Source organism: Diadema antillarum, unplaced genomic scaffold (genome assembly GCF_040938485.1).
Source record: "Diadema antillarum isolate AM-2024a unplaced genomic scaffold, OU_Dant_1.0 seq00000316_RagTag, whole genome shotgun sequence".
Taxonomy (NCBI): domain Eukaryota; kingdom Metazoa; phylum Echinodermata; class Echinoidea; order Diadematoida; family Diadematidae; genus Diadema; species Diadema antillarum.
The window spans coordinates 393,432-454,379 of record NW_027271336.1 but is presented as its reverse complement, the minus strand read 5'-3'; the positions used below and the strand labels follow the sequence as shown (position 1 = coordinate 454,379).

Below are 60,948 nucleotides of genomic sequence, written 5' to 3'. Positions count from 1 at the left end.
ATGCCAGAGACCGTACTTCAAAATCTTCAAAAATGGACTTAACGGTTTTTGCGAACAAACTCTCAATTCCACAAAAAAAAAATGATGAAATAAAAATAAAAATTACCCTACTTTACATGCGTTTACACTAATCTAACATATCAGTGAATAAAGAACTACACTTGAAGATTATAAAAACCGTATCAGTTTCGTTTGTCGGAAGTGATCGGAAAGATGATAAAATCGACTTTCCAGTAAGGGTGCAGTTCAAATATTTTCACAGCGAACAGCTTAGATTTACACTTTTTGACATAATCCTGGACAGAAGTTACTTTCTTTTTCATAATAGAATCATTATTATGCCTTAGTAATATCATTAGCTGAAATTTAATTTCCTTTAATACAAGAACAAACAAAATATATAGCCTACATTATGTTAGCTTTCCAAATGAATCATCTCTCTGCCCGGAAAGACGGCGGCATCCGTTATCCCAATCGTCAAATCGTCAAACGTCAAAAGAAAACTGACAGCTGTTTGAATGTTTACAGCCAGTTGGAACTCCATTTGAAGAGTTTGTTCGCAAAAACCGATGTCCACATTTGCCAAATGGAGATATTTGCGATTAAAGGTCAAGAAAAATAATGAGAATAATAAGAAAAACTTTGCTTCTTTTGACCATAACTTAAGAAATGTACCTTTATATGTAGTGACCAATATATAATTCAAAAGGTATTATTTTGTACGTTATCGTGATGACAGAGACCGTTCTTCAAAATCTTCAAAAATGGACTCATCGGTTTTTGCGAACAAACTCTTCATTTCTCCTTGGTGGAACCTAACGCGACTGACGCGCTACGAATCCAATAAAAAGTAATGTGCGCCATCTACGTTCACATGCGCAGCAGGTGATAAAAATAAACATCTTCAGTGGTCGATTCTACGACCTCCTTAGCCTTTTGTCAAGGCCCTCTCGCTGTATGGTGAAGAGAGCCCAGCTGAGTGGGGTTGCGCGAGGGCCTTTTGAGATCTGCTTCGCATCCTTTTGTTAGCCCTTTGAATTACCGAGTTTTGCTCCCCGATTTCGGGAGCAAAAGTCGGACCAATCAGCATGTCTGTCTGCTCGAACCCGATTTGAATGGAGCGAATGCACGCCGCAGACCACACAGAACTCTACACACACAGAGTGTGTAGAGTTCTGTGGCAGACCTCTGCGGGTGGTCAGTGATGCATGCGAACAGACATGACAACACGTTCAAGACTGAGGATTCGGGGAGCGCGCCATTCCATTGGTTGACCGGAACCCGATAAAATGAGTATTCAGAAGGGTTCACGTGTCATGAATAATAATGTGTGAAGCAGATCTCAAAAGGCCCTCGCGCTGGCGCGCTCGGCTGGTCTCGCTTCGCTCGCCCATTACAGCGAGAGGGCCTTGACAAAAGGCTACGACCTCCTTGGTGCAGCCAGCTGCAGCATTAGCAGTGCTGCGCGCGCTGCATGCACACTGGATCTACCGTACCTAACTAAGGCAAGGTATCTGCACGTGCCGTGTCACGTAAAGTTGTCCGGCGAATGGGTTTCATTTGAAGCTGTGCCTAGGGCACCCTGGATCGACTTCCTACAAAACTGGGGAAGAATTGACTGGACATGATATCAGGAAAGTCATCAGTTATAATTCGACGCATATCGGTCGCAATTCGCCATTGTCGAGGAAATCTACAGTCAGCTACTTGTGCCGGTGTAGTGCGTGCATTCAGCGAAATGTCAGTCAACGATCGAGGGAAACCGTCGGCGGGGATTATCGGTGAGTATGGCCTATTATGGCAGCTATGGATGGGTCCGGGGTGGTCGAACTCGTGTTGTTCACACCAAACGAGAAGGGGTGACCTAATACTAAATAGGCCTACGGAACACTGCAATGTACGAGTTTTGCAACATTTTTGGCAAAGCCTCTGAGATAAAGTTGTGGATTTCTTATGTAAGTTATTACACAGCACACATGCATCTGAGCTACACCGCGTACATGCAGCGGCTATCCTGACCAGACCGCTTCCCGACAGCGGCTGCGTGTATGTAGCAGCTATATAAAGTTGATCAGCATGAATGATGAATGAATTGAAGACCCACATTTATGAGTATCTCTGTGAATACCAATGGTATGCAAATTCTTTAGCAGAAAAAGATACATGTGCTCTTGTTGGGATACTGTGTTGTAAATCTAGACATATGTAGTCAGGTATCCTATTACCGAATGGTATGTACCGAACGCGTACTTTGTCAATGGAGCGCGTACAACAACTCGAATACGCATTCATTGCACTACGCGCTGTTATCTCACAGGGGAAGCCAGTGCCGAAAATTGCTAAACTGCAGCAAAAAGCAAAACAAAACGTAATTTACCTCAAATTTACGTAATAATTGCTAAAATTTCGATGTTCGTTGTCCTGCGTTAATAAACATTGACCGAAAATGCAATGTACAATTTTCCCCATACAGAGGGCGCACGTTCGGTAATAGTAATACAATACGATTTGCGTCGGTAAAAAGAGACAATTTTTGTGGAAGGGTTATTTGAAATACGGATTTTTTCTGGAAGTTGGCTTATTTTTCAAGTATTTTCGTTACAGCTAAAGTCATCAGCATTTCAATTATCTATAAGGATATTTTTGGCTGAATTATTGCATAATGTTGCCCGTTTGGAGCAATAAAACAAAAATCGTTCGGTAATAGGATACACCTCCATGATGTGGAAGTAGTGATTGCAGAAAGTTGGTTTGAGTGTAGTGTTGGGTGAGTACAGCATGTAAACTTACTCATTTTTTATTCGATTCCAAAGAATCAATGACAATACCTGTGTGATCCATATGATGTGTGATGATAACTCTTGTGACGAGAGCTAGAATTTCATGCCTATCCCCCCGAAAAACAAACAAAACAAAACATGCACACATGTACAAACCAATCCATAACTATTGTACCGGGGTACTTACAAACCAAAATATTTCTTATAAACTATGTTATGTACGGGGCGGTAGAAGGTCTGTAGAATTAATTGCCGAAAACAGAACCTGAGATTTGCAAGGGATTTGGTGACAGAAGATAATTACCTAAACTAGGCCATTTAACTAGTCTTAATGAAAGTACATTGGTGATTGCTGTGCTGTGATTGATATTATATTGAATTTTATGAATTCGAGTTCGACGTTTTTCCTGAAAATAAAACTCTAATGTCAAAATCACAGATTTTTATGTTTTTTGGCACACAACTTATGGTTTCTTGTCTCTATCTATATCATCAAATTATCATATATTCGATTGTGATTTTTTCCTAAAAATAGAATTGTAATGTTGTCAAAATCACTACGTCATTTTGGCACACAACTTAACGGTTTCTTGTCTCTTTGTCCAACTCCAGAGGAAGAATTCACAATGTTTGTCATATGATACTAGCTGTTGATTTGTAGTTGACCTGTATTGTAGATCTATACATTACGTCCATTTTCAGATTTTTGAGGAGAGGCGTTGTTCTTTAAAGTTGCAAACTTGTGTATTGCAGTATGTATACTGGTTACGCCTACAGCCATTACATGTAAGCTCTGATATTTACATTTATTTCTCCTGGCTGGAGGTGTATGATGTAGCCTTAATATTGACTTTCTTTTAACTGTATAGTGGTTTTACATCTATGTTTTCATGTGAAATGTTTTGTTTCCTTTTTCTTTACCCCCTTCTGTTTTCTTTCCTCTTTAGTTATTGGGGATGAAATCCTCAAAGGTCAGACACTTGACACCAACTCAAACTTCATTTGCTCTCAGCTGTACAAACTTGGGGTCAAAGTTGAGAGGGTGAGTTTTTAGTTTGTGGAGTACGCCATTCATTTGCATTTTTAAAGGAAACTTTCAAAAATAAATAAGTTGTGATAAGAAAATAGTATACATTCCAAGACTGAAATTCATGAATAAAATATTTTTTAAGGCAGAACATGAAAAAGTGCCAATATCACGTGTATGCTCAAATTTTTTAAAGCTTGAATGTCAATGCCAATGACTTATCAAAATATATGTCAAATTATTGTGACAGGAAAACATGGTGAGTGTCCATCTAATAAGAAAGCACAGTATGATATTATTTCATACAGATTGTGCCAACCGAGATTCAGAGACCAGTGCGATTGAACAGAACTCCTCCATGGGAGGTATATTTACCCAAAACAGGCAGCACTGGGGAAAATATTGCCTCGAGGAGAAAATATAACTCCCAAGGGACAGTGAAGTGAAATGAAGGACAAGGCAATATTTGCTACTGTATGAATATGTGATCTACATTATACATATTTCATTCTGGCTCTGCCCGCAGCCTGTCAAATTATATTACCTCATATGATTTCACAGCTTGCAATGTAACAGTTTTGAACTTTGCTGCATTAGTCATGTGAGTGCATTGTGACCAATCACAGTATTAATGTAGACCAGTCTATAATTATGGTCCAATATTGCAGATATCTGTCATAGGAGATGACCTGTCCACTATTGCCGATGAAGTCTCGATTTTCTCCAAGCGCTACACACACGTCATCACATCTGGAGGCATTGGTCCAACGCATGATGATGTCACATTTGAAGGTAATCAAAAAGGTTATTGGTAATTGAAATGGTAAATGAATGAATTTAGAAACAAAGGAACTGTATTTGTTCGTGACATGGAAACTTAGTGACTACTTTCCAATGTATCCATATTTTACCATAGATCTGCATAATATCTTACAGGTCAGTGGTGGATTCAGTAGGGGACGCATGGAGACCCCCTTTATTGTTGGTAAAATAAAAGAAATGGAAAGAAAAATAAATGAAAGTGGGCACATGCACACTTTTTTTTTCATTTTGTGCCCCCTCCTTTCCGGAATTTCTAATTTTGCAAACTGACTGATATTTTCGACATTAGCAACTCCTGAATATATGTGACCCGCCATTATAAAATGATCCAAGAGAAAGCCAAGAAAGCTAAGTTTGAAGTCAGATCATCAAAATTGGTCACAACCATCAAATTTCTGTTTTTGGAATTAATGTACGTAAGGTAGTCTGTAGTTTCGTCTGTCATCTGCTGAAATTTCGAAGGTAAATGATCAAAGTAAAGGCAAGAAATTAGCGTGTTTCTGGGCCATCATTTTCCTACTTTCAATGAAACATGTCAGAAAATTTGGATTTAGTGCCGCAGATAGACTCTGCCCCTAGCAACGAGGGAGAGGTCTTATTGGTCAATGCTTGGCATCCTGTTTACTGATTGGTCGTGCATATTACTGCGGGCGCTAAGGTTGAATGAACATCATGAAAGTTGCCATGAGCGGACATTTTATTGTCAAGAGGTGAAAACTGTCTTACTTCCTCTTGATCATGATTGCGTCGGAAAAAGCAGTTTTCTCGTAATTCATGCTGATTTCCTACGCCACTTGACATGGTCTCATGAAATCATCAGTTTCTCCGCAACCAAGTTCTTTTATGAGTCATGTTATGAAATTAAAGCAGAAGAATAAGGGAATAATGTCATGTCATTTTTAGAAAATCGACCTCCCTCGACTTAGAATCCTTTTGTTGTAGCGGGTCACATACAGCTTTATTGCCTTCCAGAACACAAAATTAGTTGTATATCATCTCCAAGTTGGGAAATCAATGATTTTTTTCCTGAAACAGGATAGTTCTAATTTATTATTTCAGCACTGTGGTTTTTGATGGCAGTTTTAACCTCTTGTGAAAGCCCAAATGTGCAAAATAGTTTACCCACAAAATACTCTATGCTAGGGCCTATATGAAGGATACTTTGGCTGTCAGCATGCCTTAGTTTTTACACTGTATATTTCCACTGTGCATTTCTGTAATGCAGGTGTGGCAAAGGCCTTTGGGCAGAAGATCATTCCCCACCCGGAACTGGTCAAGATCTGTCGGGACTACTTTGGAGCCGACAGTGCTCTTGACTCTCCACAAATGAAAATGGCTCTGGTAAGTTTGTCAAATTCATAGCTGCTGTGCTGCTGTAGGGTGTCTTTGCAGAGCTCTGTAATGCCCTCATAGTATTTGGAGGTGCTGCAAAGTTTCTGGAGTGGCTACCTGAACTATCTCAACTTTCCTCCGAAATACATGTATAGCTACCTCTGCCAAGGGAGGAGGAGTAATATGTTTTTGTCAGCATTTGTTTGTTTGTTTGTCTGTTTGTTTGTCTGTTTGTTTGTGTGCAAAGTAACTCAAAAAGTTGTGAACGGATTCGTGAATGGATTCAAATGAAACTTACAGGAAAGGTTGAAAATGACACAAGGAACAGATGATTCAATTTTGGTAGTGATATGGGAATTTGTATGGACTTTATGATGGATTTTGGATATTTTAGCAGGTAGGGTCAATGAACTTGGGAGTTCAGACTGTGCATTTTTTTAGGTTTGCATATATACGTGCACTGAAGTCCATGCTCTAGTGTCTGCTAGGGGGACATCAGGCATGTCACGCAGCTAGAAGTTGATGACATAACAAAAGGCTTCATACTGGGAAATCGGGCGATTGTGTGCTTGGTGGAGGTCTGCGCTCTCAGAGTGCTTCACAGTCTCTAGTTTACACAGTGTTGAGGCAGACAAACTTGCCTTTCTACACAGTGTACAAGCAAATCCAGTGATCACTACACATGAGTCGGGGGGGGGGGGGAATATTGTAGAATAATTCTTATGTTCAGTGATGTAGGCAGCATGCTAGACATCAGACATCACATGGCGCTGCATGGTTTCCACTTATATAGACAGTCTTGTTGCAAAACTGATAATATCGTACTAATGTAACTTGTTCACAAAATGTGGAAAGTGGAAGAATCCCTGTGCCTGGATTTTAGACAAATACTGAGATACAGAACAGTGTGAACCCATGTCCAGTCTCAAAATCCTGTTGGGACTGTTTCTGACAGTGCATTGCCAGCACAATAGTAAAATCGTCTCCTGTCTCAGTCATGTGTGCATGTGTGTGTGTGTGTGTGTGTGTGTGTTCCAATCGTTGAATGCATATGGTGGTGCCCTGTGGTCCAATGTTAATCTTTTAGAAGGTACTGGACCATGGCTCTTGCAAGATAAGACTATGTTTGCATATTGCTTTGATCTTTAGTTGAAGAGATTAGAATAAAAGAAAAGAGATAATTATCTGGTGTACAGTCATTTTCTATGCCATCTTGTCGTATCATTTTGAAGACTACAGGTAGTTGATAGGTTTGCAGGTAGAAATGAAGTGAACTTAATTTCTACACCATGCAGTTGTCTTCTGGGGTTGTGTCTCCTCAAAGCCATGTTCATTGTTAGACGTTTTCCAAAGAACAGGCTGTAAAATTATCCCTTATTTTATGGACTGACTTTGTAAAAGATGTATTTTTCAATAAGGTTTTATTGTGTGTTTAAAATGCAAAAAAAAAAAAGGATAGAAAAGTATACTGATTCAGCATTAAATGATTTTAGGATTGAGAGCATTTAATATGAGGAACAGTGTACAACATTGACAATTTACTTGATGTCATTACTTTTTTAAAGTAATCTTGTTAATGCATATTTTTTATTCATCTTTTACCAGTTAAGCACAAGTAACTCAAATCATCACAAATTTCTTTAAGTGCCTGATTCTCAACTGGATACTGTACTTGCTGTTAACATTTTACATTCCCATGCCCTTTGCAGAAAGTAGTCATCACTACTGATGGCGCCCTAGCAGATGCAAGAATCAGAAAAGAAAGTACAGCAGTGGATGTGCCACATGTAGTTAGCAAGCAGACCAAATTAAGATAAAAAATGATGGAAAATCAACCGTAGGCACACATTTCATAATATTCAAAATATGCATATATGTTCTCTCAACTCTTTTGGTATTGAAGGTAGACTTGAGTTAAACTTAAATTGATTGACTTTCATGTGTAAATGTCACTCAGGTCCCAGAGCACTGCAATTTGATGTATGGCAAGAATCTCAAGACGGGACAGCCACACCTCTACCCACTCATCTCAGTGGAGAACGTCTACATCTTCCCTGGCATCCCCAAGCTCTTAGAAGCCGCCTTTGTGTCGTTACAGGTGCTTGTTTTCTCAGTTGCAACTCATTTTGTCCAGTAGATTTCCCCATTTAATGATTATCTTTATTGATAGCTCTGTTATAAGCAGTATCCATCTCATTATTTATGGAGAAAGTGAAGAGATTAATTGACGCATTGCAAACTTTCTTAATGTGGTGTTTTGAAAAGAGGATGCATTTCTGATGGAATTTTTTAATAAGCAGACATATTTTCAGCCAATTAAAATGGATTTCTCAATCTACAATCCTTTGCAAGTTGGTTTGTTAGTATCAGGGACTTTCTACCCCAGAAAATGTGACTCCTGATGGCAGACCGAGAAATCATATTTGTAATAAAGTAGAAGTACAATTGTATAACTTTTGGATATATTGTGCATGATAAAAGTTCATATCACTGCTTATGTAGTGAAACAAATATGTCCTGTGACAAAAAAACAACGAACACATACATGAAACAAAAGCAACAACAACAACAATCCCCTATTAAAAACAAAAAGTAAAAACAAACAAACAAACAAACGATACATCTTCTAGTGTGATTAGTGAATTCTCTTAAATAATCTTCATCCGGAATACCAGTAATTGTGGAAGTGCTGCAACTTCATTACTTAGATTGCTGCCAACTACGAGCTCGACTGTCACGCAGCTTTCAGAATTTGTTATACTAGTTACGGTAGCTCCGACTGAGGTACTAGTGCATTACGGTATGCACTGTATAGCTGTATGCATTGTGTCAGATCTATTGCTTACTTCAAGGCCCTAATGCCAAGAAGTTCAGGCTATATGTATCGCAGGGACATTATATCAACTCTATCGATCCTCATCTAGGAGGGGTCATGTCATGGTCAGATTTTCCAAGTCCTATCACTATCAATCAGTACTACCTATGCTGGAATTTTTAGCCATGACATAAAATGATGAATTAATTTCACTTTCAGCTGTATGGCCTTGATTGCTGAGAGTCACCAAATTTCCCAGATTGTGATATTTTATGGGTTGAAGATTTCATTCTCGTCCTTTCCAGGAGAAGCTCTTCCAGGGGTCACAGGTCAAATTCTACGTCCGAAAGATCTTCATCAGCACCCACGAAATCGCGGTGGCGCCCTACCTCAATCAATTCAACACCAAGTACAAGGACATCGTACGCCTGGGATCATACCCAAAGCTTAGCCATAGGTGAGAATCACAAGTATAATGGTGCATTGACTCTTTTTTCTTTATTTTTTGAATCTGGATAGTTTATTTCCAGGTACACACAGAACACTGGGACTGCTTTGAGTAGTAGAAATCACTAGTATACAAATATCGACTGCTTCAGAGAGGGATGGTAAAACTATCTCCACCGAGGTGATTTCCCAACATTGCTATGCCCCGAGACGAAGTCGAGGGGCATGACACTATTGAGAAATCATCGAGGGCAAATAGTTTTACCATGACCCGAAAGAAAGCAGTCGATATTTGTTTTATATCCCTCTCGAGCGTTTTATGAGAGTGATGATAAGGTTCCCTTTTGGAAATGTGGAGGCTAAACGTTAAATCTAGGCCGTGGCAGTGCAGCAGCTTAGTGCATGCAGCGCATAGTGAATGACATCGCTGTGTAATGTAAGAGGCCGCCGTGTATTCACCATATTGATCCGAGCTACAGCGTAGAACTGCAAGAGAAGGAGGTCAAGGACTGACATTAGAAGTAGGCCTAGAGCGGCTTCGTTATCCAGATCATCTTCAAAATCGGGTTTAGTTTCCTAAAATAATTCCTAATCCGTACCTGATATGTTGTACTTTTGCTGCAATTTACGAAATTGCTCTGTTACTTGAAGCAGTCAATTTTTCAATTGAGCTGAATTGCATTGATCACATACACACGCCATCACACCACAGATTTCTGTCATGATGGCACCACCGTATGTACCACGCTAGCTAGCAAGCTAATATCGCTACTATGCCCACTGCTTACATTCTAATGTGAGAAATTTAGATATTGATCACAGAATCATGATTTCGTGCAGATCGTGGATTGAAGGGGATGGCTAGTAACCGATCAGTAGGAATCAGTGGGAATGCTGAGGGATGATTGTTCCAATTCTTGTGGGATTCATTTAAGAGTACATTATATATCTACTGTTGTGTGAAAATTATTTGCTTCAGAACGGTCTCATATTCAAGTAATGTGCAGATAAATGCCCCGTCACTGACCAGGCACGCTAAACTGGAAACATTAAACTGCACATTACTTGAATATGAGACCATTCTGAAGCAAGTTATTTTCACACAACAATAGATATATAATGTACTCTTAAATGAATCCCACAAGGATGGGAACAATCACCCTCCAGCATTCCCACTGATTCCCACTGATCAGTTACTAGCCATCTCTTTTAAGTGTGATTTCCCAAATGTACTATATCACGCTAGATAATGTAAGCCTTTGCACTGCATTCAGCTGCTCGTAGATTTCTAGTAAAACTACCCCCTTTTCATGCTCTGTACAATCATATTGCAAGAAGCTTTACATGAGAGATATAATAATTACTAGTAAATTGGTCAATTCAATTCAATTCAAACTTTATTTTCACTTTTTCTTTCCAACAGAATGTACAAGAAACAATATTATGAGATTGACATAGGAGTAACAGAATATACATAACCAGACAGGATTAACAACATGTTCATGTCTACATGATCAGTACAAAAAAGATACATACATTCTATATACACTCTGCGAAAAAAAAAAAGTGGAGGTACCCTCTCAAAAGACTAGGCTTGTATCATGTGGGCACCTCTTAGGGAAAGAGGGAAATAAGGGGGTGAAAAGCTTACAACTACAAAGAGTGCAGGAAACTGGGGTCTAACAGGGGGAAACTGGGGTCTAATTCACCTCTAGAGGTGATACCATAATTTTTATGTAACTGAAAGGAGAATTACAGCAGGTATTTCTGTAGGAGTTTGATGAAATTGTCTTCAAGTCTCTCCCTTTTTTTTGTTGTTGTTTGAAAATGGTAATGGTTCTCTTGGCATATCTATGCTGTTGGAGCTGCTAAGCATAATCTTCAGTTTATCACATGGTTAACCATGCACGTTTTCAGATCCTGAATATGTTGACTTACCACCAAAAAAAAATTGAGTTCCCGTTTATGCTTTTCCAATTAAGAGGAATAAAAAGGAAACATCCACTCAAATCATATTTCATTTTTTCAGCATAATATTGACACTGCCCTCTTCTCATTTCCAATTTTATTTGACATAAGCGAGGGTCTTTCTTTTTAGCTGTACACAAGGAACCACTCAAATCTGGGTTGGAATTTCATTTATGGACCCTGTCAAGTTGATCATCTGATTTCCATTGCAGCTGCTACCCACACAAGCAGTAGAGGCAGATCAACTTCCACAAAATTCAGATCCTTAGGCTAAAGTTTAATTGTATACTTTTCATGGTCCCAAATTGTTGTTGGTTTAAGCACATTGTGAGTTAAACATGTTGATCAATTGATTCACATCTTAGTTAGGAATGAATTACCTTATTAATACCGTAGTTAGGAATGAATTATCCTGGAATGAGTTACCTTATTAATCTGTTTATTTGTCTGATTTTCCATGGCAGCTACTACTCAGTAAAGTTGATCTTGGAGAGCGAGGACGAGACGATCCTGGACCAAGCTCATAGTGAACTCCTTGCCATGCTTCCACAGGGTAGGTCAAAGGTCGCATGCACAATAGCCACTGACAGTAAATGCACAGGTCATTGGCTATGTGGGTAAAAGGTCAAGAGATCACAGATATCACAGAAGTGAGTTCTAGAACTACTTCACAGAAGGAGACAAATTAGGATGCACTTTTGAAAATAACAGAAAATTTGCACCTTATTTTTAATACTTAGATATTTAGAACAGGTTAAGGGTCAAAGGGCAGGGTTCTATACTGGAAGTATTTCTCAAGCGTGGCTAGTAATTGACCAGATATCACACTGCCCAATAGTTCATAATGTTTTAAATGTGATGTAGAATGATGAGGCACTTCTTCATGGATATTGAAAGGTGAAATCAGATTTCTTTCATCAAATAGACAAGATTAGAAATAACATCTTCTCGTGGGACCTGTGGGGATGCTTAATTTTACACCTTTAATCTTTGACTTTTTATCACCCTTTTCAGGAAACATAGACAAATTAAAATCAGCCGAGCTGACCAAAATACCATCTTCAGGCCTAAAGACATTCTCCTACAAACATCAACATGTAAAAATAGAAATGACATTAGGAGACTAAGCATTTGCTTTGCAGCTCCCAAACTGTGGTATAACTTACCATTAGAAATCAGGAAATCCCCTACAGTAAAATCCAGACTCAAAACGCATTTTTCCATTTTGATTTAAAAAACTACTTATTATTGTTGAGTATATCAGGAGCTCTTGGAGTGCAGGAGAATAATCATTACTACTGGAAAATCAGTGAGGTGACTTTTTGTGGGTTGTGTGATGCAGAGTCACATGCATGATTGTATTAGGGAGTATTGCTCAATACCTTCAAACTATACTTATGCATTCCTCCATCAGAACACGTGGTGAAGTTCGATGACGATCCGGTCGGCAGAGCGCCGGAGGCCGTGTACAATCTTGTGTCGTCCCTGTGCCCCGCCCGAGTGATGCCGCGGAGGACACCGACGTACCGTCCACAAGTCTTGCCAGCGAAGGCAGCGATCCGAGGCCGCTCTCCGAGAAGGTGCACGAAGCTGTACGAGGTGAGATTTGAATTGATGGAAGACAGATTTATGAGATATTGGTATACATTATTTAGAATGGGTAGCGAGAATCCTGCGATCTCATTTGTCGAGAACTGTGTGTGGATTTTCTACTGGCCACACGCTGCCTCACAGTGGTAAACGTGATATCATGCACTTGTAGCAAGAGTACATGCACCTGTAACAAAGGTACGCATACTCAGGCTGAGTATGAGATGCCTATTGGCTGAAAAATCATGCATCCAGTTCTTTTGCCATGCACCCAATGATTATTATAGAATGGGTAGCGAGAATCCTGCGATCTGATTGGTCGAGAGCTATGTGTTCATTTTTACTGGCCGCACGCTGAGTCACAGTGGTAAACATGTTATCACGCACTTAGCAAGAGTACGCGTACTTGTAACAAAGGTTCGCGCACTAAAGCAAGCGTTCGCGCACTCAGCTTGGCCATGCATCCAGTAAAAACTGATGCATGGCTGGCCATGCATCCAGTAAAAACGGTAAGAACGGGTATGCATGCCCTTTACGGCAAGCCAAAAGGAAATGCATCCAGTAATTTTGTCATCGGGTAACACGATAGAAAACTGGGTTTTTGACAAGAAAATTACCCATTCTATAAATCAGATGACGCACATGTCTTTTCGTGCGTCAGTCGGAATATAGTGTGCATGCGGTAACTATGGAATTTAGCCTAAACCCACTCGGCTTCGCCTCGTGGGTGAAGCTTTCCATAGTTACCTTATGCACACAATTCCGACTGACGCGCTCAGACCTGTGCGTCATTTGTATACTGATGCATGGTTTTGAAGTACTGGATGCATAGTTTTGAAGTACTGGATGCATGATTTTTGGGCTTTCGTCTATGGCAAGCTAAAAGGAAATGCATTCAATAAATTTGCCATCAGGTAACAATGATTGAAAACTAGATTTTTGGCAAGAAAATTGTCCCCGCTCTATAACACAGATGACGCACATGTCTTTTTTTGCATCAGTCAAAGTAGTGTGTGTTCGGTAACTATGAAATTTAGCCTAAACCCACTTGGCTTCGCCTCGTGTGCAGGGATGCCAAGTTCAAAAAAAATTTATGAGTGAGATTTTCATGACTCGGCATCTCGGCATGCGAATGTGCATGCGAGCGAGGGTGTGGGAGGGTTTTTTTTTTCCCTGTGGCCTCCCACGGTAGGGAGCTTACAGGTGCATACTTAAGTGACTATTTTTTACTTATTTTGAAAGACAATAAGGGAAATATACCTTCATTTGCAACTATCACTTTTATCTTTTGAGCTAGGCTCATTATTATAGGCCCAAGTTGCAGACTTGGCCCGATGCGTGAGAAGAATGGGTGCCATGCGTGAGATCGTGAGATGGCCCCAGAATGCGTGAGACTTGGTAGCTCTGCGTGTGTTAAGCATTCCCTAGTAACCTTATGCACACAATTCCAATTGATGCACTAGACCTGTGCATCATCTGTATTAAAGGACAAGTTCACCTTCATAGACATGTGAGTTGAGTGAATGCAGCAATATTAGTAGAACACATCATTGAGGGTTTGAGGGAAATCGGACAATCCGTTCAAAAGTTATGAATTTTTTAAGTTTCTGCTCACTCATGGCTGGATAAGAAGACTACTGTAGATTGTGATGTCACATGAGTACAACGATATAAAGAAAGAATAAAGAAAATTCAACATATTTTCACTTTTCTCGCATAACAAAAGAACACTTGACTTCTCTCTTTCAGAAGGCAGGGGGAATAATATTACCCTTAACATATGTCAGTAACAAGTCGAAGAAATGTGCACTTTCTTCAAAAATTAAAGTTTTGTGAAATTCTCTTGTTATTTTCTTTATATGGTTGTACGCATATGACGTCATACACTGTAGTAGTCTTTTCATCCAGCCGTGACTGAGCAGAAACTTCAAAAATTCATAACTTTTGAACGGATTGTCCGATTTTCCCCAAACTTTCACTGATGTGTTCTACTAATATTGCTGCATTCACTCAGTCCACATGTTTATGAAGGTGGACTTGTCCTTTAAATACATTGTACTTCACTTTCTTGTGACAGCCTCTGATTCAGTGACTGCTGAGACACTGTTGGGATAGGACAAGCCATACCCACTCCAAAACCCATTATTATACCATATGTAATTATTATAGTTTTTATCATTTATTAGGCATTTAGACATGTGTACATGGGTAAACAGAAAACACATTTGAATCAGTATAACAAAGATAAGCTAAATTATAACACCGAGACAAAGCACAAATGAAAAAAAAAACAAACAGACAAGCTGGCTGTCACATACAAAATGGGACTGCCATTTGTCACTGAAATGTCTGAAACCGACCTTCTGTTGTTTTTTTTAAAAGTAGTTTTGTGCTGCACCATTTTTGGTTTTGCTTTCATATAGAATATATGGTGATATAATTGAAAAAGGTCAAAGGTCAACCAATGTATATCAGAATGAATTCTGTGACATACCATTCTCTGTGTAAAGTCTTAGGCTTTCAAATAAACAGAAGTTATGATAGACAAAGTTAAACATGCAGTGAGCTTTTTTGTGTGATTTTGCAAATTGTCGAAATGAGAGCAATATTGCGGTGACTTCCAGTGAACATTACGTACAGAATCTTCAGTGGCTAAAGGGTAAATGTTGTAAAGCCTGTTTGGAGAGGTCAAAGGAAAATATGGCAGTTTTGTCTATTTGTTGTATTTTAGCCCCAGTGTGGCTTTATACATCGCAAGCTTGCCCCACATGCGAATAATCAATTTATGTGTGAGCCTGTGTGCTAAAAGTGGAGATCTGTGTAATGATTTCATTATAAATCGTATGATGTTGTATGATATGAATGTATATACTGTAAAACCAATATTGACTACTTTGTCAAGACATGGTGCAAATCTTTGACGTGCAGTGATTCTGACCAGCTTATATTACAGCTTATAAACAGGCATGTGGTTGTAAAGTGTATTTGCTTTATATGCATACATGTGTGCTTGTACACATACTACACCCATACATACACATATTATGAATATATTGTAATCTGGCTGCATGTCCTCTTGTGTTGCATCTTCCAGTTCTAGAAGAAGCCTTGGAGAAATATGAACTTGAGGAGATCTGTGCAGGATTTAACGGTGGGAAAGACTGTACTGCCCTCGTGCATTTATTCCATGCTGTTGTAAGAAGGTAAGGGGGAAAAAAAGAAGAAGAAAAGAAGTCATTTCCATACCTGCTGTTTGTGCTGAGTCAGATATCCCGGCTTGTTCTAGAACAATGGACAATTATCACAGATTGTTTTGTAGTGTCACCAAACTGTTGAATTCATCATTCTAACTTAATATTAATTTCCAGGACATGCTGAAATACCAGTAAAGAGGCAAGTTATGTAGGTTTATTACTTTTTGGAGAAGACATTCTGGCATGACATACTGTATACGCCAATATTTTCGAGTACAGATATTTTCGCGAATCACAGTATCAGTGGCATTTTCGTGTGTTGTCAAATTCGCGTAGTAGTAGTAGGGTCTACTGCCAAGCACGAGAAACACGTTCAAACACTTGCCAACGTACTCGTAACGCTTTTCCATTTGCATCGTGACTTCCCAAACATGACAATAGAAAAGACACAGTAGAAGATTTATAAAATGAAACAATTACGGGAACTTGCAGTGAGACACTCACACACGGCATTTACAAGTACCTACCAAATGTTGCAACAAATAGATGTAGACGACAACGTTTCAGAGCTGCTGCGCTAGCGCTAGCGAAAGTTTTACATACATCCCTTGGCCTCACCACCGTTGCTCGGAGCCAGTGTTCGTTTGCGTACAAGTAGGGTAACGTAGCACGTAACTGCAACCAACAGCTCCATACGCATAGCGTATAATGGGGCTGCGGACTGTAGCATTCAGGATCATGACAGGGTAGGATCGCGGACAAATATCAACTTGAAATCGAAAAATTTCTTCAATTTCAAGACTTACCAGTAAAGGTGAAGTATTGACAACAGGGTTTATGCAACGTTTGGTTCTGCCAATAGTCCCTTTCTGTTCGAATTGATGACTTAATGTGACTCGGTCAAGAGGAACCTGGGAGAGCTACACTGAATTGACGGCCAGCGCATGCTCACACAGACATCTTATCCGGTCAATGGATTTGAAATTTGTGCGCATGTGATGTGTGCACATGCGCTGGCCGTCAATTCAGTGTGGCTCTCAAGCTCTCCCAGGTTCCTCTCGACTGAGTCACATTAAGTCATCAATTCAAACAGAAAGGGACTATATGCAGAACCAAACGTTGCACGAACCCTGTTGTCAATACTTCAACTTCCCTGGTAAGTCTTCAAATTGAAGAAATTTTTCGACTTTAAGTTGATATTTATCCGCGATACTACCCTGTCATGATCCTAAATGCTACAGTCCGCAGCCCCATTACACTATGCGCATGGGGCTGCTGCGCTGGTCGCAGTTTCGTAGCACTGAGATTGCACATACAAGGTTAGCATCGTACTGCACTTCCACAATCGGTCGCACCGTAGCGTACGTACTAGTAGGATAGTATGTGTATGTACTGGCCGGTGTAACAGCCGTGTTGGTCCATCCAGCGTTGGATGCATTTTGTCATCAATTTGTACATAAGGTATGACGGGGTAATATTTTCGCGTGTTTTTAATTTGGCGTTCAGCCCGAAACTAGTGAAATTCATGAAAATTAAACCCTCGCGAAAACAGTATTCAAAGATGCAGTTTTAGCTCTGTAACACATTTTCATTTTTATTTTTTCACACTTACACTTTTTCCTTCAGTTTCCAGAAGCGTCTACATTTCTTAACTTTTTTTCCTGTTCTTGCACATATTTTTTTTTAATACTTTTGATGAGATTTTGTATTTCTTTGTATTCATTTAGCATTATTCCCTCTAAATTTGATGAATAATTTGTGTGATTATTCCTTTGTTTATGTACATTTATTTGTTTATCCGCCTGAAATTATGAATGTATTCATGTATTCCTATATTCATATATATTCTCCCATTTTATCTCCAGGAAATATCCAGATTACAAGGGTCAGCTTCAGGTCCTGTATATTCAGCATCCCAGAGGTACATTCCCAGAAGTCGATGAGTTTGTGAAGGAATCAATACTAAGGTATAGTGGACTTAATAATATATTCACTATCTTCATTTTCCTTGTCTTATCAAGACCTTACTCTGAGTAGTATTGCACACAAGCATTGTTCAGCCATAGCATGGAAAAAGGTGTATGTAATGTATATGATGGAAAAGGCAAAGCTGTGAAAAGGGAAGATATATGTTTGAAATGAAGTCAGAAATTAAAAATATATCTCAAGATATAATAATTCTGTACTGAAGAGAATTTTTTAGCTCCCTCTCTGCCATATCTTTACTTCCTATGGGTTTCTTCTTTTAACACCCAGCTCCCCCCCCCCCCCCCCATGCCTGTCACCTCAGCCATAGCATTTATACGACCTTTTTCCCTTTGTAGCAAGATTTCTGCTTCCACGGAATGTTTCATGCTTAACTTCTAAAGGGCTCAAATACCCGTACGTCATTTCATTTGTTGATAAAGGTCATTGTAGACCTTCACTTGAAACTTACGTGTATTACTGAGAATGAATATCGATAAGACATTGGATATGAATATTGATCAGACGTTGGATATGAATAGAGCGTGCACGGAGCCCTCAAATTAATTAGTAATGCACTATAAAGGAACAAGAATGGGGTCAGCAAAAGTCAAAATCTAGTGAGCTCAGCCCGGATTGCTACATAGGTCTTCACATAGTTTTGCAGCAAAGTAAACACACACCTACATGTAGTTGTAAAAGGTAAACTATCCTAAATTTCAAGCAATTAAAAATGAAAATATATATATATGTATGTATATATAAATAAATAAATATATATATATATATGTATGTATGTATATATATATATATATATATATATATATATATATGTATATAGCAGAAACTTTCGAGTAAAGTAATTTATCTACTCAGTTTGATACAAATAAACATGAATTTAGGTTTCAAATGCAGACACTCTTTTCTACATTTCGGGAACCTGGTGTACCAGGTTCCCGTATGTAAGTTGATGCTACAAAAAACCTGGTACACCAGGATCCTGGAAAGAATGGCTTAACAAAAGCCTTTCATGCTACACTTACATTTAGATAGCTACTTTCTGCTTGGCTATTTTCAATTGATCCACTAATTGAGAGATCAATCCATGATTTAAAATATGTGTTGTTCAGAGGATTTTGCAGACCATTGGTAACTGTGAACTGACTTAACCAAACACCATAATCATATTCATGCCTTGATCATCCCTTGATGCCTACACAGGTACAATCTGAAGACGATTCTTATACAAGGGCCCATCAAGGGCGCCCTGTCGAAGATGAAGGAGTCCCACCCCAAGATAAAAGCGGTTTTGATGGGCACGAGGAACACGGATCCATATTCAGGTATACACATGTACTAAATTGAGTGTGCCTTTACATGTGTGTGTACTTGTGTGCATACTTTATAAGCTGTTATTTTGGCATACATATATTTTCGCGAATGAGAAGTTCGCAAGCACTTTAGAGAAATATTGTTTTCATGATTTTGACTCCGATGCTATGCATAAGTGCACCAATGCCTGTCACTTCGAGATATTTTCACGTGTTGTTAAATTCATGGTCCAACAGTGATTTGCAAAATTCTTGAAAATAACAGCTTGTACTGTATATGTGTGTGTGTGTGTGTGTGTGTGTGTGTGTGTGTGTGTGTGTGTGTGTGTGTGTGTGTGTTCTCTGTGTGATATAATCTACTGCATAGTCCTTTACAGGGCTTTACCTGGGTAATAGGACATTTGCCTTCATCTGACAGCTTAATAATGGGAATTATAGTTCGATAAAATGTTTATGTATTTAACAATGATATACTCATTCACATTTTCATAAAAAATTTGTAGATTGAACAGATGACTGCTTCGTGGTTACCATCAATTTGCAAAAAAAAAACAACCCAACAACAAACAAAAACAAACACACAAAAAATGACACAAAGAAATTCACAAGATTGAAAGCTGCTGTTTTCAGAAATGATATTTCCTATTACATGATATTTTTAATGTTTTGCCTGTTTGCTGATTTTAATGGCAAAATCCTATGCTCACTTGATTACAAAAAAATTGGCCAAATTTTCCTTTCAAATAAAAGGGAAATCAAGCTTTTATTCTGTCCTGTCATTGATTCAGATTTCAGATTCAGATTTATTCAACACTTTCAATAAAAACAAGAGAAAAAATACAGAAAATTGACAACACCATACTATAACAAGAAAAGAATGATCACAATAAGCATCAGTATAACATCACGAATACACAATACCTTTGAAAGTGTTCGGAGACAGACAGAAAGGCTTGCCTTATATAAAAGTCCTGTCCCCATACTATTCCATTTATAAGATACCAAAATATTGATCAAATACATTTCCTTATGAAATAATACACACACACATACGCATACACACACACACTGACATGTTATATAAGAGAAAAGTTTATCACACCATTTCGGCATACTGATTTAAAACATGCAATCTTAATTTTCTTTTAAACACATTCAGCGATGAACTTTGTCTTATTTCGACCGGAATAGCATTCCAGATTTTGGGTCCATTAAAAAATATAGAATTATATGATGGCATCTTTAGAGATCTTTAGAGTGAGACAAATTTGTACAATATGTGTGTACATTATTGGAAATCATAGAGGCTGGAGAAAGAAAGAAATACAAAGAGATTGAAAGTACTGTTCATTGACCTTTTGCAGTGACTGGTCCTGAATTGCTTAATCAGTTTCTCTACTCTGTGACTGTGTGCTACAGCAAGTCTAGGCTTCTTTGCGCCGACGGACGAAGGATGGCCGGACTACATGCGGGTCAATCCAATTCTCTTCTGGAGCTACCACGACGTTTGGCAATTCATACGAGAGCTCTTCGTGCCCTACTGTAGGCTGTATGACAAAGGGTAAGATATGTTTTCGCTAACAGGAATTGTAAAGAGTTTAAGAAACTTGTAACCCTCGAGAAATTTTATGAACTCCAAGATGTCTTATATTAGACATTCCAGTGCCCCTGTTTTCACACTTTGGAAGTCATGATGGAGTGATAAATGATAGCAGAGATTGCAAAATGCACTTTGGTGCAACAAGTAATCAAATCATGTGTCGCAGCCATTAGATTGATTGCTAAACAGGCAAACACTATCACAAGATTTCTTGTGAATGGTGCAGTTTTCACCATTTACTCTAAGGGTGGACAACTTCAAGGTTTTATTTTTGATTGATTTCGATTTTTGATTGTGGAACCTTGTAATTTATGTGATTGCTTATTCCTAGAAATCAAATTATATGAGAAATGGTAAATCAAGAGCAACAGCAAAATGAAAGAAGGAAAAAGAAAACAAACAGGAAATCCTAAACTATCAAGAAAGCTTGGCAAATCATGCTTCTTGGAAATGTGGAAATGTTTTCAAGAATGAACTGAAGAGCATGCTGCAAGCTACATCCACACAAATGTTCAAAAATCCCAAGTGGAATGTACAAGAGAATGTGTTGGTCACTTGTGTGGTCAAGCATTTCCAAACTGAACCCAAAGCCTGAATGCTTTGACTGCCAGCTTCTCTGGAAGGGATTAATTAAAATCCCCTTTCCTTGTATCGGTTGATATTTTCCCGTTTATTTTCTCTTCTCTTTTTTTTTTCCAAACTTTTTTGTAGTTAGATATTGAGAGTTTTTGACTTATAGACTTGCCAACATAGAGGAGAACCTTGTTATAATGCTTACCTAGAAACACCATGACAATTACCTTTGTCAATAAAAAGGGTTCTCACTGTATTAGGGTAAAAAAAAACACAAAACGAAATGTTTAGAGTTGGGACGTGTAAACTTGCCTTGTTATTTGAGGGTCTCTTTATAATGTGGTTCTACTGCATTGATACAAAATAAGAATTTCATCACAAAATGAGCTAAGTGCCACTTTTGAACATTTCAGAGTATTTAAAGGACAAGTTCACCTTCATAAACATAAGGATTGAGAGAATGTAGCAATATTAGTAGAACACATTATTGAAAGTTTGAGGAAAATCAGACAATCCGTTCAAAAGTTATGAATTTTTGAAGTTTTTGTGCAGTACCCGCTGGATGAGAAGACTACTGCAGTGTAGGAATAACTTAGATGTCACATGCGTACAACAATATAAGGAAAATATAAAGAGAATTTCACAAAATTCCATCTTTTGAAAAAAGTACACATTCCCCTGACTCGTTACCGACAAATGTTATGGGTAATATTATTCCCCCTGCCTTTAGAAAGAGGCAAGTCAAGTGCTCTTTTATTATGCGAAAAAAGTGAAAATATGTTGAATTTTCTTTTACATTTTCTTTATACTGTTGTACGCATATGACTCACAAGCTGTAGTAGTCTCCTCATCCAGCGGTTCCAACACAAAAATTTAAAAAATTCATAACTTTTGCATCGATTGTCCAATTTTCCTCAAACTTTCACTGATGTGTTCTACTAATATTGTTCCATTTTCTCAATCCTTATGTTTATGAAGGTGAACTTGTCCTTTAAGCCCATCATCAAAGAAAGCAAAGTAAAACTGTGCGGGCGATCCTTCACTTGTAACAACAAAGAAATACTTCTATACACCTGTAGTTAAGAATGAAAAAAATTCCTGTATGTTCTTATCATTTCCTTTACTTTTTGTGGCTTTTTATTGCATTTATCTCAGCAAGAATGGACTATGCTTGCTTTACAATAAAATTCCTCATACATTCTTTTCTTCTCTCTCATACTGCATAGATACACATCACTGGGCAGTATCTCTACCACCTCGCCCAACCCCACCCTCATGTACACCACCAACCGGGGTGAGATCAAGTACCATCCTGCCTTCAAACTGGAGGAGGGGGACAAGGAGAGATCGGGGAGGATTCCCTTCTCCCCCAAGTGATGGGGGGTGGGGTTCGACCACTCCCAACACGTGTCGCACTTCTCGAGAGAAGTTCCTCGTCCGACCCCCTCACTCATCTCTTCTTCAGCTTGCCAGCTGTGTTGATTTCCATTCTGTGACTACCTCTTGTGAAGACGGCCTAGTTGTGTGCATTAAAAGTGCAATTCCACATCTTATTCAAGCTGACTTTAATGCATATGATGAAAAAATAAAATACAGTGAAGAGGGTGGTAGAAGTTTCATCAAACTCAGACATAAACCAAACATGCACATAAGAGAAAGTGGTGATGTCATCGCCTCAAGATGCTACGCAATCAGTGTTTAAAGGAGACCTCCGGATGATTTTCAGATTTTTGCAGTTGAACAACTATAAATTAGTTATACTGAGGACAGAGTTTCAGAATTTGTGATAATTGGGATGAAGAATAAGAATATTTTCAAAATTTAGGACAAATTGCAATGAACAAGGATGATGACATGGCAGCCTCACCATAAGAATGCATGAGTTGGGGCTCAAGGAAGCAGAACAAAAGAAGAAGGCATGCATAGATTATACACAGGTGAACTCACAAGCAAGCAGTATTGTTATGGAAGTACACTGCTACATTTCTGAAATATGTGAGCCTCCTATGTCATCATCCTTGTTCAGTGTAATTTGTTTAATGTTTTTGAAAGTATTATTTCTCTGCTCAAGAATCACAATAAATTCAACAAATCTATACATGTAGTTGTCGATGTATTACATAATGTGAAATCATGAAAATTGTCTGGAATGCCCCTTTAAACAAAATCACGTTTTGGGCAGTAATCACAGGCAGTAATCACAGTGCAGTTCTTACATCAGATGGGTGTCTGTAGTCTTTTCTACGGGAGTGGTTCTAAAGTGATGTGAGACAAGAGCTTGCAGGGATCATCCCATTTTAACATGAGAAATATTTGCTAGACAATGGTTCAGCAGATGGTTCAGCCGCTGCAAAATGGGCCAGGAAAGAAACATGATTTTTAACAACAAGAATGCTTATGGAAAAAACAAAAAGATATACAGGGAAACCCCACTAAAACGTCAGGTACTGGTGTACCTATGTTAATTTTGCGGTCCTGATCGAATTGTCCATTACTGTACATAGCCGGCCTCTTTTTCTTTTCTTTTTAATAGTATGTTTACAGTGAGGTACTGTTGGTAATGAGGGAAAATTGGTTACTCCTATGACATAATTACTTTTAGTAACAGGATTTCCCTGTGCTAGAAATGAATTGGAAATGTTTAGAATGGAATCAATTGATGAAGAACAGTCTAGGCTGATTTACTGTAAATCTAATATATGTAGATATAAGGATATTTCTTATTTTTATGATGATGCTCTAACACAAAAGAGTTCACATATTTTTACTGTGCACATTTCTCAACTTGGAGTCCTGATGATTTGCATTTAGTAGTTGATGATATGTTGGGCAACACTAGGGAAAACAGATTTGGTTCTCGGGAATAACCAGAAAATGTATTATTCTGGAGCTAAAATGCTCTATTTTATGTCACGAGGAACTTCTAGTTATATTATCAACAATCCGATGCGAAAACATTGTGAGTAAAATCCTGTGATATCAAAAGAAGTGTTTTGAAACAAGTCTCTTTTTTTTTTCATTAGAAGTCTATTGTGGTGAAGTCCTTTTGAGGTTTGCAACTTTATGTAAAGTTTTTGATGTATTTCTTTTCTTGTTCTGTCCAATGTTTTCAAATACAATGTACTGGCTGATTATTGTGATGGTGGAAAAATGTTTTCATGTCTGACATATTTGGGCTTCAGTGTAGACATTCCATAAATTCATATTCAGGTTGACTTTAACTACAAGAGAAAATCAGTACAGTATACAACAGAATATTGAAAGTTTCATTGAATTTGAACTTTAATTTCTAACATCTTGCCAGAGTACAAGAGAGAATGCAATAATAAAATTACAGTGCACTCCCGTTTATAATGAACACGGCAATTACGAAATTCTGGTTACAACGAAATAAATATTCAGGCCGCAACATCATCCTCTCTTTGTTTTTTCTTGTTTATTTGTTTGGTTATAACGAAATTTCGATATAACACAAGAAAACTGCCGGTTCCGAGGATTTCGTTATAACAGGAGTCCACTGTACTCACAATCACATATGCAAATGAGTGGAGGCATTGATGCATATTCATGAGATTGTCATTAGTGTCCATTTTTTTTTTTAAGAAGCTGGCATACATGAAGATCTGAATTTATTTTGTTCGTAAGATCAATTTCAGTGAAAATTTCATTCTATTTCTTTGATGTACTCTCTGTAAGTTAACATTGTGGTTCAAACTGCATTATATGTGTCAACTGATGGTGATATGACACTGGCTTTGTATGTGTGGGGTCGACAATTATGCAATACTGTAATGTGCTTGTTACGCATTGAAGAGCCATTTACACTGTACAATCTAGGTAGCATTATTGAATTTCTAAAGATAATATGAAGATGTATCTATATTATGATTGTTATAGAGAAGAAGAAATGGGATCTGGTTCAATAAATTGTTCACATTTATTTTGTGACTCTACTAAAAACAGTGCACTTCAGTTTTTTGTTTTGTTGCGTTTGTGTTTGTCATATATCATCTTTGTTAAGTTACTTCACCTGACATACCAGTACGTGTAATTCACCAATGCTCGTTAATATCAGCTGAATGCCATATTAAAGTACACTGGACTCCCGTTGTAACGAAGTCCTGAGGACCAGCAGTTTTCTTTTGTTATATCAAAATTTCGTTATAACCGAACAAAAAATGTATGAACAATAAAAAAGCATAGAGCTGATAGATTTATGATCTGGATTTGAATTTCGTGTAACCATCATTTCATTACTACTGTGTTTGGTATAAAGGGAGTGCACTGTACGGAAGAACAGGATACTAGTAGATAGAAGCAACAAGAGAGGGGGAGGGGCGGGGAAATCGAGGGTAGGGGAGAGAGGGGGAGAAAGGGAGGGCAGAGAGAGAGAGAGATAGAGAGAGAGAGAGAACGAAGAAGAAAGAAAAAGATGCATTCAAGTCACATTTGTTAACATGAAATCTCATTCCTGAATAAGCTTCATATAAATGAAAGAAAGATATTTTTCAAAGGGGTGAAGGTTCAGGTGTGAGTTTCTTCGAATCGTCTCCCTCTAGAAATAGATATTGTTTAGACTCTCATTTCTGAGGCCACTGTCCTCGTCAAGAGTTTGCTTGTGAACCAGGCTTGAGTCCCAATGGTTCCTTTTTCCGACATGTTTGTTGATTTACAGATCAGCAGTTGCGATCTTAACGAATTTGATTTGTAGAGGGAGACAAATTGAACAAACTCACACCTGAAGCTTCATATATTTTGATAAATCAAAATGATATACATCTTGATAAAGGGTGTTAACAAATAGCGTATGGTAATCGAGGTTAGCTCCATAAGGCTGATTACAAGAATCAGTATCAGCAAATTGACTGAAAAACATCTTTCATATACTTTAAGATAATACAGTACCACATACACAATACATGTATTTACAATAAGAATAACGGCAATAACGATAAAAAGAGAAGAAGAATATCAAATGTGCGTACTGTTGATTAGATCAATTCCTGTCTCGCGATATTTTTGGTGAACGTTATTTGGTGGTTATGGGTTTAAAATAAGGGAATAGATGCTAACGTTGGTAATGTAGGGGAGTCGTTGGTGATCCATGATCCTAGTTATCGCGGAAGGTAAACAAGTTCTCGAACTTAAATAATCAGTGCTAACCCTCGAAGCAAACAGGGGGTGATCCCATATCATACTACACCGCACCAAAGGGTCCGACCTACGGCTTGGCTCAGCAAGCAGTGTTTCATAGGCGCAGGAGCCGTTCCCCGTGGAGGTGTCAAGACGGTAAGTTACAATAAAACTAATTTCTAATCAGCACATAAATGTAATGCAATTCTCTGGAGTTTCACCTTTCCGTTTTTTATCTATTTTTTTTTCTATACGCACTCTTTGTACACAAACTTAATCGATGCATTTTTGTATCGTGTATTCACTGTTGAGGCTTCTTTTACATGTGCAAAGCAAAGTAGTTCACATTTGAGTACATGATTTCATTTTAGCCTGAGATTGTATGTTTTTCTGTGGTTGCTAGTGGTAAATATAGCCAACAGGAGTTACGATTTAATCTGTAGTTAATTTGACTTATTCAGTGGGAATCCGACATTGATAAATTGCAAGTTGTATTATCTCATCTCTTCTTCTCTCCATCTCTCACTCTCTCTCTCTCTTTCTCTTTCTGTCCTCTTCCTCGTCTCTCTTTCTCTCTCTATCATTATCTTAAAAAATGTAAAGTTTTATGTCCTCATGTGATTGTAGAAACATCCATGCCTCAAAGAATGCACAAGACAATAATTGATACATAACTTCTATATCCGTCAGAAAGAGAAATATAAGCAGTTGATCTGAAATGTAGGAAGATTATTCGTATGTGCGAAATGTAAAATATGATTGGTATGAAACAATATCAAAAAAGAAGAAGAAAAAGAGCAGGAGAGGGGGATTGGGATGTGAAAGGAAAGCAGGGAGGGAGATGATAAATGAACGAAGATGAGCCGAATGATACTAGAATACCAATGCCCATGTAGGTAATGGCTGTGTTACTATACCGCAGGCAAAAATCTGTATTTAATGACATTTCACGATGATACTTGCATGCATTCTTATGATTATGACGTGGCAATTATACGCGAAAGGTACACATCAATGCTAATTTTAGACCATTCAATAGGATGTACATTGTACATGTAAACTGTGTGTCTGCCTATTCATGCACGACATTCTTAAGGTAGTTAAGGCTTACAATCAACTTGCCTTCTTACTTTGTAAATAAGAAGACAAGCACTAGTACACTTACAAGAAGTTCGGGATATTTAATTCCCGTCGAAACTGGTACACCCCTTCATTAGATTTGTAAGATACAATACCAAATCATTACATTACCATAAACTAATTTTTTTCCACAAGTAAGAGCGGCGGCATGCTGATAAAATAATGTATCTGTGCATCGCTCGACAAAGTGATATTGTCAAAGGTGAGATAGAGGGACTATTTCAAGCACACTTTGTGATTTCTGAATCGGCTATCTTCGCTTGTGGAGAACGTAAAGGACAGCACAGGGGGTTAATATTTGCCAGATTTGTCTCTCGAGCTATTGTGACTTTGCCAGATAACTCGCGATAAATCCATTCTGACTCAATGGAACTAAAATAACCTTTGACCGCACCCCTGGAAATACTACGTGACCAGATTGGAGTAGGGACAGTTAAATGAATATCCAGACGTCATCTGTACAATTATTACATGTGAAATAGGGATAAGAACTATCTGATATACCGGGCCAGAAAGTGTACATTTTCTCAAATTTTAGAATTCTTACTTTCCCGTCATTAATATGCAGGAATGCATGCGCTACGTTTTGAGCCAAGACACTTTTTTTTTTTTCAGGGACTCTGCGATATCAAACTAAAAGAGTCAGACCTATACACCGTACCAAATTAGTGTACATACACAAAATGCACCGTTTGGGGCAGGGCAGAATGTGCTTGATGCTAAACTGCAATGCTGCATTGTGTCAAGTTTGCCTGAGGTCATGGACACAAGGCAGAACAGGATCAACCTATCAAAAAGATGTAAGCTTCTTCAAAATCGGATTTCAAGTGAGAAAGCTATGCACGGGACAAAAAAATAGATGTTAACTTTCACAATATCTAATCTTGCCTGATCTCCTTGACGAGGGAGACGACGTGAATTGATAACGTGCTGAAACTTTGCCAGTGTGAAATATTCAAGACAAGACGTTGATTGGGTGACTTACTAAAACACGCCTCGGCACCGAGGTGACCTTAAACTATACAATGTACCAACGTTAACAAATGGATAAGGAGTTTTGTACATTCGTTTCTCCGCGATGTATGCATGCTACAGATATCCCTTTCATCTTTATATCTTTCTATTGACTACTTGTGTTCTTGCATTCAGTATACTTTACTTTAAAACTTTAAAGTAAACTTTCTTTAAAAACGTCAGAGAATTCCTTGTAGAGGATATTCTTGGCTCAGATAACCATGAATATACCTGGCTTGTGGAACTGGTCCGGCAGGACAACGGTGTTTTTCCTGTGAAAAGTCGAGTGTATTCATAACCGAAGACCATCAATTAATGATTTTCTTTCCCTGTATTTTCATCCTTCTTCTTTTTTCTCTCTCTTTCTTCTTCCTTTATTCATCTGCTTTGCCCTCTGTTGTTCTTCCTTTTTACTTTGTCTGGGACAGGAGATATATATCTGAAGGGACTGACTGACTCTGGACACGCCTAGCAATCTTGATAATCATGGTTGGTCTCAATGCGCTCGTTGCCATGGCAACCATTCTCCTGGTGGTAGCCGCATCACCGTCGACGGGGGAGTTTGTCTTTCAAGACATCTTTAACGACCCTGAGCGGGACAGTCTCCTCCACGGCACTTTCCCGGAAGGGTTCATATGGGGAGCCTCCACTGCTGCCTACCAGATCGAGGGGGCGTGGGATGAGGAAGGAAAAGGTATATAGGCGGCATTAAATTTTGGAGTAGTATTTTAACTTAAAATATACATAAAGAATAAACGAGAGCAATTACCATAAAGACGAATACAGTACTGGTATGGTATTGACTAATTAGAGGTGATATATAACGATGGTGAAAAGGATAATAATGATTATACCAATACTTCTAAATCTACTCTACCATCATGACTACCACTACTACTACTACACCCCTACTACTATTATTTCTGTTACTACTACTACTACTACTACTACTACTACTACTACTACTACTACTATTTCTGTTACTACTACTATTTCTGTTACTACTACTACTACTAACTACTACTATACTACTAACTAACTATTTCTGTTACTACTACTACTACTACTACTACTACTACTACTACTACTACTACTACTACTACCTAGGCTACTACTGCGACTACCTCTACTACTGCTACTACTTCTATTACTACTACTACTATTACACTACGATTTCCCCAAAAAATAATCATGCCAATCATCAACGATAACGATAACGACAACGACAATTTGATATATTTGATATCTCTTAATAACATTTTACCCTTTACTTGAGTGATATTGCTCATACATTATTACCAAGGGGACTTCAGCCTTACAGGTGGCGCCAAAGAAAATAAAAGTTTTGATCAGAATGTAACATAATATGAACATATGTTCAAATAACAATATGTAGGAATAATTTAAGGAGAGATACAGGGAACGAATATAATGGTTATATACCTATCTTTTATTATGCTCACACAGCACACAACACAAAATCCAATGATGTGTGACGGTGAGAAACTTATTGTAGTTTCTGTAATTATTGTTATCTTGAGGTCCAAACGTGTGGGACGTCTTCACTCACATCCCTGGGAAGACTCACCAAGATCAGACTGGGGACGTGGCCTGTGACAGCTACCACAACTACCAGCGGGACATCGAGATGCTACAGGAACTCGGTCTGACCCACTACCGCTTCTCCCTCTCCTGGGCGCGAATCTTCCCGACTGGATTCACGATTCAGGTACGATGTTTGTTTGCTTGTTTGTTTGTTTCTGTATTTGCTTGTTTATTTTGTTTATTTGTTTGTTTCCATTTAAAGAAACATTATGATTATCCCAAGGTATGCAAAAGAATAAAATACATAGAACATCGACCAACGTATAGAGAAAGTTACGGATAGAAGTACAAACATACGCATTTCTATAGGTCCTTGAAAATCAGGATGAATGGTCCTAATTCAGCTGTATTCATTATTTGAGTGAATGGTTAAGGCTGAGCAAACTATGGATGACAATACGTAATTTCTATTCTATGTTTCAGTGCTGATCGATCTCCTTCATATTCTGACGAACGTGAATCCCTTTTCTTGTTTACGCTCATAATAGCTAAAAGCTATCCTAGGTGCATTTGTTCTAGAAAATTATCAAATGTGGGTTTAGCAATGATAATGACTTTTGACCAAAACTTTCTTTAATTCATTAGTTCCCTATTAACGTTTATTAGTGCATGTATAGGCCCTACTGATGATGTATTGTTCAATCATTTGGTTCCTTTCGTTATTGACTTGTTACACGTATCTATCTCTATTGCCAGGCATTCATTCACTTATATTTTTCCCCATTTGAGTGTGTGTGTGTGTGTGTGTGTGTGTGTGTATAGTTATAGGCCTTTGATTGAGATCACTATGGCAACAATGGCTGTACTGATTATGCTCTACCGCATGTCGACAATACTCTGTTTTGTTTTGTTTGGTATATTAGTTTTTTCTGCAAAGATGAAAAAAAAAATATGATAGACGAGCAATTACTAACATTGCACGAATTGTTTTTCCCCACTCGATCTTCAGGCGAACGAGGCCGCTTTGAAATACTACCACGCCGTGATCGACGGGCTCTTAGCCGCCGGTATCCAGCCGGCCGTCACCCTCTACCACTTCGACCTCCCGCACGTGCTGGAGGAAATCGGCGGCTGGGAGAACGAGATGATGGCCCTCTACTTCCAGGCCTACGCCGACTTCTGCTTCAACGAATTCGGCGACAAGGTGAACAGACTCGGAGAGAGACTATGTCAAGCTTGATCCGTCATAATTGCTTCGAATATATATATATATATATATATATATATATATATATATATATACTAATGATAAAATATACAATATATAATATGTAATATATTTTTGCATATCCCTCAACAAGAGAAGAGAAAGAGACACAGGAAAAATGCCACTTAGAAAGTCAAGAAGGCTTACGTGGTAAAAAAAAGAAAGAAATGAATGTACCAATAGCACGGAAGATGTTCATCGTGGTACAGATTGAAAGAAATAAAGTTGATCGATCAACTTTGTTTCTTTCAATGTACCATTATCAATTCGACAAAGAACAGAATGGTTGTCTGTGACGTCGGGGTCTTAATGCAACGATCGTAAGAGCCTACTTGGTGACAGCATATTCTGTTTTGTCGTAGTCATACTTTTGTAGGTTGTGCGAATAGTTTGATAGTTCCTCTCAGTCAACTAAGAATACAAACAGCTGAGATGGATTTGATTACCATTCACAAACACACACACTCGCACACACTCATGCAGACACGCATACACGCAAACGTCTTTCATGTGAAAAGTGTGTGATATAATGAAGTTGTAATATTGTCGGAATTCTTATCGACCATGTTAAGATAACATCCAAAGTTACCAAAACTAAACAAGGTCAAAAATTAAAGATAACAACACGCAAAAGAGGGTTCTACATAACCTTCGTTTATAATTATATAAAACATATTTCGTAAAAGTACGATGGCAGATTACCTATAATATCTATGCCAAAAATAACATCGGCATCTTATCATAATGTAAGTTGTTCAAATTCCTGGACACTTTTAGAGATCGGTCGGCCAAAATATCATATCCCAATTGCTTTTTGTAGGTCAAACTCTGGTTCACCATCAACGAACCAAAGGTCATTGCCATCCAAGGCTATGAGGCGGGGATTTTCGCTCCGGGAAAAACTCGTCCCGGCTACGGGACTTACCGCGCCGTGCACACCATGATTAAGGCGCATGCGCGCGCCTGGCATACCTACGACCAGAAGTATCGCCCCCAGCAGGGCGGGAAAATCTCCATCGTGTTCAACTCGTTCTGGTCCGAGCCAGCCGATCCAAATAGCGCCGCCGACAGGGCCGCGGCAGACAGGATGCGGATGTTCGAGCTCGGCTCCGTTGCCAACCCCATCTTCGGAAATGGTAGGCGGGACTAGTCATATGAACTGAATGACGAACACAGCATGTCCACACTAGCAACGCTTGCTCACAAAACACAATGTAGTAGATTTTGTCCGCAGGGATTTAAAGCGCTGTGGTAGGCCTATGTTAAACAACAGATAAAGCTTTGGACTTTCAAACAAGAGGTCCGGAGTTCGAGTCCAGCTCAGTGTTAACGTCCTAGGACATGATATTTTTACTGACCATGTCGTTCTCGACCCAAGGTGTATGAAGACAGCACTGACATTTACCCACTGTAAATAAGATTTCGATTATGATGATGGTGATGATGATAATAATAATGATTACAATAATACCAATAATGAAAGTAACAATAACAATAATGACGTTGATACTATTATGATTATTGTTACTGATCTCATTTTGTTTGGATGATTATCTTTTTATTCTTTTTGTACACTATGTATTGTCGTCATTACCATTTTTCTTTAAATCATAATTGCTGGTTTTATGAATATTGCTATCACACTGACAGGAGATTACCCGGATGTAGTGAAGCAAGCCGTTGCTAACCTCAGCGCCCTCCAGGAACTGACGGTATCTCGTCTGCCCGTATTCACGGAGCAAGAGAAGCTACTCATCAAGGGGACAGCAGACTTTTTCGGGCTCAACCACTATTCGACCAGGTAACCAAACTCTCCGGTTGAAATAATTATACCAGTAATGATAATGGCCACATTTACTAAGGCTTGATAATCTACACAATTAGAGTAAACATAATTGCGCTTGAAGATGATAACCATAGAAACAAAGAACAGTTGACTACTACTGATTCAATAAATCATCACAAATACAAAGAACAATGTCATTATCATAACAGTTATCGACGTCAACAATAATAAGAGAAATGATAGCAAAGTTTGATTGCTTGTATTATGACGAGGTAATGATGATACAGTTTGAATGGCATTTCCAAGCGTTTTCGAAAAAATATATGTAATATTTGTAGTTTTATGGTAATAAGGTTTCTGACGAGTAGGCCGGAGTACGAGAGGTGCACTGCCATGATTGACTATGTCTTTATACCATTAGAAAATAAATGCCGGATGACAGGAGACATATCGATGAATATGCTGGATATTATTGACAGTAACCGATTTTTGCCGACATTTTGTTTAGAGTTTGTTTGCAGTCCAACATATCTGCCACAATTTGACGGTGAAGGTGATATTTCAAGAATGTACAATTTTGCTCTCTTGGCTGATATAATATGAAGAAAAAAAAAAGACTGGCTTATGTGATTGATTTTGGTCTATGGTCTATTGTACACAACGTAGTGTTATGGAATGCTCGTCAGGCGACATAGCATTTTGGGGGCTACTTGACAACAAAATAATCATCATTTTGAAATACGTATCATTATGTGCTTAATGCTTAATACCCTGGGTAAATAAGACTATATTATTATTATTATTATTATTATTATTATTATTATTATTATTATTATTATTATTATTATTATTATTATTATCATTAATGCAGATTCATGGAATGCTCGTCAGACGACATATCATTTTAGGGGCTACTCAACAACAAACAAGACAAAGTAATCACTATTTTGAAATGCGTATAAGTGTTTAATACAAATTCGTCATGCGATATTTCCTCATGTTCACGGCAGAAAATTTACTGCACAATTAGGTTATACCTGGGAGTTTTCGTTTCTGTTCGATTCCTTTTATTTCTCCTGTTTCGTCTTCCTCCCCTTCCTTTCTTCTTCTTGTCAAATGCCCTTTTCTTTAATTCTTGGTTTCTCTGATCTCTATTCTTTCCTTTGCCCCTCGTTCTCTTGTTTTCTTTTTCTTCCTTGTCGTTGCCTCTTTCTTCCCCTTTTCGAAAACACTTATTGTTTTAGGTTTGTGGCCCATAAGGAGGCGATCTTTAACCCCGTGCCCACAGTATTCGACGACATGCAAGCCGAGTTCAGCTCCGACCCCGCCTGGCCCCAGGCTGCTTCCGAGTGGCTCAAAGTAAGCCAATAACAATTTAGTATCTCATCAACATTGATCAGTGTGAATCTATTACTGCTTGACGATAATTCATTCATTTTCGCTCATGCACATCGTCACCACGACGCTTCTCTTTGGGGGGGGGGGGGGGCTGGAAAGTTTGTTTGTTTGTTTGTTCGTTGTGACACGTCATTTCACATCAGTACTGATAGCACCACAAAATGATGAGAACAATGCGATACCTATATTGCGCAAGCCGTTATAAGTATCTTTCCTGCGTTCTTAAGATTTGTTAGATGGACACTATAGCTATCAAATAACTCATGTCACATACAGACATATTCAGCCTTGATATTTTTACGTTCATCTCTCCTCTCTCAGAGCCCTTAATTACAGTTGGGAAATTTGACCTTATAATAGATCAAAAACTAACAAAGAATTCCCTATTCGTCTATATTTAAGTTCAGAAATCTAAACGTGTAAGTACTACCACATGACTACGCAATGCAATGTACTTTAATTTTGTAAGCAAACTCACGATGGGCCAACAACACATGTTTCCTTGAAAATTGTGCTCTCTGATCTATATGTCTCGGTAGTTTGCAGGCACAAACCCTTTTAAGTTGGTTGTAAAGGACTCTGCGCTAAGAACAACAACAACAACAAGAAAAGACAATAGTAACATGCACCACTGGCGTAAGTATTTACAATTGAATGACACGCGCGTTAAAATCAACCACCAGCAGCAGCAGTAACAACAACAACAATAACAACAAAGTGTCCCATAGGCACTGTACTTGTTGGGAGCAGCTACAGTGGAGGGAATATGAAAGAATTGCTTTGGCACACACTCCTTTACGACCAACAAGGGTTTGTGCCTGCAAACTAATGGCTTGGCTCGTCAGAGGAAACATGATTGTGGTAGAGCCTAGTAAAATTACAGGAGAACATATTTTTTTTCACTGTAGAAAAAGAAACAATACGAGGCTTTTTTGTGATCTCTTCAGGTCGTTCCATGGGGCTTTCGGGGCCTCCTCAACTGGGTTAAAGAAAACTACGGTGACGTACCGATCTACGTCACAGAGAACGGCGTCTCGGAGCCCGACGGTCCGATGAACCTGGACGACGAGCTCCGATGCAAATATTACCGTGCTTACCTCAACGAGGCATTGAAAGGTAACAATGACAACCACAATTATATTCCATGCTTTTTTTTTTTCAAATATGGTAACGGTAATATATTTTATTATGTTATTGATACTACTGATAAGGGTTGGTGGGGTTAGATACTGGATGGATAAGATTCTTGACTTTCACACGACTTAATCTGAGTTAAAAGTCCCCCCCCCCCACATCCTTCAGGAGATTTCGTCAGATTGGCGATGGGCTCAAGAGAAAAAATTATAATTAATTGGAGAGATTGGATTTTTTTCCCCGTTACACGAAAAAACAGAAATAGCCATATTGATGTCAGTGGAGCATGTTATTCAATAAACAATCGCTATGACTATGAATTTAGTGGAATCATTCAAAAACGAAAAGTAAACACACTGAAGTAAAACACAAAATAGAGTCAGATTATACAGAATGATAAAACAACAACAATGAGAATAGCTACAATCTATCTTCTGTTGGAGGGCATATAGCCATAATGGAAAATCACGTATTAGTTAAATGCAAGTTGTTGAAATGTTTTTTTTTTTTCTTTAGGCATACACGTAAACATGCCATGACATCATATTATTTAGCTATTATACTTAGAGATTCAAACTTTCATAGATTGACCACCATGTCTTATACTTTTGAAATATTTCATTGTCCATCCTGGCTGGACATCATGGAGAATTTTCTTTTATATTTGATGCATTTTTCATTGAGAAATATGAAAATGAATTGAAAATGAAAATGATAATAATTCTTTACGTGATTCACGCATGTCTATCTGTAAATGCAAAACACAAATCCTTTCACATATTTCATATCTGTATCTTTTATCTGTTTGTCTGTCTATCTGTTTGTCTGTCACCATTCCACAAAAACTTAACGTAGCTTCGAAGGTGGACGGTGTGAACTTACGCGGCTACTTCGCTTGGACCCTTATGGACAACTTCGAGTGGGCGTCGGGATTCAGCGAACGTTTCGGACTCTACCACGTGGACTTCAACGATCCCGCGCGAACGCGTCGCGCCAAAAAGTCGGCGGCGACCTTTGCGCAGATAGTGAAAGAGAACGGCTTCCCTGCTGCGGACGCTGAGGCAAAGACAGAACTATAAAGTGTAATCGACGATAATCAATCAAATTGCCTATAGACATCGAAAGTACAATGGTATCGTTCTACAGTGCAATAAAACCACAATCACGAAATAGGGTATATATAACTCTCTGTTTCCATTCACTGGAATACCAAAATGATTAAAGCATTGGATACATCAAATAGAAATATTACTGTTTAGATACGTATGTTTGATTGATTAATACCGCTCGCAAGTTTATTGATGAAGAAGTTACAAAGAATGGCAAATGTTTTCATTCACCTACTATGTAATCTTCGAAATCTAATGATCACAAATATGTGTTAAAGCGAAACGTGTAGAGGAAAATGTGTGAACTATTCTTTCAATGACAACTTCATTCAGGTGTGCAATGGGGGATACTTCATTCACGGAATAAAGAATTAGATTACAACCAATCAACAGACCTGACGTTTACCGTGGTTTATAATAGTGTCACGGAATTCTCCGGATAATTTTGCACATCTATCGGGATAAAAGTACGTAAACCCTCTCACTGCTCACTCTTCCCTGCCACCTAACACACACGAACACACAACGCACAGGCAAACACCACACACACACACACATACACACACATACACACACATACACGCACACACACACACATACACACACACACCATCACACACACACACACACACACACACACACACTCACACACTCATATACACACACAAATATTTTTTTCCAGAAAAGCTTGATTGATTAGATTCCATACAAATATGAATCATAATTAACTTGCATACGGATCTTACGTATCACATATAAAGTAGATTGAAATATGAAATGAAAATAAATAATTAACATGAAACTAATCTGCTGAACGGCGTAATGGTAATTCCGCTGTTCTAGATGGTAAGTAAAATGACTGCTCAGGTTTACGAGAGTTCGTAATGACGTTAGCGAGCTTAGATCTGCAACGCAAACGCTAAGACGACGTTAAAGGGACATTCCACCCGATTTTTGGAATTTCACATTATGTAGTACATACATCGTCAACTCCATGTATAGATTAGTGGAATTTATTGTGGTTCTTGAGCAGAGAAACAATACTTTCAAAAACCTTAAACAAATTACACTGAACGAGGATGATGAAATAGGAGGTTCACACATTTCAGAAATGTAGCAGTGTAATTCCATTGCAATACTGCCTGCTTGCGAGTTCACCTGTGTATAATCTATGCGTACCTTCTTCTTTTGTTCTGCTTCCTTGAACCCCAACTCATACATTCTTATGGTGACTCTGCCATGTCATCATCCTTGTTCAATGCAATTTGTTCTTAATTTTGAAAATATTCTTATTCTTCATCCCAAGTATCACAAATTCTGAAACTCTGTCCTCAGTATAACTAATTTATAGTTGTTCAAGTGTAAAAATATGAAAATCATCCGGAGGTCTCCTTAAATCAGGGGAAAAATGTGGATCTGCACATACAAGAGACAGCTATTTTCCATCGTCGTCTTAACGTATAAGGGTTCGCGCCGCAGATGTGAAACTCGCTTTTTGCTGCCTCGAGAATATGAATATTTCATTCGTGTAAATGATTAGTTATTGGTTTTCCCATCCATTTTTGCACTTTCGTCATTCGATTTCAAAGATTTATTATTCAATTTCGTCCCGAGAAGCACGTGGAACGCAAACCTTAACTTAAATCTCGTCAATTGTCATTGTAATTCGTTTTCGTCAAACATTTTTGAAGACATAGCATTCCAAATCGTCAATTGTCTTTCAAATTCACCCCTCCCGCTGACGGATCGCCGAATGTGAAGATCAAATTCCTTTTTGTTCACACAATTTCATGAATTTTTCATTCAAATTAGCCAGATATTTGCCTATAGAAATCGTTTGTCAGTGTATTCGTATGCGAGACGGTACGTCTGTTTGTACCAGTGTATACTCGGATTGCCTCTGTGTGTGTGCCTGTATGTGTGTTTCTGTGTGTATGTGTGGGGTGGGGACACTAACTTGTGCGTATGATAACTCCTGAATATAGAATGTGAACGGTCACCGAAAAAGAAAATACATGAATGACTGGGAAATCACACCAGATAGAGATATGGTGAATGAAAATTGAACGAAAATGATCGGCAAAAGACGAAATCGATCCTGCTGTTTTGAGTGCTGCGAGTGAGACTGACGAATTTGAACTGTTAATGACGAAAATGTATGCCAAATGACTGAATTGAATTGACTTTATTTGAAAATGAACGACGAAACACGAATTTGAAAGTAAGATTGGCCTATTCCCGACATCCCGCGACGAAATTGAAGTACAAAATTGTGAAATTGAATGAAAAAAAGTTTGAAAATGAATGGGAAAACCTATATTAACTCGGTTAGGAACCTACATGTATCGACATTTATATACATTAGATGAAATTTCACCTCAGTTATGGACTCACACGACGAGATACAAGAATGAATTCATTTGATACATGTGTAGCCCTATACTTAGTAAATAACAAATTCGTTTTTGGTATTCCTGAAAATATGTTGATAAATGAAAGCTTGTTGGTTTGTAGGCTCTTTCTTTCTTCCCCCTCTCATCTCTATCTCTCTCTTTCTTCCCCCTCTCATCTCTCTCTCTCTTTCTTCCCCCTCTCATCTCTCTCTCTCTCTCTCTCTCTCTCTCTCAGTTTACAGAATTTTGTTAACGTCCGATTCTCAAGTTAGTTCAGTTGTGATTTTATTTCTGCATTTCTAACAGAATTCATAGGACATGTACAGTGTATTTTGAACAAAAATGTACGTGATGGATTCACAGTATAATAATTACAATAATCTTTGAAGCATTTTGAACAAATACGATGAAATCCTGGAAATGCTCACTTAATTCCAGTTAAAAAGAAAAATGCAGAAGTCTGCCATCTTATACAGATGCTTTATAGTGATGGCAGCCTCAGAAAGAAAAAAAAAATCATGAAATATATACCTTAATGTGAAATTCGTATGGTATTGCTCTTTTATTGAAGGTAACTTGTACATGAAGTGGAATTGCACTTAAATGGGATGGCTAGTAACCGATCAGTGGGAATCAGTGGGAATGCTGAGGGATGATTGTTCCAATCATTGTGGGATTCATTTAAGAGTACATTATATATCTACTGTTGTGTGAAAATTATTTGCTTCAGAACGGTCTCATATTCAAGTAATGTGCAGATTAATGCCCCGTCACTGACCATGGGACGCTTACCTGGAAACATTAAACTGCACATTACTTGAGTATGAGACCATTCTGAAGCAAATAATTTTCACACAAGAATAAATATATAATGTACTCTTAAATGAATCCCACAAGGATTGGAACAATCATCCCTCAGCATTCCCACTGATTCCCACTGATCAGTTACTAGCCATCCCCTTTAATTGTCCCTCATTTTCATAAGGGGGCTATTTGCATACAATTCCTGTGATCTTTTTTTTTTTTTGGCATGGTGGCCTTTTAATTATTGATTGGGTCATCAGATCCACAAGTTCGTATCCTTAACAACGGTAATGGGACGTATGTCTTTTAATAATAAATGCATGTAATCATCAACAAGTACCTGTATCAAGCTTTTCATTGAATCTGGGGTTATGACGAGGTTTATAATAGCTTGGTGAAGTGCTCCAAATGATTTTTTTTTTTTTATGTGAGGCTTTTTTTTTTGAAATTATATGAGGCTACTTCAATGAAACCAAAACTGGGATAGAAATACATAGGATGAAACCTGGCTGTAGTTTAAGGATGAACTCGATATATAATTGATCAGCATGTCCTAATGACATGTAAGGCAGCCTTTTACCATCTGCACAACATCCGTCGAATTCACAAATATCTGGACCAGAGATCATTACTCATCATCATTCATGCCTTCATCACCAGCCGCCTCGACTACTGTAATGGCCTGCTCTACGGTGCCACTGCTACCCAGATTGAGAAATTACAGCGGGTTCAGAATGCAGCTGCCAGACTTGCCACAGGCACATCCAAATTTTCCCACATGCAACCTGTCCTCCGTCAACTGAACTGGCTTCCCATCAGGTCCAGGATCCACTACAAAATACTTCTGCTCACTTTCAAATGCATCCATGGTCTTGCCCCTCCTTACTTATCTGATCTCATAACCATCCGTCACCCATCCCGGTACACCCTCCGCTCCTCACAAGGTATCACACTGAATCACCCAACTTCCAAGATGCTGGCCACACTTGGTGATGAAGCATTTTAATCTGCTGCTTCCAAACTGTGGAATCAACTGCCCAAAACTCTCCGCAGCCAGCAATCTCTTGCCACCTTCAAAAAACATCTAAAAACCCACTTGTTCCGTTAATATTAATAATCCACTGGTAAAGCGCATTTGAACATGTGTGTTTATGGAAAATGCGCTCTATAAATGTATTATTATTATTATTATTATTATTATTATTATTATTATTATTATTATACGCTTGCAAACATAACACAGAAACAAAACCAATGGATTTTATCGACCGAGCATGAACAACATCAAAATCATCAAAAAAATACTTGCTTTAGGTAAATTGAAAGAGAAAGGGTAGATGAAGAGCAAGAGAAAGAGAAAGACAAATAGGGAAAAGGATATATATATATATATATATATATATATATATATATATATATATACGCCTACGGAACATACAGAGAGTAGTTGTTCATTTGTTTGATTTAGGAACATTGTGCTATTATTACGGTAGGGATGGAAATCCTGGTGGCACAACAACATGACGTCACACATTTTGACACGAAAACAAAATTAATCACCACCACCACCAATGATATCAAACTTAAAGTAACAAGAACTTTTATTCATCCCTCGCTTCACACGGCATCGTCCCAGTCTCGTCTGGATCCATCTTTTTTCCCCCAACATGGTCCGAACAGGGCACACCTTCTTTGTACGAATGCATATTCATAACACTATTTGCAATGTATATATATATATATATATATATATATATATATATATATATATATATCTATACTCCTGGAAGAAACCTTAGGGACACGTTCGTGAAATACATACCTTACAGCGACAATATGGTAAACTCTGAAAAGAGTGATTTTGTCATAGTTTCTATTTTTACATATTATGTTAAAACATTGGAAATGAAGATCTCTTTTTAATCCGAAATATAAATTGGAACCAAGAAAATTCAATTCTAAAAGTGATAATTTTGTCTCCTTTAGGTTTTCTAACCCAAGAGTCCACCTTAGGGAGACACTTTGAAAAATAAGTATCTTAGGGAGACCTTTTTCCATAATGTGCCAATATCAAATTTCATATTTATGTATCACATATTAGGGAGACAGAGTTTAAGTACACACGTATTCATATACATATTGACAGCAATACGTACATTATTTTTTTTCTTCCTTCTTTTTCTTATTATTTTAATAGCATTTCTGTTGCTATGCTGTTGCTATTGTTCACAAGGAAATATTCAATTCTTATGTTGTTTTAATGATTAAGTACTCGTAACTTAAAGTTTCATACCCTTCCCCGTAAGCTTAACCCTTTAAAGCCCATTAAGGGGAGGGGGGCATTGAGCCCGTACCAGATTTTCATTTGCCTTTCCTTTGCCCTCTATCCAATTTCAACCAGATTTAGTGACTTATCCTAACATCTTATTGCAAACATTTCGATATACATTTAGCTCTATTTGATATTGCTGGCTACCATGGCAACCATAAACTGATAACCATGTCAGTCAGATTCATTTTTTTTCTGTTCCACTTTCAATTAACAAAATTACAATGAATGGAATGGGCGTTTCTGGGCTGAAATTTGCTGGAGAAGCAACATGTAAAGTGATTATGGTCCTAAAAATGTTTTTCTTATCATGTCCATTGTTTGTATGTGACAAAAGCATCAAACGTTGATAGCGAAAATAAAAAACCCGCTTTTTACAACGATTGCCCTTCTATAATGTATCATTTTGATTCTTACACTCTAGTTATGCCTGTAATATCATTACATTATCATAATCAATTATTATCTATCTACAAACTCAAAATTCCAATATCATGCAAATGTGAAATGTGATAACTATACACGTACGCCTACCTATCCCAGGTCACAGGTCTCAAAATGTATTTTTTATGTCATATGAATAGCGCTCCATGTGATGATCTTGAGAAATTTCCACCATAGCCAATAATGAGATTCTACTTACTTATCATTTGTGGCAAATATGAGAATGATTGGTCTATAATAAGACATGTATACCGAGATGAAGATATTACACAGGAAAATCATGTTTTTAGCATATTTCTTATGTATTTCTTTATCGTTTCTCGTAAATAGCGCCCTCCATGGGTGACCATGAGAAAATTCAAATGTACGGTCATGCAGCATGTGAGTTGCTCTATCCATGTGCCAAATATGACGGTGATATATTAAATGATTAAATAAAAAGTTAGCCCCCCCCCCCCGGGCTTGGGAAGGGTCAAAATAGCTTGGGCTTTTTTTTTTTTTGGGGGGGGGGGCCTAAATCCTAATAAATCCTAAAATCTGTCAGATGTTGCCACAGACTATAGGTGACCCTGCATCACAAAACGCACAGAAAGTCGCCAGGCATGAAATTTTAGTTAAGAGCATAATCTAAAATAGCAGACTTTAAGTTTTAAAATGATGTATAACTCAAATCAAATGGATTCTCCTAACATATTTTTATCTAAATATTGAAATGAAAACACACACTCAGGAAAAGTGTGAACTGAGAAAAGAGGCTCTGAAGTGCAGTGTCTATTCAAGCACTAACTAAATCTTTACCAAGCCGCGCTGGCTGTGCAATGAATGGGACAAAAAACAGGATGTAAACCACAAAAGTAACAATGATGAAGAGATTATCAGATTAAACTGAAATTGAGCGTGCCTTATCAACATATTTTGTTCATAAATGATGCTAACTTTCAAAGCAGTAGCATCATCCTTTAAAAAGTTATCAGAGTTGAAAGTGAAGAGTACGCACAAGGTTCTTAAGAAATGAAAAAGGGACTCTAAAAACACACCTGATAACACTATTCTACCAAAACATGTTCAAGATAAACTGCTAAAAAACACACTTTTCTACCCGTTTTATGATCCCAAATTTTAGCATAATGTAGAAGAAGACTTGCTCTTTCAGAAAATATGAAAAACTCAAGATCGCTTAAGTTGGCCCATTTCACTTATTTTCAATCCTCACACAAAATCAGTGTGTACGACTTTTTGTTCGTTTTGTGGTGCACGGTCACATAGTGTCATGGGTGTCAATCGTAAGAAAAAAAAAGCTCGCACATTTGTATTTGGAGTATTTTTTTTTTTGGACTATTCTTCCATGATCAGTACGCAAGCTTATACAATTTGCAAAATCTCACGATTCAATGTTTCAGAATTTAAGTAGCATGACAATGACCCTATACCACCACGAGTACAAGGCATGGGCGTAAATACTAGGGGATGGGGGTATGAATCCCTCCCCCCCCCCGAAATACAGGTAACAGAACTGAACAGTATTCTATCTTGTAGGATGTTGTGTAAATACATATTTTTCTCAAGCGCTGAAGAAAGTAATAATCGACATACACTGTAAGGAATGGCCCAGACGTTAACAACGTCAATAGATATAGACCTACATGTAAACATGCTATGACGCGAGCAACTCGGGACCATCTGCAAAATAATATGTACGAAAAACAAACAAACAAACAATAACAAAAACTATACCGCCATAATTGAACCCTCTCCATTAATTCCTGAATCATTCCTGAGAAATGATGATGACTCTGCTGACTCAGTCAGGATACAATCTATGGGTATACTAAGGGATGATCAGGGGCGTCGAATCTATCTGGGGGGAGGCAAAGGGGCATTTGCCCCGCCCCTATGGGAGTGTTTGGGCAGACAAATCATTTGTCCCCCACGAATTTTCAAGATGAGGACAAATCTCGAACTCTCTTCATGGAAAATTGACCAAATGCCGCCAGAGCTATGCCCCAGATCGTTGAATTGCACTCATAAACCTGCAAAAGCTCCGCTATATACTGGATCCCTTACAATATACTTTGTACACTTTTGAGATTGACGTATATTTCCAAATAATTTATCACAGAGTGTGCAGCAGATCTTTCACTTACAAAAGCTCCCTCATATGCAGAGGGGTTGGTGGGGGGGGGGGGTTCCCCAATAAAAGTATCGTGGACAAACATATCATTTTGCTCCTCCTCGTAACTCCCGAGATGTGGAAATGTTCTTACCTTTTTTTTAAATAGAAAACTATTTTTATATTTCACCAAAAGATGGCGGAATTTCAATTCTGAAAATACAAAATCTCCTTCGAGTAAGAGGGGGATAGGCCTAGGCCTACCCCCTCCCATACCCTCCCCGTACACTTCAGATTGACAGATTTTAAAATGTTTCATCTAAAGTGTGCACCAGGTCTGTTACTTCAATTAAAAGAAAATGCAAAAGTTCAGTGGGTGGGAGGAGATATCTAGATGCTTTCAATTTTTGAAGGGTCCCCCCCCCCCTCAAAAAAAAAGTATACACTTCTGGGATTGAAATTTTCCCAGATTACCTTATAAATGTATTTGCGACATATTTTCATCTGAATTCTAAAAATGCAAGGGGGTACCAAACATATAATTTTGATCCCCAATGATTCCCGAAATGAGGAAACTTTTCTTGCGTTTTTGGATAGAAAACTGTCCAAACATCTTATCCAAAGTGTGCAACACATTGCAGAATTTCAATTCTGAAAATGCGAAAAAAAAATATCTCGCGTGGGAGGGGGTACCCCCTCCCCTTTCGGTCCTTTTCTTTTTTTCTTTTTAGATTGCAAGATTCCCAAAAGTTTTATCTTAAGAGTGCACCAGGTCTCTCACTTCAGTTACAAGAGAGAACACGACAGATCCATCGCGGTGGGAGGGGATATCTTCTTTGAATCCACCTTTTCCCCGCTTTGTTTCCCATTAAAAACCTTATAGTACATTCTGGGGATTGACAGCTTTCCAAATTTTCCATCGAAATTTTTTCATTTGTATCTGTATTCTAAGAACGCAAAAGCCCAGTTCGTATGCAGGGACGTAGATTCTGGACGACGGGGGTGGGGGCAAACATGTCATTTTGTCGCCAAATAATTCCCGAAATGAGGAAAATTTTCTTGCGTTTGTCTAAATATCTTTTCCAAAGTATGCACCAGAATGCATGCAATGTAAAATCTCTTGTGCTTACGAGGGGGATCGTACCCCTCCTAACCCCTCCCGCTCTGTGTCCCTTTCCTGAGCCTGTTGCATGTGACCAAAAAAAAAAAAAAACTCATTCAAAATTGTTTCATCCAGTAAAACAAACTGGTGACAGAACATTGAGAGATATATTTTTGGAATGCATGTGCAGCTTATCATAATCCTTTCCATATTAGTTCCGACTTCCAGTTGTTTTGCTGGTTAGGAAACATTGATGTGTACACTATACGTAAAAGATTACAGCCGAAATAATTTATGAAATTATCGTGATGTCCATTATTATTTCACACTGTATCTTTACAAATGAATAATTTCATTCTTTCAGAATGGCCGTTATAATGAGGAAGAGATAGGCGTAAAAAGGATCACGAATTCAACCATGTCGTCTACCTTTCCAGAACGCATGTATAAAATGCGAAGGATTTTGGGGAGAAAAATACAAAACGCATTTTCAACCCCTGCTGATGCAGACATGGAATACAGCCTAAATATTTAATGTAATCATCGCGATCCCGCTGGGCGCACACAGCGTAAAATGATTTTGAATAATGCATGTTACTCTGCTTGCACCCATGTTCAGAAAAAAAGTAACAAACGTTTTTAATACAATATGACTTTGCTTATTAAAATTGTATACTGTGTTTCACAAACGATATTTCTATTCTTTCAGAATGGTTCAAAACATTCTTTCTCAATAATAATGATACATTTACTTGTGTAATGTAATAACGCAAAGTGCAGACATGGAATACAGCCTAAATAATTAATGTAATCATCGCGATCCCGCTGGGCGCACACAGCGTAAAATGATTTTGAATAATGCATGTTACTCTGCTTGCACCCATGTTCAGAAAAAAAGTAACAAACGTTTTTAATACAATATGACTTTGCTTATTAAAATTGTATACTGTGTTTCACAAACGATATTTCTATTCTTTCAGAATGGTTCAAAACAAGAGGAAGAGATAGGTGTCAGTGTAGAAAGGATTACGAGTTCAACCCTGCCGTGCACTTTTCAAGAACGCATGCACAACACACGCGAAGAGATTTTTCGGAAGAAAAACAAAGAACACGTTTTCAACCCCTTCTTTTTTATTCTTTTGGCTACGGTATCAACTCACAAATGATTCCTTCTTATTCTTTCTCAATTATAATGATACATTTACTTGTGTAATGTAATAACGCAAAGTGCAGACATGGAATACAGCCTAAATAATTAATGTAATCATCGCGATCCCGCTGGGCGCACACAGCGTAAAATGATTTTGAATAATGCATGTTACTCTGCTTGCACCCATGTTCAGAAAAAAAGTAACAAACGTTTTTAATACAATATGACTTTGCTTATTAAAATTGTATACTGTGTTTCACAAACGATATTTCTATTCTTTCAGAATGGTTCAAAACAAGAGGAAGAGATAGGTGTCAGTGTAGAAAGGATTACGAGTTCAACCCTGCCGTGCACTTTTCAAGAACGCATGCACAACACACGCGAAGAGATTTTTTCGGAAGAAAAACAAAGAACACGTTTTCAACCCCTTCTTTTTTATTCTTTTGGCTACGGTATCAACTCACAAATGATTCCTTCTTATTCTTTCTCAATTATAATGATACATGTATTTGTGTAATGTAATAACGCAAAGTGCAGACATGGAATACAGCCTAAATAATTAATGTAATCATCGCGATCCCGCTGGGCGCACACAGCGTAAAATGATTTTGAAGAATGCATGTTACTCTGCTTGCTACGGAAGCTTATAAGCGCCGACCAGATGACGAGATAAGAAGACGAGAAGACAAGTTAAATACCGAGAAGCCGAGTTATTGGAACTCGGCAAGTCGACTTGTTTGGATCAAGAAGACAAGAAGCCGAGTTGTTGAGTCGATTTGTTTGGGACGAATAGACAAGATCATGAGCTGTCGAAACTCGGCAAGTCGACTTGCTTTGGACAAAAATACAAGATGACGGGTTGTTGGAACTCGGCAAGTCGACTTGTTTGGGTCAAGAAGACAAGCAGCCGAGTTGTTGGAACTCGGTAAGTTGACTTGTTTGAAACAAGATTTCAAGATGACAAGTTGTTTGGGATAAGAGGCCGAGTTGAAAAAGATAACGAGTTGTTGAAACTCGGAAATTGACTTTTGGGGGATAAGAAGACAAGATGATGAGCTGTTGGAACTCTCCAAGTTGACATGTTTAGGACAAGAAAACAAGATGACAAGTTGTTTGGACAAGGGGACAAGGAGCCGTGTTGTTGAAACTCGGCAAGTCATTATACATATTTCTTTGCGACATTTGCAACCTCATTGCGTCGTGGATTTGCATACTGAATTTCTCTTCCACACGACAGCAATATCTGGAAAAATTGACATTCTTCCTGATTTTTAAGCTATTTGCCATATTCCACAAATTGTTATCATGGAAAGAATAGTACTGGAATACGTATTTGACAGACGGAAGGCAGCAACTTGCTCTTTAAAACATCTTAAACTATCTGAAATTATATTAAATTATAGGAATAAATTGCGACAGTAAATAAGCCTCTCCATTTGACATTTTGAAATTTTGTGGAAAAACTGAAAATAAATTATGCAACTAATTGGGATTAAAACCAAATCAAAGACATGGACTATTGAGCCATTCACTCTGGAAATTTAAAATAGAATCATTAAATAAGCGTTGACAATACATTGACACAAGTATTATCATAAGCATTTCTCAACAAAATGTGATATCAACACATAGCATTGATTTACCAAGGGCGGAATGGGGAGAGGGCATAGATTTTATCTACGGCCACTAGCACTAACTTTTTTGACAAGCTGCAAGAACTAGAAAAAAAAAGATACAAGAGTCAAGCTTATAGATCGATTTACGGAGGTGGGGGGGGGGGGGGGAGAAGGCAGCTCAGTTCATAAACCTGTCATTTATGTATATTATGGTCGTTCCTTTACTTCTACAGCAATATCATATTTCGCAAACATATTGTTCCCATCTCCCAGAGCACCCCTCCCCACCAAGCAGGGGCGTAGATAGCAGGGGGGGGGGGGGTGGTATATGCACAATCATTCCCCGCAGGTTTCAGAGATAGTAAAATATATGTGTTCCTAATAAATCGCCTGATTTTTCCTCGTGAAGGGTGGGGGCAGTTGGCAATAAAAATATTGGGGGGGGGGGGGGAATATTGTCCCCGGCCCCCATATAGGTCGCTTAATGTCAAAATTTGGGCTTACCGTTACAGGGCGGATACAATCACCAAATTTGGAGAGGTGATCCCCTAGGACCTACTCAGGAGCCCTCTGGATTTTTTTTTATATTTTTAGGGTGAAAATGCTGAATTTCAATATTTCTCTATTACCGTATTTGCGTAATATATAGGGGAATATGGTGACATATAGGTTCAGATCTGTTGTGAATTGATTTATGTTTTCATGGATTGAAAATATTTAACGTAAACTTGAAACCATGATCAACATCAAACCATATGAAACATGGAGTTGGTGGAATTAATTACCGATCAAATATGATTATACAAATGATGCACAGGATAGAGTGCGTTAGTGTAGGCGTATAGTGCACTCGAGGGTATTTACAATTGTGAAACATGCACTACATTGTAGATACCCGAGAGTGAGCTACGCCTCCACTAACGCCACGAAATAATCCTGTGCGTCATTTGTTTTATAAAATGGGTCGAAAATTCGAAAACTAACAGCATTTTTCAGCGTTTTTCACGTACCTTTGTGGGTCAAGACGTCCGAAGATGTTCGTCCCAAACATTTACGCGCGTCGCACTCGGAAATCCCGCACATACAGTATAAGTATAATGGGGGGTTGGGTTTCCGGACACTTAAGTTCCCGCATGAAAACTTACTTAGTTTATATAGAATATGCACCCTTTACCTTAAAGACTTGATATAGACTCCTCATATAGGCCTACTAGACAACATACTCTGAAAACGGCGTGATAATTAACCTGCTAAATCGTTGGATTTGCCCTTCAAAGTGACTCCATGTACGCGTCCGGTCCCACAACGCTTGGTCTACTGTACACTGTACGTATGATACGTACGCCACACAATATATATGCATGCACAAGGGAAGAAAGGCCGGCCGGCCGGCAGTCCGAACTAGAAGTTGTTTACAGGATTGACAGCGCGTATGACGTGATGCAGGAGCCGCCGCGCGCACAGACGATCGGCAATAGGATTTAACACGCAGTGCAATGGGACTGAGTAACCAAAGCACATGTGACTCATTTCAGCGCTTCCTATTGGCTACATTCTTGAACCCATTTTATAAATACATATATTACATACCAATCAAATATATGTATACAGTTTAAAAAGAAAATAGTTTCTGACATAAGCGGTTTTCCTATATAGTGGATCCAGGTGGGGGCGCACCTAGTTTACAGGCACAAACCCTTGTTGGTCGTAGAGGAGTCTGCGCCAAGACTACTATATGCACCACTTCGGCACTGTCCCATAGGCCCTGTGTTGTAGCTTCAACAGTGCAGTTTTGCGTGTATTAGTCTTGGCACATGCAGACTCCTAATACGACCAACAATGGTTTGTGCCTGCAAACTAGGGCGCACCGGCCCCTCTTCTTTGTTGAAATAAAAGAAATAAATAGAAAAAAAAACATAGCGGGGGAGCACGTACCCCCCTTTTTTTTTTGTAAAGGCGCCCCTCCCCCTCACGGAATTCCTGCATCTGTCCCTGCTTCTCCCATAATCTGAGACTTGTTTTACACTGACATTATTGTGCAGTAAGATTTTGAACTGTTTTCAGGTACAGCGCACCCTTGTAATAACGAACGTGGTAATAATTTTCGTCATTATAAACGTTTTCGTTTAAAGTTAAAAACCAGGTCCCAAAGCTATCATATATCCTTCTATTAATACTTTACTGTTCGGTTGTAACGAAATTTCGATATTACGGGAAGAAAACTGCTGGTCCCGACGACGTTTGTTATAATGGGGGTGCATTGTACTGCAGTCTTTTAGAAAACAGTATTTTGACTCCCATCGTAAATCTAGCAAGGTCTAAATTGCATGAAATTGAATGGTCATCGATTAACTAATTACTTAAACCACGAACAACTTCCTGTTGTGCCACGGAAGGTCATGCTGAGATAAGTTATTCATCTAGAAACAGCCAAAGATAGACATCTTAGAAACCACTAGTGAGGATGTTTGACTACATTCAGCTACTGCATTATTCTTCTTGTGCCACCGAAACGTGTCTCAGCAACCGAAAACTTCCCTTCTGAGATTATGGGTGAACTTTATCTTTTACCAGGAATTTCACTGAATCAGATAATCATACCAAATGAGGACAGAAAAATGTACACGATGTCTTGTCATAGTTGTGTTGGCCATAATCTATATTTGTGTTTACATATGTTTGAAGTTTTAGGGGTGGGATGAGGGAGGTTTGTTTTGCAGAATGTTTCATCAGACGAAAGAAACTAGCTGACTGGCATAGTCGCTTTGTCCTTTTTTCCCCCAGAGGATTACCTTTATCATGTACATGTGTTTTCTGCTGTAACAGCCCAAGGCATCATAAATGTACATACCTAGAGATCAATTTTCACCAGAAAATATCTTTGCTGCCAAATACATGACAATATTACTCCAATCCACCTTAAAGGACAAGTTCACCTTCATATACATATGGATTGAGTGATGGCAACAATATTAGTAGAACACATCAGTGAAAGTTAGGGGAAAATCCGACAATCCGTTCAAAAGTTATGAATTTTTAAAGTATTTGTGCAATCACTGCTGGAGGAGAAGACTACTACAGTGCATGATGTCACATGCGTACAACAATATAAGGAAAATAAAAAGAGAATTTCACAAAACTTGACGTTTTCAATAAAGTGCACATTTCTTCGACATGTTACTGACTTATGTTAGGGGTAATATTATTTCCCCTGACTTCTGAAGGAGAGAAGTCGAGTGTTCTTTTATTATGTGAGAAAAGTGAGAATATCTTTAATTTTCTTTCATACTTTCTTTATGTAGTTGTACTCATATGACATCACAAGCTATAGTAGTCTTCTCATCCAGCCGTGACTGAGCAGAAACTTCAAAAATTCATAACTTTTGAACGCATTGTCCGATTTTCCTCAAACTCTCATTGATGTGTTCTACTAATATTGCTGCATTCACTCAACCCACATGTCTATGAAGGTGAACTTGTCCTATAAGTGAAATGATTGAATGGAATTCAAAGGTTTATACGATAATTGGATTAAATTCCAATACTTTTGCTTTTCAGAATGTAATCCATCATGGTAAGTGGGATCGTTGCGTAATTTGCCAGCAAGACACCGATGAACCCTTGAAGTGTCCCTTCAAGAGTTCAAGGGCAAGTGGTGACAAGACAGATCCCTACAAGTCTTTCCTGTCGAATGTCGAACAGTTCCGAGTCATTAATGCTGTTCCAGTTTAACTTGTTTTGGAACGAAGAAAGTGTTGAAAGCTTTCTTACAACTAAACTCTGCTCAATGGCACAGAGCTTACCATTTGCAATGCAATAAATCTAAAGTGGAGAAGCCAAAGAAAAGAGAGTTCCCACCCCAAATAAAGACCAAAAAAGGCTCACCAAGCGCAAAGATGTTCAAAAATGTTTCTTCTGTGAGAAAGGAGCAGAGGGTGGAGGATGTCCTCCATGAAGTGTCAACATCCGACGCTGATAAAAATATCATTGACATGATCACAGAGCTCAATGACACCTTACTAATGGCCAGAATAGTCGTAGGAGATGTCATTACAATGGAAGCAAAATATCATTTGACCTGTCTCCTCAAGCTTAGAAATCAATATCGCAGTCACACTCGCAAGACAGGCCAGTCGCCAGAAACATATACAGTGAAACCCCGTTATCACGAGGTCCGTGGGACCGCCGAATTATAACTGGTTCCTCGTTATCAACGTACGCACTAAAAACAAAGAAAACATAAGCGTGGAGTCGCATATACCAAGGAATCAAACTTATGAGCAGTATTTGTGTTGTTATTACACAAGAAAATGTATCATTATTATTGAGAAAGAATAAAAAGGAATCATTTGTGAGTTGCTACCGTAGCCAAAAGAATAAAAAAGAAGGGGTTGAAAACGTGTTCTTTGTTTTTCTTCCGAAAAATCTCTTCGCGTGTGTTGTGCATGCGTTCTTGAAAAGTGCACGGCAGGGTTGAACTCGTAATCCTTTCTACACCTATCTCTTCCTCGTGTTTTGAACCATTCTGAAAGAATAAAAATATCATTTGTGAAACACAGTATACAATTTTAATAAGCAAAGTCATATTGTATTAAAAACGTTTGTTACTTTTTTCTGAACATGGGTGCAAGCAGAGTAACATGCATTATTCAAAATCATTTTACGCTGTGTGCGCCCAGCGGGATCGCGATGATTACATTAATTATTTAGGCTGTATTCCATGTCTGCACTTTGCGTTATTACATTACACAAGTAAATGTATCATTATAATTGAGAAAGAATAAGAAGGAATCATTTGTGAGTTGATACCGTAGCCAAAAGAATAAAAAAGAAGGGATTGAAAACGTGTTCTTTGTTTTTCTTCCGAAAAATCTTTTCGCGTGTGTTGTGCATGCGTTCTTGAAAAGTGCACGGCAGGGTTGAACTCGTAATCCTTTCTACACTGACACCTATCTCTTCCTCTTGTTTTGAACCATTCTGAAAGAATAGAAATATCGTTTGTGAAACACAGTGTACAATTTTAATAAGCAAAGTCATATTGTATTAAAAACGTTTGTTACTTTTTTCTGAACATGGGTGCAAGCAGAGTAACATGCATTATTCAAAATCATTTTACGCTGTGTGCGCCCAGCGGGATCGCGATGATTACATTAATTATTTAGGCTGTATTCCATATCTGCACTTTGCGTTATTACATTACACAAGTAAATGTATCATTATAATTGAGAAAGAATAAGAAGGAATCATTTGTGAGTTGATACCGTAGCCAAAAGAATAAAAAAGAAGGGGTTGAAAACGTGTTCTTTGTTTTTCTTCCGCAAAATCTCTTCGCGTGTGTTGTGCATGCGTTCTTGAAAAGTGCACGGCAGGGTTGAACTCGTAATCTTTTCTACACTGACACCTATCTCTTCCTCTTGTTTTGAACCATTCTGAAAGAATAGAAATATCGTTTGTGAAACACAGTGTACAATTTTAACAAACAAAATCATATTGTATTAAAAACGTTTGTTACTTTTTTTCTGAACATGGGTGCAAGCAGAGTAACATGCATTATTCACAATTATTTTACGCTGTGTGCGCCCAGCGGGATCGCGATGATTACATTAAATATTTAGGCTGTATTCCATGTCTGCATCAGCAGGGGTTGAAAATGCGTTTTGTATTTTTCTCCCCAAAATCCTTCGCATTTTATACATGCGTTCTGGAAAGGTAGACGACATGGTTGAATTCGTGATCCTTTTTACGCCTATCTCTTCCTCATTATAACGGACCATTCTGAAAGAATGAAATTATTCATTTGTAAAGATACAGTGTGAAATAATAATGGACATCACGATAATTTCATAAATTATTTCGGCTGTAATCTTGTCGTATAGTGTACACATCAATGTTTCCTAACCAGCAAAACAACTGGAAGTCGGAACTAATATGGAAAGGATTATGATAAGCTGCACATGCATTCCAAAAATATATCTCTCAATGTTCTGTCACCAGTTTGTTTTACTGGATGAAACAATTTTGAATGAGTTTTTTTTTTTTTTTTTTTTTTTTTGGTCACATGCAACAGGCTCAGGAAAGGGACACAGAACGGGAGGGGTTAGGAGGGGTACGATCCCCCTTGTAAGCACAAGAGATTTTACATTGCATGCATTCTGGTGCATACTTTGGAAAAGATATTTAGACAAACGCAAGAAAATTTTCCTCATTTCGGGAATTATTTGGCGACAAAATGACATGTTTGCCCCCACCCCCGTCGTCCAGAATCTACGTCCCTGCATACGAACTGGGCTTTTGCGTTCTTAGAATACAGATACAAATGAAAAAAATTTCGATGGAATATTTGGAAAGCTGTCAATCCCCAGAATGTACTATAAGGTTTTTAATGGGAAACAAAGCGGGGAAAAGGTGGATTCAAAGAAGATATCCCCTCCCACCGCGATGGATCTGTCGTGGTCTCTCTTGTAACTGAAGTGAGAGACCTGGTGCACTCTTAAGATAAAACTTTTGGGAATCTTGCAATCTAAAAAGAAAAAAAGAGAAGGACCGAAAGGGGAGGGGGTACCCCCTCCCACGCGAGATATTTTTTTTTTCGCATTTTCAGAATTGAAATTCTGCAATGTGTTGCACACTTTGGATAAGATGTTTGGACAGTTTTCTATCCAAAAACGCAAGAAAAGTTTCCTCATTTCGGGAATCATTGGGGATCAAAATTATATGTTTGGTACCCCCTTGCATTTTTAGAATTCAGATGAAAATATGTCGCAAACACATTTATAAGGTAATCTGGGAAAATTTCAATCCCAGAAGTGTATACTTTTTTTTGAGGGGGGGGGGGACCCTTCAAAAATTGAAAGCATCTAGATATCTCCTCCCACCCACTGAACTTTTGCATTTTCTTTTAATTGAAGTAACAGACCTGGTGCACACTTTAGATGAAACATTTTAAAATCTGTCAATCTGAAGTGTACGGGGAGGGTATGGGAGGGGGTAGGCCTAGGCCTATCCCCCTCTTACTCGAAGGAGATTTTGTATTTTCAGAATTGAAATTCCGCCATCTTTTGGTGAAATATAAAAACAGTTTTCTATTTAAAAAAAAGGTAAGAACATTTCCACATCTCGGGAGTTACGAGGAGGAGCAAAATGATATGTTTGTCCACGATACTTTTATTGGGGAACCCCCCCCCCCCCCCCACCGACCCCCTCTGCATATGAGGGAGCTGTTGTAAGTGAAAGATCTGCTGCACACTCTGTGATAAATTATTTGGAAATATACGTCAATCTCAAAAGTGTACAAAGTATATTGTAAGGGATCCAGTATATAGCGGAGCTTTTTGCAGGTTTATGAGTGCAATTCAACGATCTGGGGCATAGCTCTGGCGGCATTTGGTCAATTTTCCATGAAGAGAGTTTCGAGATTTGTCCTCATCTTGAAAATTTCGTGGGGGACAAATGATTTTGTCTGCCCAAAACACTCCCATAGGGGCGGGGCAAATGCCCCTTTGCCTCCCCCCAGATAGATTCGACGCCCCTGATCATCCCTTAGTATAACCCATAGATGTATCCTGACTGAGTCAGCAGAGTCATCATCGTTTTCTCAGGAATGATTCAGGAATTAATGGAGAGGGTTCAATTATGGCGGTATAGTTTTTTGTTATTGTTTTGTTTGTTTGTTTTTTCGTACATATTTTGCAGATGGTCCCGAGTTTGCTCGCGTCATAGCAATGTTTACATGTAGGTCTATATCTATTGACGTTGTTAACGTCTGGGCCATTTCTTACAGTGTATGTCGATTTATTACTTTCTTCAGCGCTTGAGAAAAAATATGTATTTACACAACATCCTACAAGATAGAATACTGTTCAGTTCTGTTACCTGTATTTCGGGAGGGGTGGGGGGGGGGGGTGGGGAGGGATTTCATACCCCCATCCCCTAGTATTTACGCCCATGCCTTGTACTCGTGGTAGGGTCATTGTCATGCTACTTAAATTCTGAAAACATTGAATCGTGAGATTTTTGCAAATTGTATAAGCTTGCGTGCTGATCATGGAAGAATAGTAAAAAAAAAAAATACTACAAATACAAATGTGCGAGCTTTTTTTTTTTTTTCTTACGATTGACCACCCATGGACACTATGTGACCGTGCACCACAAAAACGAAACAAAAAAGTCGTACACACTGATTTTTGTGTGAGGACTGAAAATAAGTGAAATGGGCCAACTTAAGCGATCTTGAGTTTTTTCATATTTTTCTGAAAGAGCAAGTCTTCTTCTACATTATGCTAAAATTTTGGGATCATAAAAACGGGTAGAAAAAGTGTGTTTTTTTAGCAGTTTATCTTGAACATGTTTTTGGTAGAATAGTGTTATCAGGTGTGTTTTTTAGAGTCCCTTTTTTCATTTCTTAAGAACCTTGTGCGTACTCTTCACTTTCAACTCTGATAACTTTTTAAAGGATGATGCTACTGCTTTTGAAAGTTAGCATCATTTATGAACAAAAACATGTTTGATAAGGCACGCTCAATTTCATCTGATTTCAATTAATCTGATAATCTCTTCATCATTGTTACTTTTTGTGGTTTACATCCTGTTTTTTTGTCCCATTCATTGCAACAGCCAGCGCGGGCTTGGTAAAGATTTAGTTAGTGCTTGAATAGACACTGCACTTCAGAGCCTCTTTTCTCAGTTCACACTTTTTCCTGAGTGTGTGTTTTTCATTTCAATATTTAGATAAAAAATATGTTAGGGGAGTCCATTTGATTTGAGTTTATACATCATTTTTAAAACTTAAAGTCTGCTATTTTTAGATTATGCTCTTAACTAAAATTTCATGTCTGGCGACTTTTCTGTGCGTTTTTGTGATGCAGGGTCACCTATAGTCCTGTGGCAACATCTGACAGATTTTAGGATTTATTAGGATTTTAGGCCCCCCCCCCAAAAAAAAAAAAAAAAAAACAAAGCCCAAGCTATTTTTGACCCTTCCCAAGCCCGGGGGGGGGGGGGGCTAAACTTTTTTATTTTAATCATTTAATATATCACCGTCATATTTGGCACATGGATAGAGCAAACTCACATGCTGCATGACCGTACATTTGAATTTTTCTCATGGTCACCCATGGAGGGCGGTATTTACGAGAAAACGATAAAGAAAATACATAAGAAAATATGCTAAAAAACATGATTTTTCCTGTGTAATATCTTCATCTCGGTATACATGTCCTTATTATAGACCAATCATTCTCATATTTGCCACAAATGATAAGTAAGTAGAATCTCATTATTGGCTATGGTGGAAATTTCTCAAGATCATCACATGGAGCGCTATTTCATATGACATAAAAAAATGCATTTTTGAGGACCTGTGACCTGGGATAGGTAGGCGTACGTGTATAGTTTATCACATTTCACATTTGCATGATATTGGAATTTTGAGTTTGTAGATAGATAATAATTGATTATGATAATGTAATGATATTACAGGCATAACTAGAGTGTAAGAATCAAAAATGATACATTATAGAAGGGCAAATCGTTTGTAAAAAAGCGGGTTTTTTTATTTTTCGCTATCAAACGTTTTGATGCTTTTGTCACATACAAACAATGGACATGATAGGAAAAAACATTTTTTAGGACCATAATCACTTCACATGTTGCTTCTCCAGCAAATTTTCAGCCCAGAAACGCCCATTCCATTCATTGTAATTTTGTTAATTGAAAAGTGGAAACAGAAAAAAAAAAAAATGAATCTGACTGACATGGTTATCAGTTTTATGGTTGCCATGGTAGCCAGCAATATCAAATAGAGCTAAAATGTATATCGAAAATGTTTTGCAATAAGATGTTAGGATAAGTCACTAAATCTGGTTGAAAATTGGATAGAGGGCAAAGGAAAAGGCAAAATGAAAAATCTGGTACGGGCTCAAGCCCCCCCTCCCCTTAAATGGGCTTTAAAGGGTTAAGCTTACGGGGAAGGGTATGAAACTTTAAGTTACGAGTACTTAATCATTAAAAACAACATAAGAATTGAATATTTTCCTTGTGAACAATAGCAAACAGCATAGCAACAGAAATGCTATTAAAATAATAAGAAAAAGAAGGAAGAAAAAAAATAATGTACGTATTGCTGTCAATATGTATATGAATACGTGTGTACTTAAACTCTGTTCTCCCTAATATGTGATACATAAAATATGAAATTTTGATATTGGCACATTGTGGAAAAAGGTCTCCCTAAGATACTTATTTTTTCAAAGTGTCTCCCTAAGGTGGACTCTTGGGTTAGAAAAACCTAAAGGAGACAAAAATTATCACTTTTAGAATAAATATCTGAAATGAATTTTCTTGGTTCCAATTTATATTTTCGGATTAAAAAGAGATCTTCATTTCCAATGTTTTTAACGTAATATGCAAAAAATAGAAAACTATGACAAAAATCACTCTTTTCAGAGTTTTACCATATTGTCGCTGTAAGGTATGTATTTCACGAAACGTCTCCCTAAGGTTTTCTTCCAGGAGTATATATATATATATAATTGACATTATTATATATATATAATATATATATTCTTTGTTATAAATTGTATTCATCTCTGCAAAAGTATACGAATGCAAAAAAGGACTTCACAGGAAGCCCTAAGGGAACCAAGCATGATTCTTTGGGTAACCCTTTTCATTATCACTTGCTGATGTAACGTTTTAGGAGACCACTCATACGGGCGCACGTCACGAGTCTGACACCCACGAGTTCATACACCCCACGAGTCAAGCAGCCCACGAGCTCGACACTGTAGGCAAATACAAGGCCCACCATGAGTCTGCCCATGGAGCTACCATGGTCTGATACAAGACAAACAAGGTCCACGAGTCAGGACACTATTCAAACCCCCCCCCCCCCAAAAAAAAAAAAAACAAACAAAACAAACAAAACAAAACAAACAAACAAACCCATGAATTCGACACTATAGGTAAATTTAAAGATATATACCTAGATTCGTTGAAAGCAAAATCATGCATTTTTTTGTGATCAATTAATTTCTGTTCTAAAAGAAAGCCATACATTGAGGGATACAAACAGATCAGGCTGTATACTTACAGCACAAACATCGTGCTTATTAAAGGAATGAATTGATAACTATTCGATCCGTTGTGTCAAAGTCAAAAGACAGTCGTCCCTAGCCTATACTCTTTAGGTTTAATAAAGAGAGTATGATACAGGGATTGGGGAATAAACATACAACGACCTTTTTGTTTATACTCAACAACGCGATTCTGACGATTTATAATTTTTAAGCTTTATAATGTGTACAGATTACAGAGACAAGCAAAAAATGATTCATGTACAAAAAATGGATCTAGTCATCATTCTAGCCTAAAAATTAGTTTCTAAACTGAGTTGATGATCTTACAGCAAACATGTCTATACCAACACGACCAATAAACTGACAAAAAAACTTGCCACCACTGTGATAAAAGTTTTCTCTCAGTCAAGTGATACACCTACAATTCTATTTAAAAACGATAATGAACTTTCCCTTGTTACTCAGATGATAGCACAAGTATATAGACTCTTTATGTACACACATACATCCAGTCATATCATATCATTCCAGCTACAATTGATTTTCTAAACTAAGTTGCTGAACTTATTACATGTCTACCAATGCATTCACATGTATGCATTCCACGCTGTGATATAAGTTTCTCTTTGCCAAGTGATACACCTATTATTAAATATATATATTATTACCGTGTTTCTCAGATGATACGCAGCAGTATAAAATCATTCATGTGCACAAATACATCCATGTCATAAACATCACATCATTTTAGCTCAAAACTGGTTTTTTAAATGTACTTACATAGACGTTCTACGTTGTGAGATTATTCGAAATTTGATTTTTGATTTGATTTGATTTTTGCCTTGTTACTTACATTATAAAAAACAGTATAAACTACTTATTTTACACAAACATATCCAGTCATAAGATTGAAAAACCATATCAAAACTTTACAGTATATAATCACTCACATGAT

The 60,948-nt window shown here is 38.0% G+C and overlaps 3 protein-coding genes across 3 annotated transcripts; all 3 read left to right on the top strand.

Moving 5' to 3' along the window:
• The first annotated feature begins 1,579 nt into the window (after positions 1-1,579).
• On the top strand, positions 1,580-23,153 carry LOC139730490 (FAD synthase-like). The gene is made up of 14 exons (XM_071641331.1): positions 1,580-1,781; positions 3,728-3,822; positions 4,476-4,599; positions 5,855-5,970; positions 7,919-8,059; positions 9,082-9,233; positions 11,656-11,744; positions 12,606-12,657; positions 12,693-12,790; positions 15,876-15,984; positions 17,841-17,942; positions 19,162-19,283; positions 20,691-20,832; positions 22,671-23,153. Exons 1-14 carry the CDS (start codon positions 1,625-1,627, stop codon positions 22,819-22,821), a joined length of 1,650 nt encoding a protein of 549 aa, XP_071497432.1. The 5' UTR covers positions 1,580-1,624; the 3' UTR covers positions 22,822-23,153.
• Positions 23,154-29,217: 6,064 nt separating this feature from the next.
• LOC139730489 (cytosolic beta-glucosidase-like) lies at positions 29,218-36,940 on the top strand. Its single transcript, XM_071641330.1, has 8 exons — positions 29,218-29,425; positions 30,273-30,460; positions 31,286-31,480; positions 32,364-32,679; positions 33,194-33,344; positions 34,574-34,688; positions 35,675-35,843; positions 36,717-36,940. Exons 1-8 carry the CDS (start codon positions 29,218-29,220, stop codon positions 36,938-36,940), a joined length of 1,566 nt encoding a protein of 521 aa, XP_071497431.1.
• A 3,783-nt stretch (positions 36,941-40,723) lies between these two features.
• Positions 40,724-41,173, top strand: LOC139730488 (uncharacterized). Its single transcript, XM_071641329.1, has one exon. It carries the CDS (start codon positions 40,724-40,726, stop codon positions 41,171-41,173), a length of 450 nt encoding a protein of 149 aa, XP_071497430.1.
• The last annotated feature ends 19,775 nt before the right edge of the window (positions 41,174-60,948 follow it).

Bases quoted from the DNA above. Each gene is read 5' to 3' on its own strand.
- LOC139730490 (XM_071641331.1), top strand. From the start codon at position 1,625: ATGATATCAGGAAAGTCATCAGTTATAATTCGACGCATATCGGTCGCA. The intron at 5,971-7,918 runs GTAAGTTTGTCA...AATGTCACTCAG, and splicing joins CACAAATGAAAATGGCTCTG to GTCCCAGAGCACTGCAATTT. The intron at 9,234-11,655 runs GTGAGAATCACA...TTTCCATGGCAG, and splicing joins TACCCAAAGCTTAGCCATAG to CTACTACTCAGTAAAGTTGA.
- LOC139730489 (XM_071641330.1), top strand. From the start codon at position 29,218: ATGGTTGGTCTCAATGCGCTCGTTGCCATGGCAACCATTCTCCTGGTG. The intron at 31,481-32,363 runs GTGAACAGACTC...TGCTTTTTGTAG, and splicing joins TCAACGAATTCGGCGACAAG to GTCAAACTCTGGTTCACCAT. The intron at 34,689-35,674 runs GTAAGCCAATAA...TGATCTCTTCAG, and splicing joins CTGCTTCCGAGTGGCTCAAA to GTCGTTCCATGGGGCTTTCG.
- LOC139730488 (XM_071641329.1), top strand. From the start codon at position 40,724: ATGACATGTAAGGCAGCCTTTTACCATCTGCACAACATCCGTCGAATT.